Below are 72,089 nucleotides of genomic sequence, written 5' to 3' on the forward strand. Positions count from 1 at the left end.
CAGAGTATAAAAATATTTGTGTTGATGAAAATAAGTTTTATTAGTGATTTTAAGAGAGCAAAACCTTTAAAATTGTTATTATTGGTCTGTGGGCAAAATTGTAAAGAAGGAGACTTCTTATTTCGTTGTTGGAGTATTATTAATTATCTTTTCCAACAATGCATGTTTAATGAATACAACTGCTAGATTGGACTTTTAAAGGGAGCAAAATTGTTTGCTACTTGCTCTCTTAACGACACACTAGCTCGAAAAGGTACAGACATAAACGGCTTGTTCATAAACCAAAACGTATTAAACACATGTTTTTTTTACAGAATACTGAAATTTAGTTTTAAAATGACAAAGTTGCATTTATACATGATTTCAATCTGAGTCCTCATACTTGTCAATGACATCCACAGTTCAAGTTTAAATAGAAGTATGATGATCTTTGTTGGGCGTGTACGACTTGAGAGGCTATAGATACAGAGCTGTGCAAACAGACAAACATCCTTAGTATAATGATGTGTAAACACCATGCTTTAATATATACTTATAACAGTGTTTGTTTTGCATCAGAACACGTTCTTGCTTTTTTATGTAGTTAAGGAAAAAGAGGATGACGACCAGCAACGATTTCAGATTAAATACATTTAAACAAAAGTGAAAAGTTTTTACTTTTCTTTTCTCAATTTTCTTCCACAACCTTCACACAAAGCTATCTAGCCTCAAACTAAGCAATACTCGTATTAGGCGTACTACAGAACTTATAAATATACTGCTAAATAAAAAATGGTCGTGGTTGGCTTTCCGGCAGGGCAAGGTTTTCGGTATTTAACAGTCAGGATCTCTAGATTTATCGAAACGAAATATCATTTCCATAAATTCGCATTATTTTGTTAACGTTCACGATTGTAGAAACATGAATTCGCTAGAGATAGTTGTTCAAACGGGCGGTGCCGGCTGAGCTAATGACAGATGCCGTTAGAAAGAGTAAGGAAGAATACATTTTCCCCTATACGATCGCTCAAGCGTATCAGATAGCAGATATCAATGAACTCGGAAACGTTTTGTATGTATGGATGTTTGTTACTCTTTCACGCAAAACACACTGAACAGATCTACACAGATAGTTAACACATAGGATAGTTTTTAGCCCAATTTTCCTTTTTTAGTAGCTACATAAAAACTCCTTAAACAAGATTTTCCGATGTATAATTTCCAGCAACATTTTTTACTGGTAGACAATCTGTCTGTATCCGTTTATATGTTAATAGCTCTAGTGTTTTGAATCAGTTCAGCAAATGAGAAAGTCAAAAATGTACCGTTTGGGTCAGACTAATCTAGGTGGCCTTGATCAACTTGTGTAGCATAGACATGTTTGGACTAAATGTATCAAGTCTTTTTAGGTTTCTATATATACCCAAAACGTAAAAATGGAGGCTCCGCTGTCAGTTTGTCTAGGAGTCAGTTCGTCACCAGGCTTTATCTAATAAACCGTGGTAGCTGGACAGTTTAAATTCTCATTGAGGACATACTTCTGGTGGGGCTCTAACTAAAAACAAAGGTTGATTGATGTTAAGTAACGGTTGTTATGGTCATGAATTTCTTGGTGGGTATAAATAAATTTGAGGGTGGGTACTCAGCCGATTTGTTTATCTTTATCTAACTTGATGGTACCGTATAGGTAACATCATGGCATCAGTATTGGAATCTGACTCCGGTTTTTATTTAAACACTTTTGTGTCAGACATTTTTTTTTGCTTTATCGGACTTCAGTTAGTCGAATCAATCGACTTAATGACTGAGAATTAAGCCAATAACAAGGATGAGGTAAAAAGTTTCGTTACGGTACAGCAACTCTTTGGTATAATTAACATAGATAACATCCAGTAGCTAACACTACCTCTTAAAATTACACCTCAGCTACAATTGAGGAAGCGAGATAGTGCTATACGGCGTAGAATGGCATTTCTCTCTTAAAACTGCTGTCTTACATTAAGAGATCGTAGTAGATGCTTCAGATAAGATATCGAATTAATGGAGCAAATTACAAGCATACTATCAACATAAATTACTAGGTAATAGATATATCTACCTATTGCAAAACATTTTCAACTCACTTCGAAAAGGAGGAAGTTCTCTATCTGTCGATTCATTTTTGCGACCTGAACTTCGGTTTGGACAAACCAATTTTGGTGATACTTTCTTTCGTTTGACGTAAAATAGCTACCATGAAGTAACATACAATTTCAAGTTTGGCCCAGTACCTATCTATAGTTTTTTTTTTTTGCAGTCGGTTATGTTTTTCAAAATATATTATACACACCTTACTTAGAAACAAAAGACGAAAGTCAATAGTAACTAGTAACAATAGTGTGACAATAGTAACCAATACAAACAATCTCTTTCCTTACATCTCAAAGCGAAATTTGCAATAGGAGAACATACTTTGACGGTTCAGTACCAACTTTACGAGAAGTACGCAAACAAAACTAGCAATGGATGATATGCATGTGCTGGTAATATTTAGAACACTCGCGTTTATATTCCGTACATATTCTCACGAAGGAATCTCTGATCGTGTTGTTGAGCGGACATTTTTATTCCATAGGCGATTTCTTCACAGCTATGCTGTCATATTGAAATTATCCCAATGGTTACTTGTGGAGAATATACGTTTATTACGATTATACAGAGGAAGAAATAAACGAATATAACAATTTGAAATTACTGTTTTTGAAGTATTTAGGTTATTAAATTTAAGAACACTGCCATGTTTTGATTAAGGTAAAAAATCTGTGACAAGAACATGACAACACATCACTGCACACATGAAAACATATTGACAGCGCGGTTAGCCAAGTGATATACAGATGTAGGTCACCACGGCAAAATCACATTGAGCGATGTATTGCGGGTTCGATCCTCGCGTAGGTACAAGAATGTTTGTGATCCAAGAATGTTGGTTATGATTCAGGGTATCTTTGTGCCCGTGACATGAATGTTTGTTAAACCCTCTGCGATACAAGAAATAAACTTTATATTTGGCGAAAAGCAAAAAAAAAACAACAACCAAAATACATATTCATATAGTTAGCAGAAGAATATACACTTTATTTGATATCTTTACCTTACAAACCTTACCTTATAAACATTTCTGATTATTTTCTGATGTATCTGGCATCGTTTGCGCATCTATTATAAAGTAATTACCTTTGTACAGGTTAATTATCTATTAGCGCACGCCAACCTGAATTACTTGAGTAGATAATGAATTAAACATATCCTTCAACTTTATTTATCATCGCTCCAAATAGAATATTTAATAGCAGATAAAAGTAGAATAACAATAATGAGAATCAACTTTTATCGGTTACTGCTGACCGAAACTAAATCAAGTTTCTACCACCACCCCAAGATTAAAACCTTTTTTTTTTTAATAACGACTCCTGTACTGCTGAATTGAATCATTGTGCCGCGCGGGCTTCACAAACATTCAACTCACATGCACAAGGACACCCAGACTCAGGACAAGCATTCGTCGATCACACAAACACTTGTCCTACGCGGGGAGCCAACCTGCTGTTCCCACAACTGCAATGACTGTAGTAGATCTTTCGTTCCATTTTAACCGTCACTTTCTATCAAATGACATGTCTTATGCAAAATAAGTATCCCGTTAATAGTTACAGTCAGTTAGTTCATCAACCATTAGCATGTTTATACAACTCGGCATATATGGGTGTGCTCTGGACGAGGTGTCGTAGGCAGTTGGCATGTTGCTTGCATGTTTACTTATGTAAGCAAACGTTGTAACGAGAACTTTACGAGGTTTAGAGATAGCTTTTGACAAATGAAATACTCTAAGTTTCCCATTACTATTATTGTAATCTTAGGTTTATGCTACATAGTAGAATGTTGCCAGCTGCAGCCTAAATATTAATTTGTTTATCGGATATATGAAATTCTTGTGTCACGGTGTTGGTACGTAATTGATTTCTTCCGAAATGGCTCAACTGATTCTCATGAGGTGTTCTGTGCATATTGGTTAGGTCTGAGAATCGGACATCTATTTCATAGTCTCAGTACTTTTTTTTGTTCCCTAGAACTAATTTCTATGGCAAAATAACGTTTGCTGGGACATAGCAAAAGATAAAATTTCCACACATCGGCAAAAAATGATGAAGAATTTATGTTCAGTTGTTCATAACTAATACATAATTCATTTTAAATAAAAATAAGGAAGATGTTATCATTTATTATTAAAATATATCGTACCTGTCACAATATCTTCATTGAAGTACATTAGGCATGCAATTACTAATTACTTTTAATGTTTCTGAATATGACTGGTACTTTATATTTTAAGAGCTGTATAAATAAGTAATTATTTTTCGAAGTTTTTCTACTGCCACTTAAAATTACACATTATTAACGTGTGCTGCCTGTCAAATAAAATATTTATGATTTTTACTACTTTATAAAGTACAATCAATTAGAAACACAGAACTTCTTGCGAAACAAATCAAAATGTTTAATTATTGAACATGAACATTAAAGCAAACAATAATGTATCAAGCACTTCCATGAAGAAAAGTAGCCAGTAAGTAGTTAAATAAATGTAGCCACTTAACACGAAAAAGCTGATCAAGTGAATCTATCACTTACAAAACTATTAAACCGATACCTCAGGTAAAATTTTCGTTGATGCGAATTTTCCCTTTTTTGGATATTAATCGAATCGAATCATCTAACTTCAGCTCAGTCTTACTCCCGTATCCTGTACTTTTTTATCTAAAATATTGTCATATTTCACGAAGGCTCGCCATATTTTTTCCATTGCAGTCACGGCGAGCAATGGCGTCGCTTTCGCTCCAAGGTCCAGCGCCCGATCCTTCAGCCTCAAACAGTGAAGAAATACGTCGCTCCCATAGAAATGGTCACGGAAGATTTTATCAAGTATATGGAGGACGCACGAGATGAAAATGGCGATCTACCGCACGAGTTCGATAATGATATCCATCGATGGTCGCTTGAGTGTAAGTTCTTTATACTCTTTTGTTTTGTAAAGTAAGACTGGCTTAGGGTCTAAACAGATGGACCGCATTTCAATTGAAATCCAACTACAAATTTGCAGTTCGAATGCAGTTGACACGACTGCAACAGAACTGCATCCGCTGCTGAAATGCAGTCCGTCTGTCTGGAGCCTTAAGAAGTCAAGAGTAGTGAAAAGGTGTATGCGAAACTCGTGTTTCAACACAAGGTTCAAAAACAGATAGGAGATTATAAGCAGGACTATACATAATAAACTGATGCCGACATTAGCTTTCTAGTTTCTACCCATATGAATAAGGGTAGAACCTTCTTTTCCTTTTTCGGCTTGTTATGGTCGTAGGCTTATGGATTTCGAAAAATATTAATGTCTTATAAAGCAAAGCTAAGTAACGATTTCTAATATTATAGACGATCAGGTCAAGAGAAAGTAATTAATCATACTATGTACACAGGTAATAAAATATAATATTGTATTTTCTATTGATTGACCTCTGAAGCTACTTTTACTCACCGACCGACTACAATCATTATCGTGAATAGAAAACATTCAAAATGATAGGAACTATAGGTCAAAGACACGTGATTTATTGAAACAAAATGTAATTTCCAAAAATTTTGGCGTTATTCATAGAATTGTATTGTAACAATCGTAGAAATGATACTGGTAGCTCCATCTATCGAGCTCATCAAACAACATTAACGACGCCATCTGTTATCAATTACAGGCATCGGCCGCGTTGCTCTCGACGTTAGGCTGGGTTGTCTTTCATCAGACCTGAACGCCAATTCAGAACCCCAACGTATCATCGATGCTGCAAAGTTCGCTCTAAGAAATGTTGCTGTTTTGGAACTTAAGGCTCCTTACTGGAGATACATACCCACCCCACTGTGGACCAAATACGTGAACAATATGAACTTCTTTGTGGAGTAAGTTGTATTTGCTGTTATTTAAATGACCCTTGAAAACTGAATCCCGAAACAAAAAAAACGACCTTCGCTTCTTCATTTTTTGGAATGATGGAGAGTAAAATTTTAAATTTTACTTTGACTTCAAGTTTACGATGGATAATTAATTTTACAGGCTTTGCAGTCGTTACATAAACGAGGCTTTAGAGCGATTAAAGACTAAGAAGGTGACCTCTGAAAATGATCTTTCTCTCCTGGAGCGAGTCCTTAGGAGTGAGGGGGATCCAAAGATCGCTACAATTATGGCGCTCGATCTTATTTTGGTTGGAATTGATACGGTAAGTTGGTATAAACCCTTAAAATTCATAAAGGTGTTATAATGATTTTGGAATGGTTAAGTACGAAGAGCAAATTTTCCTGGCTTATAATAAGAAAGAAGCATTGCCTGAATTACATATGAGACAAGTTTTTCAAAGGAACCCTTGTTCTTGATGTAAAAGATCTACTGAAATAGAACGTATCTTCAATATCAGCAGTTACTATTCAAAGCAAGACTTTCGAAAACGCTTCTGGGCATTATATTTTACCTGTGCAAAAATATTAAAGCTCAATTTTATTCGTACAATAGAACACCAGAACATTAATTACACGTCTTCGTCCTATTTCTGCCACTCTAAATCAAACATATTTTAACTACCCTTGCATTTCCCGTAGTTTAGGACTAAGTAGGTCCAATTTTTGTCGAGGACAAATCACCGTCTCTACCTGACCTTAAACTGATGTTAGAATTAACTTAAATTACGACAATATTCTTCCAGATATCAATGGCGGTATGTTCGATCCTGTATCAAACAGCAACAAGGCTAAAACAGCAAGAGAAGATGGCGGAAGAGATCAGAAGAGTGTTACCAGATCCAAGCAAACCCATTACCTATGCTGACTTGGATAAACTGCATTATACCAAGGCTTTCGTTAGAGAAGTGTTTAGGTAAAATATAATGATTTTTGGAAAAAAATGAGATTAGTAATCTCAATTTCATCCCTCGTATAGTAGAGTCATGGTGAAGAGGGACGATTTTGCCTAGCAATTTAAGAGTACTGTCTAGATAAGAATAATTATCCGTATTTATAAGCTAATGTCCGTACTATCCGTGTTACTCGTAATAGTTATCGAATAGTATCTCCGAAAATCCTTAAAACAGATATGGATCTGCTGGGAGCTTTCAGCCACGTCTTAAAGTAATATTATTGATGGTGTAGAAGATAGATTCCGCTCTACGCTGTGTATTGCGTTTCCACGCTTTCAGAATCAAATAATACTACTTCAAAACGTGGTGGTTGATCTTTATGTCCTAGACTTGTTCAAATATATTTAATTTCCTAAAAATTACTTTTTGTTCTAGAATGTATTCTACGGTTATCGGCAACGGTAGAACACTTCAAGAAGATGATGTCATCTGCGGTTATCACATCCCCAAAGGTGTAAGTATTTTACTTTTCTACTGCTAGACTTTATGCTATTTTTTTAGCTTGGTTTACTTTTGTTAGAATTATAGATGTTTTCTCTGCTGTAGAACTTATCCTCTTGGTCTGAAAAACTATAAATTATGGTAATTCATGGGAATGGGATTTAACTGGCATAGTTTATTTTACTGAAGTAAAATATAGAAACTTTCTTCAGCAACCATCATTCTTCATATTGATATATCATATCATTGTCATCACCCCATCTTTCCAGGTTCAAGTGGTATTCCCCACTATTGTGACCGGCAACATGGCGCAGTTCGTCTCCGACCCTGAGGAGTTCAAACCGGAGAGGTGGCTGGAGAGTGATGGCCGTCTGCATCCCTTCGCCTCGCTCCCATACGGTTTCGGAGCCAGGATATGCCTTGGAAGGAGATTCGCTGACTTAGAAATACAAATTCTTTTAGCTAAGGTATGGTGGATGTAGGATTTCCATTCTTCGCTTCTAGAAATACTTCTTCTGAATCAAGATCAATGAAAATGATTCTGAGTTTAGAACTGTGGTGTTTTACGGGACATAGTCAATTATGTAATATATGTAGTTACATATTATACATTAGCCCTGCAAGGCTCTATTGTTACTTAAAAAGCCATGTAGAGGCGTAACTCTTTGTCTGATATCAGATGGTTCAATGGCTTGTATTTCACTATTATACTTGCCCTCTAACCATCTTAATTTTAATCTTTGATTTTTAATTGCAGTTAATCCGCCGATATCGCTTGGAATACCACCACGAGCCACTCGACTACGCTGTTACTTTCATGTACGCGCCGGACGGCCCTCTGCGCTTGCGCATGATAGAGCGATAATTTACAATGCGACATCTAAGCTTCATTCTTACGAGGCAAGAAATATCGAGAAATTGCAATACATTGCGCAGTCACACAGGTTTGTTATCAAAAGTGAAATACAATCGCCAGTAATGTATAGCAATTTGCATATTTTTCGAATCGTGTAAATGATCATTTAAGATATATCTACCCTATTTAACATTTAATATAAGGAGAGGTTAAGAGGTATATCTTGTTTCTTACAGGTGTTTTTGGTACATGATAGTTAGGTTATATTTCTATGATATTGTTAATTAAGATGTAAATAAACAATATAATTTTTAAGTGTTTGTTTTATTGTTCATCCATGCTTCTTGGCAAAGGTTGGTGTACTGTGCCGGGTATAGCACGGGTAGAGTGCAATATAAAAAAAATTGGATCCCATTTTTAGGATCAAAAACCATTCTTATGAGAACTTGACTGTCAGTGTACAAGAGCATGACTGAAAGAACGCAATAATCCATATTACGCAACAGTGTTCCCCATAATGAGTGATTGTAAGAAACTTTCTCACACGAAACAGTCTCGTTATTGTATGACAGAAAGTAATGCGGTTTGTTCACCACAATATTGGAGTTTCTCCCTGGTTTAGTTTCTTATTTGTTGTTCGACAAACAATGGTTACTGGTAATGGGCATAGAAAATTCACTAGGTGTAGGCGCTGATAGTATTTTTAGCCGTATTTTGCCTTGGTATTTTCTGAAGCAGTGATTTTGATGGAGAATGAAAATATTGGTCAGTGTACACTGTACATATACTCTGATCACACAAAACCAGATTTATACGACAAAAAAAAAATCGAAGTAAGTATTTAAATACATTCAAAGCAATGGTCACTGGTATACACAAATTAAAATTAAGCCCAATATTGAAGTGCAGCTTTATAGCTTTTATCAGGTCCACGTCATGCTAATAATGCATTGTCATGCAACATACATTTACAAATATCCATGAAAAATTATATCTCAATTGAAAAATTTGACAATATTTTACAAGAGTTTATTACAGACAAAGGCTCAGGCAAAAAAATCTAATAAAAGCTTGCAAATACATAGCTGAGGGTAAAACTTAAACGCTTGGTTATATTTGTCTCTGAAGAAAATGTACGCATCATTGTATCGTAAGCCATAAGTATCAAGAATGGCGTACGCATGTAGTACATCATTTTCTTCAGGCTAAGTATGTACTTAATGATGATTGGTACTCAATGATAATGATGTAAATACATGAACAAGTATACATAAAGTATTACATCCAGGAGATATTCAATCTGATGTATATGATACATGTATTATTAAAGAAAAAGTTGTTAATACCTTCCGTCATAACGATTATTATAGTGGCAAGTGAAAGTCGTAATTAGTCTCAGTTCAGGTTATAAAACATCAGATTATACGTTACTAGCTGTTACCTGTGACTTCTTCCGCATCGTTTTGAAGATGTAAGTTAGGTATTTTAAAAGTGGAAGGAACATATTACATTTTGTTCTGGTTGTATAAATAATAGCGTGATGGACGTGATGAATATACATATATTCTATAGCTTCTCTCGATAAATGGCCTATCTAACACAGACATATTTTTTCATATCAGATCCTTAGTTCCTGATATTAGAGCGTTAAAAACAAGCGAACTCTTTAGCTTTATTATGTCAGTAAAGATTAAGTTTTTGTCACAAGGATAATATCAGACTGTTAACGTCCCTTGTTTGGGCAAACCCTTCTTCTAATCCTGGATTTTCTTTACCTTTCTTCTGTCCGTTTTAGATTAATAAGTGACATATGTGTACAAAAAATTGACAAGAATCTACAACCTCATGTTGTAGATTCTTGTCCATTTTTTGTCCTTACGAATCCATTGAGTCAACCACGAGGCCACCAATACCATTTCGCACATAAGAATTTCGCACTAACGCCTTATTAACTAATATTACGTGTGTTTAAATACTTGCTATGTTTACAAAGCGAGTGGCAAGTTTGTGATAAAACGATGTGTGAACGAGGAAAGGAGTGTTTGCTTGGTAAATACTCTTTTATGAGAGTAGGTATAACATTAAAGTAGCAGAAGTTGTCGTTTCGTAGAATTTTGTTTTAAACTTATTAATTGTATGTATTCGAAAATATGTCTAGAAGATCTCATTTGGGTATTGAGGAAATGGAGACATGTGGAAAAACAACTAACATACTTGATGGATAATTTAACTGTCAAATTGAAATTCGGAGGACCGGTATGATTGAGGTCACCACGCCAAACCCAATAAACGCGACGTGTCGTGGGTTCGATTCCCGCGTAAGACAAACATTTTTGGTATCCATTAACGTTTTTCTCGAGTCTGGGTTTCTTTGTACATGTGACTTGATTTTTTGTGAAAACTTCGCGATACAAGGATTCAAATCCAGAATGCGGGAGGCTTCTTTTTTGAATAAAAAATTAAGAATATCAAACTATAAAATCTTCGTATTTAACAAAACTAACAAAACACTAAAAGTACAAGAAATCACATGAACTTAACTAATTGTTTTTTTTCGCTCCTAAACTCCTAATTTATTGGACTTTTGTAAATCATTCCAAAACAGCTTTAAACGGTCTTTAAAGGTAGGCAGTTAAAGTCAATTTCATCAGCATCAATAACTTAAGGTGCTTTTTGACCTTCAAAAATAAAACGAAGATCACGTATTATTGGTACATGGCCCAGCGCGTTATCGTATACCATTATTTACATTCTCGCCCATAAACGTTTAGCCGAACATAGTTATGTAACTTTAACGTATGTGGTTAATGATAGTCAAATACTCATTACGACCGGATGGTAAACTCTATTGTTAGTTTTATTTCGTAATTTTTGGACAGTTTTGCTTTTAGAATATGGTCATAGGTACGTTTTGAGTAAATACGTGGTCAGCTGGGCCGATATTATTCCGGCTCATACAAAGGAGTGCCCTGTTTAAAAGGTGTTGCTTGAAAAAAATATTGTATGATAGAAAAGTGAACATATTTTTCGTTTTACACCAATGCAGTGAAATTGCATTTTTTAGATTAGGTTAAGAACTTGAAAAGTAGTTTATTTTTAAAATTATGGCATATAGACTAGAAAGGTTGGTTCTCATTTAATTGCTTTTGTGGGATACATCAACAAAACTTCATTATCTTGCCGAAATGATTAACGAAAAAAGTTTTGAGTCATGAGGGGATCAAAAGTGGCTCTAAATGGTACGTGCAATATTTCCATGCGCCATCTGTTACTTGAACTAGGCTGGACACGCTACCGCGTCTCTAGAGATGGTTTATGTGGTATATAAAATAATCTTATCTATATTAAACGCATTATTTTTAGTCATTGACATATGTATATACCTGCCTATTAAATTACAAAGTATTACAAATACGCCGTATAACAAGCTCATCTACGGTGCATTGAATGTACCAAAAAAAACTTTCGAAGTTTCCAGCCTATTGTTTACTTAACAGCTATTTACTGATCTACTTACCAATAGACAATGGGCTTTGTTATCAACATAGAGGTTCAAGAGGTTGACAGTGAAAATAATGAACTGAATGAAAAGAGCCTAATGAAAGGAAGTGTGTGGAAGAGAGACGCAACTATGCGCGGTATATAGCGCCATCTCACTTTAACAGCTGCAACAGTTTCCTTTTGATGGTGGTAGAGTGATAGATGACATTCATGCTCATTATGAAGACGTTAAGTGATTTTAAGGTCAGTGTTAAAATGCTAACATAGTAGTGTAAGAGTTCAGAGTGATAGAGAGAGAGAGTAAAAAGAAGAAACGAAAGAGGGAACATTATTTTTATTTGCTTTGAATCGGGAAGAGTCGAAAGTCGAGTCAAATCAATATTATTTGAAATCGTGTGCATATTTTGCGTTGTCAAGAGACTAAATAATATGCACTTCAGAAGTTTTTTTTAGAAAGGTGATTATATGTATTTTTAGATTTCTTACATTACAGACCTTAAACTTTTCATTGACCTTTGAAAATTTTTATTACATTATTAATTGTAATAAAAATAAAATGCAGACATTTTATGTTAAATTGATTTCGATGCAATCTATAAAACTGCATATACTAACCTACATACATATAAAAATATTATAGTATCGGATTAGGGTCAGACATTTAGTGTCGAAATTAACTGGTTATCTAGAATCTAGACTTGAATATATTTTTGGAGTTCTATGTGATGATTACATAGCAACAGAAATATCTTGAACATTGATATGTCTACTCTACATATTTTATAAGCTACTAGCTTTTGGCCGCGGCTTCGCCCGTTCGCTGCTAACATTAACCTCTTATAACTAAGTCGGAGGAAAGTAAACTATGTGTTAATGCACGGTGTCAAAATCGAACTTACAGTTTATTGGTAAACAGTCAACAAACACAAACAGAAAACATAAAAACAAAATTACTTATTGAAATAATGATCATACTAATTATTTTAATAACTAACCACTTTAACTCCATGTGTATTCAATTTAAAATTTAAAATTGGATAATTATTTTCAGTATTAGGCTATATCACGGAACAATTAGGGATATCGGGTATTTGGGTCTCTTTGCTCCGCCAAAGCCTTTAGTTATACATTTTGTTTTGTGACGTTGTATAGAGAGTATAATTTCTAGATTTATTGAACCGACTTTGGAAGTTCTTGTACCAATAGAGTGCAACCTTATTTGTAAATGTCATAGGCTGAAAATGCCCGGAAAATAATGCGAGAAAGTGGAACTCGTCAAATAGTTTAGTATAAATAATATTATCGATTAACCAAACAAACAATTACGACTAGTGTTAATTAAAAGCACGTAAAGACAGAAAAGCTCATACTCTAAGTATATAAAATTCGTTCGAGACTGTTTTTATGATTTCTCAAGCGTTTGATCAGACGTGTAACACTTGCAAAATGTATCCGGACCTGTTATGCTAAACCTCGTCTGCCATACTTAAAAAAATGATATGATAATACTAGCTTGAAGACTAAATTTAGTATCGATGCCAGTTATGATTAGATGGCTGTCAAATTAAATTTTATAATTAGATTTTTGAGTGCTTTTGAAACAAACTTGTTTGATTTGACGTGAATATCATATTATTATATCAATCTACGACTTTCACAACGCCATCTAGTCTCAAACTGTGCAAAGCTCGTTTAGTTAGTACTAGACAGCTGATGAACAACCATACACAAACATGTAAATAAATAATACCCAATACCCAGACACATTAAAAAAAATTGTTCTCATCACACTAACATACGTTCTGGGTGGAAATCAAACACTACACCAACAAGCCATTTTACGAATAAATCTATACTAATATATAAAGCTGAAGAGTTTGTTTGTTTGAACGCACCAATCTCAGGAACTGGTGGTTCCAATTGAAAAAACTTAAACTTTAGGTACATGAAAAAACGGAAAGCTACGTGCATAATACATATATACTTAATCAATCTCATTCGTAAAATCAAGAACGAGATCTAGATAAATGATATACAAAAAAGAAATTGACGGCTAATCACTTTCGCGATCACAGGTTTTGAAGAAATTGTGATCGGGATTGACTGTGTGGGGAGCGTCATACAACATTTTCTATAACACACTTGTACTATTTTAGTCTTACCGATAAAAATGCAACTCGAAAGGAGGTTAATACATCAAAAACTAAAACGTAAATAAAAAATGAATTCGTTACAAACTTAAAATGAGTTAAAAATCCTTTGACATTCGATCTTTTGTACTACATTTAAAGTTACAAACGCAATCTTCGTGCGTTAAGAATCTCTTAGACAAGGCCTTACGATAATAAGTTCATTCACACTTTCCATTCATAACGTGTACCGAGACATTGAAAGAAATAGAAAGTGTAATACAACACGCAGACTGCTCTTACTTAGATGATAAGAATACTCGTTATTTCGTTTTTTTTTGACTTTGTAATCGATTTACGAAGTGAGTCCGAGTGATATCGATGTTTTGTGGCCTGATCGTTTGAATGACGCCTTTTTGGATTCATTGGAATAGGTTTTTCTATTTTTAATGGAAATTGTTGTTGAAAATTAAAAGGAAAATAAGGACAGTAGATATTTAAAACTGGCTATAACTATAACAGATTTTGTATTGTATATAAACCATTTTAGGTAATGTTATCCCGATTATTATCGATAAGTGTTTCATCACTATAAGAAACAAAGAAAGAAAGTATCACAGATAATGTTCACTGTATCCCAATTATAATAATTAAATTTAATGTCATGTCAACATGTATCTCGTTAGGCAAAGTCTTGCTGCCAATAATGTCAATCTAAAATCGGCAAAAAGAGTTTTTACTATGTCACTAAAGCGCGCGCAAATTCACGCGTGTTTTCATATAATATTTATTTTACTAGCTTGTTATGTAAATCACGCGCACTTAGGTGTAAATTTTATTATTTTAAAATGCTAATAGTGACAACTAAATTACTTAAATATTATTCAGGTATTTTAGACGTTAGTAAATAAATGCAAGTTGAATGTTAAGGCCGTGATATATTGTCTAAGTGTTGTCATAATTTAATTAGTTTTCGCTATTCTGTGAATCTTTTTTCAGTCATATCGTCTTACTAATAGATTCAGTTAGGTATATTTAACACTGGACCCTGTTGTCTGATCATCCGTCTGTCCTCTACAACCATTACTATAGAACCTAATTTTAGCTTCCTCTTCTAATTCTAAACTACCCGGGGAAATCCTCATGGACTTTTTTCGAAAATTCTCTTAACCTACCCCAACATATTTAGTCTACCCTAACCCATAAAAATATCAACACTTACGTGTAGGTACAGTATTTCTATTTGACTATATTAATGCTGTTTAGGTAATTTACTGAGTTTAATTAAAACCTCCTTACATGCATGTGGTTATGTAGGAGCAGTGATGCGAAACGTTTCCGTTGCTTGATCAATATCTTTAAAAGGTAAGAATGCAACTTTCGAATCGAACCTGAGTCAAAAAGTCAGGTTCGAGTCTGCAAAACTGGTTGCAATACCACTAAGACCCAAATTCTTATTTTTTGGGAGTGTCTTAATATACTGTTATTTAAAGGATTTTCGAATTATTAAGTACTTGTTATACTTTTTAATCCTATTCTATTTGAATAGAGTTTGAACTTCAGATAATTAAATTTGTTTTAAGTATCTAAGTTTAGAAGTAGTTAACAGTAAATACTCTTTTATCTTCTTGCACGGCATTGTATGGCAAGTTTAACAGACATCACTAAGATCTCGGTCGTATATACTCTTAACGTTTATGTAAATAAAAATCTGTACATTAAATAAGGTGTGACAAGAAATTATCACTTAAAAAAAAAACAAATTTAATTGTAATAAGAATCTTTGTTTCACCTTCTCTAAAAAATCTTCGATTCGATTTTTTTCATTCGTTGTTTTGTCTTAAAGAATATTAAATATGACGTTATTTAATTGATCGGAATCTATTTAATTCCCACCCCCTATAACCAACCGATAAGTATCGGCTATAGTTATTAAAAGTCAAGTGACTTTAAATGTGATCTCACATTCGATTAAATAGAGGGGTAGTGTTTAGCGGAGTCATTAATCACCTTCTATAAACATAATATTAATATGTTTCTTACCACTAATCTATACATATATTATGAAGATTTCCTATCAGAAGTCGTGTGAAAAGCTAGTTAATGACAAGAGATAAGGAGCCGATGGCCAGATACTCTCGCTCTTCATTAATGGTGGCTTGCTCGTCAACGCGCATGCGTTGTACGTGCCCGTTATGATACGATTGTAGCGCCTTTTTTTTTTTTTTTTTGTTTAGGCGGGGGAATCCTCATGGACACCCACTCCCTCGGGGGAGGAAATGGGTAGTGTCAGACTTTTACTGACTAAACCTGAACCGCCGTGCTACGTCATCCGCGTTTTTGTGTCGGTGTATGGCAATGCGTTGCAATCCTTCATACAACGATTGTAGCGCCTGGTTTAAGTTAATGAATTGGTGAAGAAAGGATGTGGGCAAAGATATATACGTTTTATTTAGATTGTTTGATGTTTTACATAATTTAAGAGTGAAAAATATATTTATATTGCTAGATGTTTCGAATTATAAATAATAATATTAAAAAAACATGGAGTATATAAGCCATTAAAATAAAGCGTCAATCGATAAAGTACGTCAATGATTAAGTCTAGTTTTATGTTTATACTTATATTTAAAAAAGTAATATTTATCTTTATGGTTTAAAATTTAAATACAGGAAAAAATAATAAGTTATGGAGAAAATAAAAATAAAGTTTATTTTTATTATCATGTGTCATGTAAAAGATATAAATTATTTTGATTAACAATTAAAATGATAATTTGATGATTTTTTATTAATATATTTATATTTTTACGTTTGAATTCATAACTTCGTTAAGTATTTACAGCCAGCAATCAGACTATCAGTAACGGTCTAATAGAAAAAGCCCGATAGTTTTCCTGTAAAGAAGTTCTAACATATATTATTTAGTATTCATATCATCTTTTAAAATATATTTTTTTAACCAATTTCGAATATTTGGTCCCGAAGAATAAAAAAGTTGAACATAACGTATCGTTACAAACAATGGAAGCACGCGCAGAAATCGTGCAACTTACTCACGCAAAGGAAGTTCAGTTGAGGTCCGACTTGCCAGGGGTCCGCAACTACACAAAGAGGCCAACCTGTCAATTAAAGAAACTTTTTAATAAGGAATTAAAAGTGTGAAGTGAATTGTGTGGAAAGGATTAAAGGTTAACGTCAAAAGATTTTTTTGTATGTGTGAAAGACAATTGTAGTGTTTTTGTTTAAAGGATTTTTTTATAAGGTAGGTTTAGAAGGTTTTTTGAACATTTACGTAGTTAGTTATAAATTGCTCTAAATTCTTTGAATTTTTTGCTCTTATGGAGAAATTATTTCATGAGTGTTCTTAGTCTGATTGTCTGAGTTCATTAAAAGCGAACAATACTTGTGTATTTTGAATCGTTTGTCTTAAAAAAATAAATTTTACGAAGACAATCAGCTTACAGGAGCATATGATTTTCCTTTTTTTAATTACTTATTTCAAGTAGTGAAAGAGAAAGTGAGAGTTTTAATTATCTCTAAGGCAATTATCATAATGTTTACACAAAACAAGAACAAAAAAAAAGAAAAAAAAAACTACACAAAAATGTTCGTAAAGTTTAAAGCGAATGTTTTAAGCGTGTATTTAAAAACAGTAACTCAACGTTCAGATATACATCGTGAGTTTTTAGTCGTCTTACAAAAGCAGCCCAGTTCGTGTATCCACGACACGACACGACGAACACGTTCATGATAAAAAAATAGGTATTTATGAGATTTGAATAAATATAAAATGCAATTTTTCTTCAATATTTTGATGCAATGGTGAGGGGCGCGGGCGGCGAAGTTTTGATAATTTTTAAGAGTATTTTCAGATTTCTCTTGTTTAATTTTTCTTCGTACTTATAATCTTAGTTGATGATAAAAAAATAATAATCGCGCCTAGGGGTATTTTAGGTCGGATCCATGAACTGGGCTCCTTTTGTAAGACGACAAAAAAATCATCGTGTATAATGTCACTATTTCTATAATTAAGAAGGTACCCTTGACTAATCGATTTTGAATTATTAATTATACTACCAATGTTACATTTTTAAATTTAAATTAAGGTTGCAGAAATAAAATTTGCAAAAGAGATCAGACATTTTATTCTATGACTGCTAAATGTTAACTTACTCAATGACAATTATAAATATTTAAATATACTGTTATATGGAGATGATTTAATCTTTTTTCAATAACGCTTCTGTGCTTCGGATTAAGCAACTTTATTCATGAAACCAAATTCAAATTCTTATTGTATTTTCAAATTTGGATTAGTTTGTGACAATTTTGTATAAGCCATAAGGATCCCAACAGAAAGGGTAAAAACCATGCCTTGTGAGAGTCATAAGGTATAGTTTTGCACCTTAGGATGACTAAACTTATGGCTACACCATCTCCCTCTGTTCTTCCGTCTATCACCATATTATATCTTACGAACCGTAATAGATAAACAGTCGAAATTTTCACCTTTTACACTTGATGTAGGTACATGTTTTTGTGGCAGTTATGACAAAACATAATGAAAATAAACAGCGGGATTTCGTGCGGTCATAAATTTGATCGGTGACCAATTACTATTGCAAATATGTTTTTTCTTTCTGATTGTACGAAACCCGTATTGTCGCGAGTGAGTCTCTAACATGACCAGTTTTATTTTATTGGAATAGAGAGGTTTTTCTGTAGGAAAATTGCTCTTGTCCACAAGAAAAAAGATTTCGACGTATGGTAGGACTATTGAACCATATTGTACGAACGATAAATAAGATTTAAAAACTCTACGTAGATATAATCAAGGTTTATAAATCAGCAGCTCTTTTTAAATTGGTGTGACTTTTACGTGTGCAGTTAAGTGGTTTTTAGTAGTACATGCCAAAAATTGAGGTCATAACATCGAAATTACGTACCAGTTCACCTCGTAAAATAAAAGGTCAAAATTCGAGGTGCGTTGTGATATGGACATTTTCAAAAATAGAATTTCGATTGTAAATTTTTTATGAAAGTAAAATAAAAGAATAAATTCCAATATTGAAAGTTCAATCATCAAGGCATCGGATCTTGAGGACTAATTGCTGATAAATCGCTGAAATGTATGAATGACTGGTCTGGGTGAAAAATGAAGAGAAGCAATGTCATTTAGGTACTTAGATATAATTGACCAAATTATGTTTTTGCAAGAAAAGGTATAAAAAAAATGCTGATTGACATATCTTCATATAATATTAGGACAATTACTTGGCAGCTAAATCATTAGTATGGCAGAATTGAAAGAACCTTAAAGATTACTCTTAGAAAAATAATAATTGGTTAAGGCAAAAGTATTTCTACATTTTCTGCAAAAATATACAAATCAATTGCACGGATAACCAAAAGAACGAAATACTAAAACCACCACAAATCACTAGTATCCGTTGACAACGCAGCCAGTACCTAACTTTAAACAATCCGTTCAGATTTCATAACGACAACTTATTCCCACACGGCTGTCAGTTTGTCCTTGGTCAAATTACTCAAAAACCACATCAGTTCCAACAAAATGACATCCAGATGACATTTATAAAGAATTTAAATATTACCACTATATACTATTAAACCAGTAGAGTGCTATTAAACATCATAGAGAGTTTAAAATAAAGTTAAAAATATACGCTTCGCTTACTTTTATTTGCAAAAAATATAAAAAATATGCTGTACAAAAATGTTAATTAATCAACACAACTTCAATTTATAATGTAAAAGAATGATAGAACAATAAAATCGTATATAATTAGTAACACTCAGAGGTAAAATTACTCAACAGCTGTTGTTTCGAGATATCATCTTAAAGAAGGCCGCAAGATTAATTTACGTACATAATCTTGGCCTAGAGTCCTACCAACACCTCAAAATAGTACCGTTGAAATTGTGGAAAGAGACGCCGCTACACATCGTCGATAACGCTGTCCCGCTCACACAACTGCAAGTCTTACTTTTGGAATTGGTGGTTGGCCTTTAGACTTCTGAAATATAATCTTACACAGTGCCATTAAAAAATAATTGGCTTGCAGAAAAAATAATGGCCATACTTGCAAAGATAAATCGTTAAGACAAAATTGCTTGCATGGGGTTCCTTGATGACTAAGTAAAGTCTAACTGAACCGCGTCAGCTAATGATTAAGGACTCCGGTTGGGTCCGAAGCTAGTAGGGCAATATCTGGTGCTAGCAGGGCAATATAGGAGAGTAAGCCATTGCGTCTTTTATCAAACCTTACTACTTAATGCGAAAGTTTGTATGTATGGATGTTTGTTTCTCTTTTTCGCTTAAACCACTGATTGGATTTAGATGAAATTTGGTATACAGATAGTTTATATCCCAATGTTATGTTCCTGTGGGATCACTTTCGAATTATAGGGAGCGGGCCCGTTTGCAGCTAGGACGAATATAATGTATACTTGAAAATATACCCTGATCGATCATATCACGACTGCGAGGTTTAAATTTAGAAGCGTAGGAAGAATTTGAAGTAACCGGGAAGCGATCGTCATTCATTCTTCATTTTGAAACTCGTCATTTTTCGACGACGCATCAGCTATTTAAAAAGGAGTCCGGTTAAGTCCGAAACTAGTCGGGCGATCCCGATAAATACGTTCGATTAAACCGTTAATAAATAATATCTTTTTCAGGAAGTAATAGTTCGCAATGAGGAGTCGAGTGAGCGTTGTAAAATGGCCGCTACGGAGCGTACTGGTGCGGCAGCTATCGACATCGGCGATGCGGTGTCAGACATCCGACGGTGGATTAGAAATCGGTAAGTATTAATTATTTCCTTTACACGATTAATGTGGGAAACATTTGTTGAACGATTAGACTGTTATTACCCAGCTGTAAAGAATTGTGAAGGATTCAACGTACTTTAAAATTCAGATGCATTTTTGTGATGTATTAACAAACGAAGTTAAAGAATCAACTTGAATTTGCAACCAAAAGTTATGGTATCAGCACCTATATAATACAAGATTCTAGAAAACAATCAGTTTTCAGTTAATTGTACCAATAGTTTATTCAATAGCGCGTACTTATAGCAAATAAGTAATGAATTGTATGACTATTTGCGTGTTACCAGTAACAAAATTAATATAAACACATCAAGACATCACATTAGTGTCACTTTTACAATAAATATAATGTACTGTTGACTTAATGTGCGAATATAATTGCTAATTTTGAAATATTGTCGTTGCGTAATACAGGAAATAGAGGCTCTCAATCAAACGCATCTAATTGATGTTTGTAGCTGTTTTTAGTAAAGAAAAAGCCTTTTTTTATGCGCTTTTTTAGAAAATAAAGAGTTGTTTTTGATGCGGACGTTGAAGACACTTAAGGGTATATTAAAAAAAGTAAACGCCTTTTTCTTTTTAATGAAAGAAAAATTGTCAGCCACTCTTTTTTTGTTCTCCGTTGTGAAAAGCAAATGACTTCAACTTACATCGAGAGCACGGCGCGGCGTGGGAATAACTCGGATTGCCCAAGCCATATTCACGTTATTACTTACCTACGCATGCTCTGCGTAACTCTGGTTAGCCTTACTCCTTTTGGACTCTTCTTCGAAGGGTGGGTGTAAAGAGTCCATCCCTCACTCTACGTAAGAAGGAACCCTCAAAACACCTCGCCTATTCTATCTTGCTCTGTTAATGTCAAACTCCACGTAAGAATGAGAGTGTGGTACGATGCGACCTTCTTCTTCTTTTGGTAGTATCTGATCGGGTGCTGGGATCAGGGATGCCATCTCAGCCACCATCAAATCTTCTGGTGAATTGACAGATCATTCATAATTCCAGATTTAAATATTTGAAAATACAGGCTCCTTAATTATGTTTTTTTTTAATCAATTATTATTGCCGTTGATCTCTATGATGACGATGTCACTTATTTTAGTAAACTTAGTATCGAATATTTTCTGGCATAGATTACAGTCATTACAACTTGTACATTACAGCACATTATGTAAGTATTCACGGTTTATGAACATGTATTGCATGTAAGCGCAACTAGTGTCTTACTGTAGCGAAAATAAATTGAATTAGGAGTAATCGTAGAAAGATAGTCATTTGTTATTTATTGCTGCTTATTAATACAATAATGGAATGATACAAATGAGGATGCTAATAATTCATTTTTAAAAACGTGAGCAAGGAGGTTTGTAGAGTTGACATTAATTATTGCAGTTTAATACTTGTAACATAAATGTACTTAATATAGTAGTTGTCATCTACAAGTACTTGCACAAGTTACGTTACAAATGTCTTTAAACTATAGAATGTACCGAAATGAAAGCGTTTAGTTGTGATCGATAATGAAAGGTGCAAGTCATAGAGCTCTATAAATGTTAATTGATCTAGATGTAACGTGATGTAATTTTTGCAGTAGTTACTAGATAAATAAATCTCTTTGTTTTCTTCATATTATAAATGAGTTTTTAAAAGTTAAGGAAAGAGTTTTGTTTCATTTAGGTACCTACTTGCTAAAGGAAAAAGTTAGATAAAAAAGTTCTTTTTCAATTCCTGGGAATTACATGGAAAGTTTAAATCCAAATGCGAGTTATAAACTGATGATTAAGGGTGATAATATCTTTATACGGATCCACTCTAGTCTGCTGTCTTCTAACACTACATGAGCAACACCTTCTAATATGAAACGTAAATTTTCTTTTTGAAGCAAATCCCATCCTCAAAAATTCAAAATTATTCTAGCAGGATCAAGATAATTTAATACTTATTACCCTTTTTTCTAGGTTCAAAACCAGTAAAATCTTGTCCAGTACAAGGTTCTCGTGCAAGATCGACCCATGCAGCTATAGACACGTCACTATTTGACATTTCTCCATCTGTCAAATCTTGGGACCAAGTGCCTGGACCTAGACCTCTTCCGTTCCTGGGCAACACTTGGAGGTTCACTCCTTATATCGGTAAGTCTCCAAAAAGTCAATATAGAAGCTGACCCAATATGAGAACTAGCCAAGTCAGACCTTTGGCTATAATATATTATCTTAAGTTAGTATCCTAAGACGAAATGATATTAAACATGAATTTCACGACTCTCACTCTCATTCAACTTGGCACACATTTAGATCTCACTTCTTTTGTCGTTTGATTGATTGAACTTGGCTCTCATTACACATTTATGTTTTTGATCAGATATTATAAATAAAATAAATAAAATAAAATAAAATAATCTTTATTTCGGACAAGTTTCATCCATAGTGGGTTAGTAAGTAAATCTTATATCTATGTTAGTAACCTTAATGTTTAGTGACAAGCTCGTTGTTCGAGATGCATCTACGAACAATATCACACAACAGTGGCGAGTCGTACCTGCCTGCTATAGTCTTCAGAATGGAGTTGGAGCTGGCCCGCACCCTGCAGAGCAACGAAGCAGATTTCTGTCTGATGATGGCATGGAAGCCATCAACTTGTGCTTGGGTGAACATACCAGATGCACTGCAGAAACGGGGCAGCCCCATCAACATTCTGAATCCATTATTATATTGGATCCGCAGGGCGCTAATAGTCCGCTGAGTATAATTGGTCCATAGGCTGCACGTGTAGAATACCTGACAATAAGCTTTAAAAAGCGTTATCTTAACTTGCTCGCTACACCTTGCAAACCTTCGTGCCAACATGTTACACCGGACTGCCAGCGCCCTACGTTCCCGCTCGATATCCACCTGGTCCCTAAGGTCGTCGGTTACATAATGCAACTTGCAAAACGATTGCCTTGTTTTTGTCCATAATAATATTTGCGCGAATGACAATCGTTGACTAAATTGCTGTAGCGATCTTTTACGACAAATTTTTGTTGCCGTAGAAAAGTGTTTAGGTAAGTTTTAGATAAGAAATGACTTTTTAGATAGAAGTTAGGCAGAGAACTTAGGGCTTACTTTGGTGTTTTATTAAATGCGGCGAAATAATAAGAATATTAAAACAAAAATGTGAAAGCCATTCCAAAAAAAAAATCGTTTTTAAAAGAAACATTACTTTATAAGCATTAGCCTGCGAAATTAACACTGAGTTTAAAGACTCCAAGGATTTTTAATACGAGATTTAAAAGACAAGGATACGAAACCTGTTTGGAAGGTGACAGGGGGCAGGTTGTTAACCAATTAGTCAATTTTTATAACTGACAGCCGTCGACGGTTCCGTCTGCGTGAATGTATGTTAGCGCTGTAAAACAAAAATCCCCTTGTTAAATCGAGTAAAAAGTATTGTTAAGTTGTAAGTCTTTTCGAGATTTTTTGTACCATAGAATTTTAGAAGTTTGCGGGAAAGGTCACTAATACCCATACATCATCACACACTTTTTTGATAATAATATTATTGCATTATTTTCTTTAGGTAAGTGTTATAACAACCTCCTTTTTGCGTCCGGGGTAATAAATATCACTACAATTAAATACAGCCTGGGTATTGTTATACCATATAATTGGTTGCATGGATTAATAAAAGGACTACGCCGCAGGGCCAGAAGTATATATAACGGGACGAACTCGTTCATGGTAATAAATAACAAAAAGATTTCAAGATAAAAAATAGTTCAAATTCCTAAAGCGTGCAAGATTTATCTCTTAAACCCATATTTTAAAGTTAAAAAGCTCATTTACACTCACATCACATTACAAGAGTAAAAGAGAATAACAGTTTACCGAAATTAGAGCACTAAAAGTACCGTTACAGCGTACATTTAGGCATTGTGTACGAAAGTGTATAAAGGACAATGAACTATCGAAAAATGCATATATGAATATTTTGACTAAAAATAACAACGTTTGTTATAAATTTCGACTTTTGTTTTGCACTACGGTTGCTATGGCAACGTCTTAGCAATGTCGTAGATAGACTCAAATTATAAAACTCACACAAACAGTTAAAGCTAGCGAAATTACACCTCTATGTATATTATGATACTGTATGTGTGTATGTATGTAACTGAACTCCACTTGAACGGGTGGAGCAATGGATGTTTTTTTGTATTCTTTCGGGATTTCATCAGTATGGTTCGGAGGCACAAATAAGATAGGAAAAAAGAAGTTTTTTGATCATTTTTTTTTATTAATGTAATTCTAAAGATATTTTTCCTACTCCGCCTATTTCCTACTTCTGATTAATTTCGATGTAGGTTCTAGGACAGTAAATCGTTTCCCTGGGACACACCTGGTTTTCGTGTTTATAATTCTTACCCTGGTTTACGGATGTTACAATAATGGTCACGACTGGCTGGCTTTTGCCATTAAAAAAAAACGATATAGTAAAAAAAAGCAACAACAATTATTAAAATTTCAGTGGAATACAAAACTTCTTCCTTCTTTTACTTGTTTCCATCACCGCCTACTGAAAATATCTGCATTTTTAGTATTTAGTAATAGTAAGACATGTATCTATTAACACCTACACATTACACCTCCATTCAATAGAAGGCTTATGCAAACTGATTAACATATATTTATTATTACATAACTATTCGGGCCATTTCTAGTTGACATTGACTGCGAAACTTGTATTGTGACCGTGACCTAGGGCAATTTACAGCTAGAATATATTTTTATATCAGAAAAAAAACGAAAACTAAATAATTACAATTATATTACTAGATCTAATGGTTTTGGTCACAAAAAATCGACTCGCAACATGAGATTAAGGACTCCGGTTGGGTCCGAAACTAGTCGGGACAAAAATACGCGTGAGTAAATCGTCACATCTTTTGTCTAAGTATTTTAAAAAAAATCTGCCTTACGAAAACAATTACAATAAAAATTTGCCTATGTTAGTGTATAAAAAAAATTGCAAGTTCAATTAGATTCACTTTCTTTTTTTACACTTAGGGAAATTGGATTCGGAATATTCATGAAAACTGTTTATACATAGATTCGTTTTTGATCAAACACTTTTTTGAGGCTAGCCAAAGCTGCATGTACAAAAATTGAACATACACGGTTTTTATCATTATTTTTAGAATAGTTAATAGTTTAAAAACGATAACATTCATTGATTGGTTTATCACTATTAACCTTGTAAAATTCGTGTTTTTGTGATAATAACAATTAAATATAATTGGATTATTGACATTGTAGTTGTGGCCAAGGCATTTGTTGTGTAAATAAACTCTTTAATTGAATATGATATACTAATATTTTGCCTCTTTATAAGTATCAGCTACGAATTAAATAAATAATTAGTGTTGATGCTTACTTAAGAACCGGTATGAAATGATACCGAAATCAATGTTCTATTACTTATAATTTTTCCATTACTTTATTTCGTCGTTTTAGCGTCAAAATAAATAAATGCGGACAACATCACATACATTGTTCTGAACCCAAAGCAAGTTGCTGAAGCACTTGTGTTATGGAATTCATATACAACGAAGGTACCACAAACACCCAGACCCGAGACAATGTAGAAATATGAATTTTTACATTGACCCGGCCGGGAATCGAACCCGGGACCTCAGAGCTAGCGACACCTTGGAACCGGTGCGTACGCCACTCGACCACGGAGGTCGTCAAATGCAATAAACTCCATTTGTTAGATTACTAAAAAAAGGAAAACAATCTTTGTGTGTCTTTAAAAACATATATTTTACAGTTTACACCGGTTTTAGTCCCGAGCTCAAACATAAGTAGGCTAAAAAAATGATTTTCATCTTACTCAATCATTGTTGATTTATATTAAGTAGCCATAGTTTTTAATACGCCGATAACATTCTTAAGAAATAATTAATGCTTTAAAATTCATCCTTAACTTAATATCTTGGATGTTGGTTGACACAGCTTAGTAAGATTGTGCCATTTTTATAGCTTTATTATAATTGTAAAATTTCGTAGCTTGGAGAATAGACTTGCGTAATATTTAAGCAACTGTACATATATGCCTATGTTATATGTCACATGCGTGTTTAAGATTACTTAGTCGAATTCTTTTATGAAAATTAATAAAGATGAAGATTGAATATATATTATTAGTAGATAAAATATATATAATTTTGCTATAGAGTTCTTTAGTTGTTCGTTCGTGCCGCTGTAATTGGAAAACGATTTGAACATACTTGAATAATAATTTATGTGATTTTAAATAAAATAAGGAAACAAAAGTTGGTTTCTTAAATAAAAGGAGAGATGCTCGATTTGGATCCAACTGTTGAACCCACACCAAATACACGGTGCGCGATGTATCGCGGGTTCGATGAACGTGATATACGAATGCTTGTTCTGAGTTTGGGTGTCTTTGCGAGCGTGTCCTGAATGTTTGTGAAACCCCTGCAACACAAGGATTTAAAACTATTAATGCGACAGTCTTTTAAAAAATACTGTTGAGCACATCGTCTCAAAACGCTATCATAAATAGCTCTCTTAAGTTTTGCCCCAACACCCTGTCACTCTAAATTCAAGAACACCATACACCCTCAATTCAAACATGATTTATATGCACATGTGCTATAAAGACCGTTCATTACACCGTATAAAACAATCACAAAACCGTTTTTCATTTCGTAACTTTTCGTAGCGACACAAATTGCATACTGATTTTCTTAAGTTACGAACGTCGTATGTAGTACAAGGTCGCCATTTTGATTTTTATATACGTTAGTCTTATGATGAGGTTTTGTTGGTTTTGAACGACTCCCACACTAAGGAATTCAATCCTTGAGTCGCAGGGGGTTTACAAACATACAACTCACATGCACAAAGACACCCAGACTCAGAACAAGCATTCGTGGATCACATAAATCCTTGTCCTACGCGGGGATTGAACCCGCGACACGACGCGCGCAGTTGGTTTGGCGTGGTGACCTCAACCACTCGGCACCGTGCAGTCATGAGGTTCATTCAGGTGGGAAATATACTGAGAGCTTGATACATTGCTGGCAATGACGTATCACTTTAGATATCAGAGCTGTGTCGCTACGCAATGGTTTGCAAATCGTAAATGTTTGCCTAGTGAAAATTAGTTTTTATTATTTTGTGTCGTCGTTTTTATGTATGACACTTTCGACATATATACTAATTGTAACTTTTAACGAAATAATAGATATTTGTAAATGCATTTTTTTATTTTGATTTATGACAAGTATTTGTCAAAATTATGCTTAATTGACAATTAGATATTAAACGTCTTTGTTACTACGTATTATTTATGCTATCTTAATTTTTTATATTTTTTTGTTGCTTTTCAATATTTTATTGAAATTGTATTGTATTCTTAAAGTTATTATTGTATACCTATATATTGACTTCTTTACTATATAAATGTTAAAAAATACAAATGATTTTGATCCTATAACCTGATATTATTTTTACGTGTACATGGTAGTACTCTACAATTGTAGTTTGATGCAGAACCATGTCACACGCAATGTATTTCATTTTTTGTGTAACCGTCGCGCGCTTGACGAAGCACGGTGACAGGCAAGCTAAAAAAAAAAAGAATTTTCCTGTACAAACGTGGTGAAAATTTGTTCCGGGAAATATTTTTTTGTAAATACTTATTCGAAAAAGGTTTTTATACTAAAATTCTAGGTAGATTTGCAAGAATAATGTTATAAAGTTTGCTTAATTTGAGACTAGATGGCGTTGTGTGAAAGTTGTGGAATATTATATTGTTGATTTTTTTATTTATCTTTGCACATGTTTATAATTGCAAGGTAATCTAGGTATAGCTTGTGATAAACGAGCGGTTGTTTTTACTAGAAACTAACTTGGCTGAATAGAAGTGTGCTTAATTACAGCATTGAGTATAAAACCTAGTAATGTGGGAAACCCAATGAGAGAGTAGACTGGTTCCTCGTCTAGGGTTAAGTTGCAATAGTGAACAACATACTAGAAAACGATAGATCAGCGCACGAGATTTCAAAACGGGTCGGGAATCAAGTTTTATTGAAGTCAGCCAGTTTTTTACATTCACTTGTTTTTTGTGGCATAAGCTAGTTACTTGTGGATATTATTGCATAGCTTATAATACTATTTTGCCACGTGTTTAAACACTCACTTTTCTTATTTGTTTGTTTGTCGTTCCTTTACAAATACAAAGTCTTTATTCGTAAAGAAATTAAAGTCTTTATCCTTTTGGATTGCAACACAATTTTGAAACAATTCCCGATAAGCTAGGCTGAAATTTGTAGGGTAGCTTCAAACCCGATGACCATGCAATTTACAACTAAAAGAGGTATAAGTTCGACTTGTGTATTTAATAGCTATGTGTATGTAGCTATGTGTTGCACCATATCACTTAAACGGGTAAACAGATTTGGATAGGATTTTTTTTTCAATTATAATTTTTATTCTGATTGTCATCCATTTGACCCACATAAAAAGTTCTTGTCTCCACAATAAATCTTGTTTTTCAATTGCAAACATTGCAATCAACCCAGTAAACAAAACATAAAAACATAATCAAACGTAACACAGCAGCAAAGTACCGTTGCTGCACATTTTATTACACAATGAAATACAAAAACGTCGCGTCAGGGTTGTCTTACTGAAGCCGCAACAATGGTCACATTAACCGTAATGACTGGCCTTCTAGCAACGTTTAAAATCGTACCGTTGCAGTTTTTGAAGCGAGACAGCGTACTCCACTTTGTAGAGCGCCATCTCTGTCACACAATTGAGTTAATCTTTGTGATGGTTAGGTGGTGGAAGGTTTATCCGTAATTACGGGACATTTGCGGTTCAACTACCGACGTTTACCAACGGGTAAATACTTTATGTTATCTAATTCTGACAATTGCAGGTTTCCTTCAAAAGTTACGTAACAAAATTATATTTAATGGCTGACTGAAATTGCATAAATTACCGGCCAGTTTTTTAAGTATTTGTCGTAATGATCTGTGTAAAAACAAATTCGACAGTTTTTTTGTTTAAATGTATGTTACGTATACCAACTCATATTTATATTACGGAGATTTGAAATGACCGAAATGTGAGTGTAATAATAATATGACTATGATATGATGTTATTGTTTAGCTATTTTGTCGAATTAATTAGGTAAGCTACAAATTGGTAAATTCGAGTACACGGATAGCCGAGTGGTTAAAGTTACCGTACCGACCCTCTAAGCGTGACTTGTCGAGGGTTCGATCCCCGCGTATTACACGCTTGCCTTGAATCTTGGTGTCTTTTTGCAAGTGACTTGGTATTATGTGAATCTATACACGACGGAATAATTAATTGACTTAGTGCGAAAGTCGTCTTTTCGTTGTATTTTAAATAAAACTCTCAATTTGGTAAAATGTTACAGCATTTAATGCTTATCAAAAGAATGCGGATTTAATAACTAAAAGAGTGTATACCAGGAAACTGCAAAAACTGCAAGCATTTTTAGAATGTGAAAGTTAATGACTGCACTGAGTGCGTTTTTAAACACAGTCATGATTGTATATGCATTTTTATTATATGCAGGAAGGTAGCGATAGCCTTATATGGACAAGAAAGTTTTTATCATTGTTCACATCGATCCAAATTTTATGCATGTCTGATATTTTTTTATTAATATGTGTTTTGTTTTTTAATTGGACTCGTCAGTTTTGGAGTCTTGAAACCAATGTTGGTGCATTGAGTGAAATAAATTGCCTGCATGGTTTGTTCAACGAAAGGAAGTAGATTTAAGGGAAGGGTCTTGTTGATGTTAGTGTCAAAAATCATTACTTTGAAAAAGAGCTCTCCTTTTACTGTAGAAGTTGAAGTTTGCGCCATTATATTGTTAAACTCATCGTTTTTACATGTATATTGATCTAGAGTATTTTTTTGGCGGTTTGGTAACATTGGCTAGGCGTTCACCTGCACAGACTTTCAAACATAAATATTGAATGCAGTATTTTGTTGACATAGTTACTGATACTTGCTACGAGTATGTTTGACCGAATGTTGCTAAATCTTGTTACGGCAAACTTTTAATTGTATCTAATTAGTCTTAAAATAGTGAGCCGGAATAAAAACCTGTTTTGAACACGGACTTATTCCTGCGGTCGAGTAAACTACGTACGATAACTCACTACTTCTAAATATTAGGTACTAGTTTAAAGACCCCCATTTTATTTTAATATAGCTTTGTGCTGTATACAGTGCCATCCGGACTCATGGCATTGAGGGTTCCGTAGAAATAGGTTAAACAAATCAAATTGGTACCCAACAACAATTTGAATTTAACAACGTAATTAACTTCAATCTTTATTTTACTTATATATATTAGCTGTGAAAAGTTCACCTGTTTAGCTATCATGGTTCATGCGATACAGGTTGGTAAAATACATAAATCGTATCACCATATTCTGTCTTTAAGCATGGTAATGTTACATGTAGCTTAGAATTTGCGGCGCAAGGATCAAATCAATTAGTGCCTGCAACTTTTTATTTAAGTATCAATGCAGTTATAACGAAAATAACAAATTTCACTCTCACGAATCCCACTGATTATAATCAATACAAATATTTAATTATACTCTTCAATAAGTATAACGGTATTAAGTAAAGAGAAACAATGTAATTGATCGTTCACTCTCACTTTCTTGTTGAGGTTGTGGACTAACCGTGAATTCGAAAGTAAATGGCGGGAACAGGAATCACGAAGTTGATAAACAGGGAGGGTAGAAACATTTAGAGAGCTAGGTTGTGACCTTTATTATAGTACTCCGTAAAGTCTGAGTCAAGACTTGTTTGTTTCTTCTTGGTTCTATTATGGACTCTGCGAACTCAAAACCGTAGTAGCGAGGAGTTGATCCTTTAGCAAAGTTTCGCTTCTATAATCGTTAATGTTAGTTGAAATCTTTTCATAGTAATTATCGTGAGACTGATTCATTATTACATGATGCAACGGTTTACACGCGTATTTATCATCAGAGGCCGACTAGTTTCGGATCTAACCGGAGTCCTTAATAATGAGCTGACACGGCTAGTAATTCGTTTTGAAGAATCATTTGAATTAGAACAATCGATAACTGAAATGTCACTTGTCTGAAGAGCACTTGTTGGTTCTTATTCCAGAAGTTATTAGTCACAAAACAAATAAAATAGTGTTCCAAAATATTTATTTTTATTTTGGAACACTATTTTATTTTCATTAAATTATTATTTTTCACATAGTATTTTAAGCACCAGTTTGTTAACACGAGACGCCAAATAGATTCGATTTTTTTTGAAATTACAAGTGCGCAATGTTATCGGTAGCCGATACACCATACCGTATATTCAAAGTTCATTATTTAGTGAAAAGTATAATAATAAGTAACAGTAAGTGATTGTACCTAGTACAATTATGTACGCTGAGATCAAGTTACTTTTAAACGCACTTGTTCGCCAGTCCAACCGCTAACGTTACTTTGGCTTGGGTTACCGCGAGAATTAAATTTCACTTTCAAACTTAACTTACAGGATTCTGTAGGGTCAGCCACTTGAGTTTTCACTACCATGTTTGTAAACTATTGAAGCTTATTTAGAACACCAACAAGTTAGTCAATTATTTATACAAGATAAAATATTATTAACAGTTGAAAATTAGAAGTCTAAACCATTAAAATGAACTCCTACTGTCTGCCACTTAGCAACAATTGTAGTTGAAGAAAATAAAACTCAAAAGTATACAAATATTTTTACTAGTTTAAATTGACGCATCATATTTTATTTGTTTATTTAACCATGTTTGTACAATAACAATTAAAAGTGACACATAATACGAAAGAGGTGTACAAAGGCACTGCTTATTTCTTATATACCTCTTCCAGTAGATCTCCGAAAAAAAATAAGTTAAAAAAATATAGACAATATCAAGTACCTAGAAATAATAATATTACATAGACATTTTTTTTCCAAAAAGAACAGAAAAGCACCATAAAATATGAAGTATTGCTAATTTTTTTTTACTATTGCAGGTGGTTATTCCGTTGAACATATTGACAAAGTATGTCTATCACTGCGAGCCGACTTCGGTGACTGTGTGAAGGTGACTGGTCTGCTGGGCAGACCTGATATGCTGTTTGTCTTCGACGCTGGCGAAGTGGAAAGGGTGTTCAGAGGCGAAGATGCTGCTCCCCACAGGTTCCTATACAATATGTTTAAAGTTTTTTGAATTTGAATCCAAAATTGGACTGGCCTGTTGGTCTAGTGGTTAATGCCCCTGACTGCTATATCGAAGGTCGTGTGTGCGATTACCATCGAAGACAAATGTTTGTGCGATGAGTGCTATCATTTGTTTAATTGCTCTGAATACTAGAGTTCAAAGTGAAACGTGGGAAGATTTTTTTTTGGTAATCATCTAAATGCTTAACTTCACAGACCTTCGATGCCGTCCTTAAACTATTACAAGCACACCCTAAGGAAAGACTTCTTTGGTGCTGAAGAGAACTGCGCTGGTGTTATTGCAGTGTAAGTATAAAATACTAGCTGTTGCTCGCAACTCTGTTCGCGTGGACTCGCGGTAGTTCCCGTTTCCGTGGTAATGTCTGGATAAAATGTAGCTTGGACCACCCCCTACTTTACCTGCCCCTGCGACTATAAAATCGAAATGGAAAAAAAATAGCAACGCAATAGTCCATTCTAAAAAACTGTACTTTGAGCCCGTCGTAAGAGGAGACACTTACAACCCTTTTTCACTCCCTGTGTCCTTTATCCGGCTCTTGACTATAATGATTCAAATTTTATTACAATCGGTTCAGAACATTTGATGATTTCCTATCCTTACAAAAAATATGGCAATGTTTCGACCCCTTAACAGATTTCATGGTGTTCGATCAATCATTTGATTGTTATAATATCGTGTTCCAGGCACGGCGAGTCCTGGTCAGCATTTAGAACGAAAGTATCTCGAGTGGCTCTCAGCACTGGTGCTGCCGCACAGTACACGGTGCCTGTCGCAGAAGTTGCTGATGCTTTTGTTCAAAGGTAAATATTTACTGTATACTTCACTTAGACTACCGAAAGTTTTGGGAGGATAATATAAATCATCAGGGGACAACAACTGCAAAATAAATGGAGGTCTTTTTGGAGGACTTATATCTCTATACTTTATCCGGATTATGTTAAATAATTTATTTCATAATTTATGTACTTACAAAATAGAAGTAAAATCTCATTATTACAAAATAATTTGTAACTTTAAAACTACAATAATATGTTTTTCATGTTCCAGGGTGAGAGATATCCGGGACAAAAACTCGGAAACACCAGGAGACTTTTTGAATGAAGTACACAAATGGTCACTGGAGTGTAAGTATCTCTTATTCCTTAAAAAACGTATAAGGGTATTCTCCGGAAAAAAGTAACACAAATTAAGAACATCACTATCCTCACCACACTTTTCATACTGCAGATTGCTTGATTTAATATTATTTTTACCTGAGCTTGTAAAGTACTACGGCTGTTATTAGATGAAGTAAAAATTAAAACATTTTAAGCATCACAGTGAAGTGAACCAGTTGGTGAGGGTAATGATATGACCTTAACTAGTGTATTTTTTCCGAAGAATCACTCATAAAATAGATGACTATTGGTGATAACTCCTCAGTATGAAATACGCCTTTTCTTTTGTTATCATCCTAGCCTTTTTCCCCAACTATGTTTGGGTCAGCTACCAGTCTAACTTACCAAAGACATGTTAATAACAGCCGGGACAATTTAATGTGCCTTCCGAAACGCAAAGCAAGTCGTTTTAACATGGATGGTCACCCATCATGGACCGACCGCATAACGCTTAGCTTAACGTGTATCTTAACATCAACTTGTGCTGTTGTAATTTTGTAAATTAAGTAAATTACTCTTAAATACTTAATTAACCTTTTTTGCCAGCTCTAGGATTGATAGCATTAGACACTCGTTTGAATTGTTTCGACGCTCCCGAGGATTCAGAAAGCATGCGGTTGATCCATGCGGTCCAGACTTTCTTCCTGAGTGTCGGGGAACTGGAACTGCGCGCCCCCTGGTGGCGGCTCTACCCAACTAAGATGTTCAGGCAGTATGTTGCTGCCTTGGACACTATCCTTAGGTAAGTTTCAGGCTTTTGGGGGTAAGAAGTTGAGGGAGAAATAGGAAAAGGCTTTTTTCCTTGGATGGGAAGACGGGTAAGTAGCAGATTTAGTAGGTAATAGGAAAGCGTGGACACTAACTTGTAGTAACTGTATTCAATTACATTCTTTTGGTTTTACAAAAATAAATCAACAAGAAAGGTGTACCTTGCACCGTTATTGACCTCTCTGCGAGTATAGAGCATTATTCTTGAATAATTTTCATTTACGAACCACCTTTCCATCTTTTTCCAATCTGCAGCTAATTAAACAAAAAAATATATTTACTGATTGATAAATATCTTCTATCTTATTACAGCGTAACTCTCAGACATGTGGAGAAGGCGCTAAAGGAGTGTGAGGCTAACAACGCGAGCAAATCTCTGCTTCAGGACCTGGTGACTGCTGCAGGACCCAGAGTGGCTGCCGTAGCTGCTTTGGACCTATTCCTAGTGGGAATTGATACGGTAAGAACAATGTTATTATTAAAACTATAAAGGATACTGATATAAAAAGGCTTTGAACTTAACCAGGGATTTTAAGATACTTTTCGAAGTGAAATTTAAATAAATGAGTTTCAAATTAAATTAAGAAATCGAAAATAAAGGAATGTCGTAATGAAGTTTAAACTAGGTCTACTAAGAGGTCACATTTTGAAGCGCCTAACTGTTTAGAGGGAGCAAAAAACTGCAGAACAATAAAATATATTTTAAAACAGACTGATTTACTTCGTGTTAACAAGCTAAAAAATCAATTTAATAAGATACATTTTGACACATTCAAAGTTCATTCAAGCGTACATTTTATGAAATGCCCCATTTCAGACGTCGAATGCAGTAGCTTCAACATTGTACCAGTTATCTCTAAGACCGAATGTACAAGAGCGACTTTATGAAGAAATCAACAAAGTATTACAAGACAGACCAATGAAGCCGGGAGATGTCAATCAAATGCCATATTTAAAGGCATGTGTTAAAGAAGTTATGAGGTTAGTATGACGAAAAACTACTCAAGTAGTACAAGCCAATTTATTAGTTCTTATCGCTATGGAAATAAGGGTTGTTTTACATCGAACTTACGAATAGTGTTAAACTCTTCTTAACGTTTTCAGAATGTATCCAGTTGTTATTGGCAACGGTCGTCAACTCACCAAAGATACTGTTATTTGTGGCTACAACATCCCTAAAGGAGTGAGTACAAAAAAATATATACATACGTTTAACAACGAAATAATGCAACCGACTTCAAATAAAATACTACTGAGCAAAGTTGATTAAATTCAATGCGAGCAATCAACAGCTACTTCACGTCAAATAAAATGGATCAATCAGTCCAAAAGTTCTGAGATAACAAACATTTAAAAATACACTAAGATAAAAAATACAGATATATTGAGGACCTCTTAATTTTTGAAGTCAGTTGAAAAGATAAATCGACTACAACTATTTTTAAACACGTATCATAAATAGATGGAACCATTCCTGTGCATGATCCTGAATTTGTAATTCCTTGAGATTTAGCAAGAACTGATTAGGTACTACAGAATGGCGTCTTCCCTCCATAGCAACAATCATACTTATTAACGTGGTGGTTGTCATTCTGTACCCATCGAATCAAGTCAATTACATTAGACAGCACCCATTTTCGCCCACCCTTCATCGCTTCCTAAGTGCTTTTATCTGCCACACTGTCTCATGTTAATGTCTTTGATAAAACATTAGTAAAGTAACCATTTCTATTTCAGACTCAAGTCATATTCCAACACTACGTAATGGGCAACAGTGACGATTACTTCTCCGAGGCATCAGAGTTTAGGCCCGAGAGATGGATGAGCAGGTCTCCGTCGCAGAAGCATCATGCCTTTGCTTCCTTACCCTTCGGCTACGGAAAGAGAATGTGTTTAGGAAGGAGGTTTGCTGAACTGGAAATACATACTGTTATTTGCAAGGTACATTCTATTTCATTATGTTAGTTTTAGATCCTTTTCTGCCCTAGTCAGTCCTTCTCTTGTATACCTTTTTGTTTTTGTCGTTTCCCGTTTATTTCAACAACAAGTAGATTTGTTTTTTTTGCAGTTTGAACTAGCTTCCCAGCATTTACTTATAAGAGATTAAGTAGATTAGCAACTAAAGCGACTGACTATAATATTTTTGGTTTGTTTAATTCACTTATTGAGTGATGACAGAGAAACACCCAGTGATAGATAGTTTTGACGGAGAGTTAGCGAGTAACACCAGGTATATTGCTTCAGGGGCAAAGTAAAGTAAATTTATTTTGCTCCTGACAAACTTTCAAGTCCTTCATCGACCGGACCATCAGTCTATAGGACATAGTAAAAGCTTCTCTATTGATAAAATCCCTATTCCTTTTGCAGATGGTGCAAGCCTTCAAAATGGAATACCACCACGAACCAATGGATTATCACATCCATCCAATGTACACGCCCAACGGACCAATACGATTGAAGATGATGGATCGATAGCTGAACAACTTGCTCTTAAAGCAAAAAAGTATTGTAAGACTAGGATCGATGAGAAATATTGAAATATTTAATTCTTCTCTTTTTTTTGGGAAGTTTGTACGAAATGGTTTTGAAATTTAAAATAATGATGTCAAATTCTTTTATACATTGATCTCCAGTCAGCGCATTGGGGTGAGTTTGCGATTGATTGTGTCGCCCTATCACAAATGATTTTGTAAATATGTATGTACATTATTGATATGAATAAAGTTTTGTGGTTCGAAGTTCTAATATTGGAGCGTATAATGATGGACATTATCGTTATATTATTGTTCTTTTAAATTGGTATTTAAAGTAGGTAAACAATCTTGGAATATCTATTAAATAAATAAACAACTGATATATTTCAGAGGTATGTTTCATTTGGAATCTTTATTATTTTTTAGTCACGTTTTATATAAAATTGTTTTTTTGAGTCGCACCAAAGGAGTAAGAGGTAGGTTAGATACTTTAGGTGCCTTTTCTAAGTAAAATTGATTGTCCTGTAAGGTGATTTGAGTTACCAAGATTACTGATAATATAAAGTGTGATAAAAAGGGTTTGTACTTTAATTGTCACGCCAATAAAGGATATAACAAGTGAAATCTATTAGTTTTCTTTAAACCCTTTCATTTCAATGTAAAAACAGTTCTAAATAAATTTCGTAGTATTAAGAAAGTATGCGTGTATATTGGGATTGAGGGTAGCAAATAAAAATAAAACAATATTTCGACATTCATAGAATGTTTTACTTCGATTGACTCGAAAAGCAATCTTACTAACATTATAAAATCATTGAAAAAGAATTTGATGACCTGAGGTACAATCTGCACAACATAAGTAAAAATAATATGCAAATAAAATAATATTTCCTCTCGACTCAAGAAGACACCTTTGCCCAGCATTGGGACTTACAGGCTAGTACTTAATAAAATATCTATCGGGTTCATGTGAACCAGAGTGTACCCAAACTGATCATCAAATTTTACATAATTAATTCGTACGTTCACTATACATTCAATGGCCACATCAGCTGGTAAATATATTTACACAAAAATATCACAAATGAGTATATTCAAACAATGGGTAAGTAATATTTGCTTCTATACAATATGAATTCAGAATATAATTATATACATAAGCATATTGACTAGGGATAAAATATACATTATAAATTCTGAGGATGCATCGAAGGAGACACAGTATTGCTATATTATGGCACTATATTATATAGTGATAAAATAGGCAAGCTTAAGCGCCCGAAATAGTAAAGCTAAAAGGCAGTGAAAATACTTAAAATAATAATCAATCCACGAAACGCAGCCATTAAGATTTTTATGAATGATGAATGTATCAAGTATTAAAGAAATACAATATCACAACGTTTCATTCCTATCTTAGGTAACAATTGGGCTTCTGCGTTTAAATGTTTGCTTGTTCAACATTTTCGTTTTTAATTGTCCTCTTATTTTTGTACAAGTAAATGGCAAGTGTGACTGACAGAAGCATTAATAGAGCCGAACCCACGGACACGTATATCGTGGCTGCTCCATTGCTCACCAACGCGGCAGCCGAGTTGATACCGGTCACATCACGAACCTTTCTTGATCTCGGTTGGGTTCTGGTAGACTCAAATGAATCTGTCGATAAAAAAGTTTTTTTTTTCAATTCTGAGAACTTCTTATGCAAAAAGTATTTGGTCATTTGAATGGCAAATTGTTACTCAGTTCGATAACAGTCAATTAATTACATAAAAGTGCTTACCTATGTCCAATTGCGTATCATCATCAGATTTTTCAGTATCAACGTCTTTCACTAATCTGCTAACCCTCGCTGATTTAATCTCGTTTTCTTCGGGGAATGGTGGTAGATATGTGGACGGTGGATTAGTACTGCTAGGGGCAAATGGTTGTGGACATTTAGGATCCCTAGATCCTGGATAACAGGAGCTTGGCGTAGAGGGTTTAAATGTCGTGGGTTTAGGACAACGTGGGTCAGTACTGCCTGGATAGCAACGCAGTGGTTCAGGTGTAGTCTTAGGGCACCTAGGGTCCTTGGAGCCCGGGTAGCATTTAGGTTCTGGTGAGCTGGGCGGCAAATATGTAGGCGGATTTAATGTGGTAGGTCTAGTTGGTTGGGGGCATCTGGGGTCAGGAGATCCCGGATAACATTGGGGTGTGGTTGGCCTTGGGCATCTAGGGTCGTTGTTGCCAGGGAAGCATTTAGGAGGCTCTGGGGTGGTTGGTCTTGGGCATCTAGGGTCGTTGTTGCCAGGGAAGCATTTAGGAGGTTCTGGAGTGGAAGGCCTAGGGCATCTAGGGTCATTGTTGCCAGGGAAACATTTAGGAGGCTCTGGGGTGGTCGGTCTTGGGCATCTAGGGTCGTTGTTGCCAGGGAAGCAATTAGGAGGCTCTGGGGTGGTTGGTCTTGGGCATCTAGGGTCGTTGTTGCCAGGGAAGCATTTAGGAGGTTCTGGAGTGGTAGGCCTAGGGCATCTAGGGTCTGTGCTACCAGGGAAACAATTAAGAGTGGTTGATGTCACAGGTGGCAAGTATGTAGGTGGGTTTAATGTAGTAGGTCTTGGTGGCTGAGGGCACTTAGGGTCGGGAGAACCCGGATAACATTGGGGAGTCGTTGGTCTTGGACACCTAGAGTCTGTGCTGCCGGGGAAGCACCGTGGCGGTTCTGGAGTTGTGGGCCTTGGGCACCTAGGGTCTGTGCTGCCAGGGAAGCACCGTGGCGGTTCTGGAGTTGTGGGCCTTGGGCACCTAGGGTCTGTGCTGCCAGGGAAGCACCGTGGCGGTTCTGGAGTTGTGGGCCTTGGGCACCTAGGGTCTGTGCTGCCAGGGAAGCACCGTGGCGGTTCTGGAGTTGTGGGCCTTGGGCACCTAGGGTCTGTGCTGCCAGGGAAGCACCGTGGCGGTTCTGGAGTTGTGGGCCTTGGGCACCTAGGGTCTGTGCTGCCAGGGAAGCACCGTGGCGGTTCTGGAGATGTGGGCCTTGGGCATCTAGGGTCAGTGCTGCCAGGGAAGCATTTTGGTGGTGCAGGAGTTGTTGGTTTGGGACATCTAGAATCGGTTGAACCTGGGAAGCATTTAGGTCCTGAAGTCACTGGGGGTAGATATGTCGGTGGAGTAAGTGTCGTTGGCCTTGGTGGCTGCGGGCACTTAGGGTCAGATGACCCCGGATAGCACACCGGAGTTGTCGGTTTGGGGCATCTAGGATCAGTGCTTCCTGGGAAACATCTTGGAGGTGCAGGTTTTGTAGGTTTGGGACAACGCGGGTCTGTGCTACCTGGGAAGCACCGAGGTGGCTCTGGAGTTGTAGGTCTTGGGCACCTTGGATCGGTGTTTCCAGGATAACAATTAGGAGGCGCAGGGGTAGTTGGTTTAGGGCATCTAGGATCAGTGCTGCCTGGGAAACATTTTGGAGGCTCAGGTGTTGTGGGTTTGGGGCACCTAGGGTCTGTGCTGCCAGGGAAACACCGCGGTGGCTCTGGAGTTGTGGGTCGTGGGCATCTAGGATCTTGGCTACCCGGGTAGCATTTAGGGGGAGCAGGCGTTGTAGGTTGTGGGCATCGAGGGTCTGTAGATCCCGGGAAGCATTTAGCTGCTGGAGTTACTGGTGGCAAATATGTAGGTGGTGTTAATGTGGTTGGCCGCGTTGGTTGAGGGCATTTGGGATCAGGCGATCCAGGATAGCACACTGGTGTGGTAGGCTTGGGGCACCTAGGATCCTGACTGCCTGGGAAGCATTTTGGAGGTGCTGGTGTTGTTGGTTTGGGACAACGCGGGTCGGTGCTACCTGGGAAGCAACGAGGTGGTTCTGGCGTTGTTGGTCTTGGGCACCTGGGATCGGAGTTTCCGGGATAACAATTGGGGGGTGCAGGTGTTGTGGGTTTGGGACACCTAGGGTCTGTGCTGCCAGGGAAGCACCGTGGTGGCTCTGGTGTTGTTGGTCGTGGGCATCTAGGATCTTGGCTACCGGGGTAGCATTTAGGGGGAGCAGGCGTTGTAGGTTGTGGGCATCGAGGGTCTGTAGATCCCGGGAAGCATTTAGCTGCTGGAGTTACTGGTGGCAAATATGTAGGTGGTGTTAATGTGGTAGGCCGCGTTGGTTGAGGGCATTTGGGATCAGGCGATCCAGGATAGCACACTGGTGTGGTAGGCTTGGGGCATCTAGGATCCTGACTGCCTGGGAAGCATTTTGGAGGTGCTGGTGTTGTTGGTTTAGGACAACGCGGGTCTGTGCTTCCTGGGAAGCAACGAGGTGGCTCTGGCGTTGTTGGTCTTGGGCACCTGGGATCGGAGTTTCCGGGATAACAATTGGGGGGCGCAGGTGTTGTGGGTTTGGGGCACCTAGGGTCTGTGCTGCCAGGGAAGCACCGTGGTGGCTCTGGTGTTGTTGGTCGTGGGCATCTAGGATCTTGGCTACCCGGGTAGCATTTAGGGGGAGCAGGCGTTGTAGGTTGTGGGCATCGAGGGTCTGTAGATCCTGGGAAGCATTTAGCTGCTGGAGTTACTGGTGGCAAATATGTAGGTGGTGTTAATGTGGTTGGCCGCGTTGGTTGAGGGCATTTGGGATCAGGCGATCCAGGATAGCACACTGGTGTGGTAGGCTTGGGGCACCTAGGATCCTGACTGCCTGGGAAGCAATTTGGAGGTGCTGGTGTTGTTGGTTTGGGACAACGCGGGTCGGTGCTACCTGGGAAGCATCGGGGAGGCTCTGGCGTTGTGGGTCTTGGGCACCTGGGATCGGAGTTTCCGGGATAACAATTGGGAGGAGCAGGAGTGGTTGGTTTAGGGCATCTGGGGTCTGTGCTGCCTGGGAAGCATTTTGGAGGTGCTGGCGTTGTTGGTTTGGGACAACGCGGGTCGGTGCTACCTGGGAAGCATCGGGGAGGCTCTGGCGTTGTGGGTCTTGGGCACCTGGGATCGGAATTTCCGGGATAACAATTGGGAGGAGCAGGAGTGGTTGGTTTAGGGCATCTGGGGTCTGTGCTGCCTGGGAAACATTTTGGAGGTGCTGGTGTTGTTGGTTTGGGACAACGCGGGTCGGTGCTACCTGGGAAGCATCGGGGAGGCTCTGGAGTTGTGGGTCGTGGGCACCTAGGATCGGAGTTTCCGGGATAACAATTGGGAGGTGCAGGCGTAGTTGGTTTTGGGCACCTAGGGTCTGTGCTACCTGGGAAGCAACGAGGTGGCTCTGGAGTTGTGGGTCGTGGGCACCTAGGGTCTTGGCTACCCGGGTAGCATTTAGGGGGAGCAGGCGTTGTAGGTTGTGGGCATCGAGGGTCTGTAGATCCTGGGAAGCATTTAGCTGCTGGAGTTACTGGTGGCAAATATGTAGGTGGTGTTAATGTGGTTGGCCGCGTTGGTTGAGGGCATTTGGGATCAGGCGATCCAGGATAGCACACTGGTGTGGTAGGCTTGGGGCACCTAGGATCCTGACTGCCTGGGAAGCATTTTGGAGGTGCTGGTGTTGTTGGTTTGGGACAACGCGGGTCGGTGCTACCTGGGAAGCATCGGGGAGGCTCTGGCGTTGTGGGTCTTGGGCACCTGGGATCGGAGTTTCCGGGATAACAATTGGGAGGAGCAGGAGTGGTTGGTTTAGGGCATCTGGGGTCTGTGCTGCCTGGGAAGCATTTAGGTGGAGCAGGCGTTGTTGGCTTAGGACAACGCGGGTCTGTGCTACCTGGGAAGCAACGAGGAGGCTCTGGCGTTGTAGGTCTTGGGCACCTGGGATCGGAGTTCCCGGGATAACAATTGGGAGGAGCAGGAGTGGTCGGTTTAGGGCATCTGGGGTCTGTGCTGCCTGGGAAGCATTTAGGTGGAGCAGACGTTGTTGGTTTAGGACAACGCGGGTCTGTGCTACCTGGGAAGCAACGAGGAGGCTCTGGCGTTGTAGGTCTTGGGCACCTGGGATCGGAGTTTCCGGGATAACAATTGGGAGGAGCAGGAGTGGTTGGTTTAGGGCATCTGGGGTCTGTGCTGCCTGGGAAACATTTTGGAGGTGCTGGTGTTGTTGGTTTGGGACAACGCGGGTCTGTGCTACCTGGGAAACACCTTGGAGGTGCAGGCGTAGTTGGTTTCGGACACCTAGAGTCTGTTGAACCTGGGAAACATTTAGGTGCTGAAGTTACAGGTGGTAAATATGTCGGTGGGGTAAGTGTCGTTGGCCGTGTTGGTTGTGGGCATTTAGGGTCTGGTGAGCCAGGATAGCATACAGGCGTCGTTGGCTTGGGGCACCTGGGATCTGTACTGCCTGGGAAGCATCGAGGTGGTGCCGGAGTGGTCGGCTTTGGACACCTGGGATCTTGGCTTCCTGGGAAGCATTTAGGTGGAGCAGGCGTTGTTGGTTTAGGACAACGCGGGTCTGTGCTACCTGGGAAGCAACGAGGAGGCTCTGGCGTTGTAGGTCTTGGGCACCTGGGATCGGAGTTTCCGGGATAACAATTGGGAGGAGCAGGAGTGGTTGGTTTAGGGCATCTGGGGTCTGTGCTGCCTGGGAAACATTTTGGAGGTGCTGGTGTTGTTGGTTTGGGACAACGCGGGTCTGTGCTACCTGGGTAACACCTTGGTGGAGTTGGCGTTGTTGGTTTAGGACATCTAGAATCCTGACTGCCTGGGAAGCATTTCGGTTGTTCTGGTGTTGTTGGTCTTGGGCACCTAGGATCCGAGTTTCCGGGGTAGCAATTTGGAGGTGCGGGGGTGGTTGGTTTAGGGCACCTTGGATCTGTGCTACCTGGGAAACACCTTGGAGGTGCAGGTGTTGTTGGCTTAGGGCATCTAGGATCAGTGCTACCTGGGAAACATTTAGGCGCTGGAGTAACTGGCGGCAAATATGTAGGCGGAGTTAAAGTTGTTGGTCGTGTTGGTTGTGGGCATTTAGGGTCAGGTGATCCAGGATAACACACGGGCGACGTTGGCTTGGGGCAACGAGAATCAGTGCTCCCGGGGAAGCACTTAGGAGGAGCGGGTGTGGTAGGCTTAGGGCAACGTGGGTCAGTGCTGCCAGGGTAGCAGTTGGGAGGAGCAGGTGTTGTGGGCTTGGGACAGCGAGGGTCTGTGCTGCCTGGGAAGCATCGCGGTGGCTCCGGTGTTGTGGGTTGAGGGCAACGTGGGTCCGTGCTACCAGGGAAACATCTTGGTGGAGCGGGTGTAGTTGGTTTGGGACATCTGGGATCTTGACTTCCTGGGAAGCATTTAGGCGGTGCTGGTGTGGTTGGCTTTGGGCAACGAGGGTCTGTGTTTCCAGGATAACAGTTTGGAGGTGCTGGCGTCGTAGGCTTGGGGCATCGTGGGTCTGTGCTACCAGGGAAACAACGTGGAGGTTCAGGCGTAGTGGGTTTTGGGCACCTGGAGTCTGTAGAACCAGGGAAACATTTAGGCGCTGGAGTTACTGGCGGCAAATACGTAGGTGGTGTTAATGTGGTTGGACGTGTTGGCTGCGGGCATTTAGGATCAGGGGATCCAGGGTAGCAAACCGGTGTCGTAGGCTTGGGGCACCTGGGATCTGTGCTGCCTGGGAAGCATCGAGGAGGTTCAGGTGTTGTAGGCTTGGGGCAACGAGGATCTGTGTTGCCAGGATAGCAATTAGGAGGAGCGGGTGTGGTAGGCTTGGGGCAACGTGGGTCAGAGCTGCCAGGGAAGCAACGTGGTGGCTCAGGTGTCGTAGGCTTAGGGCAACGGGGATCTGTGTTGCCAGGATAGCAATTAGGAGGAGCGGGTGTGGTAGGCTTAGGGCAACGTGGGTCATTGCTGCCAGGGAAGCAACGTGGTGGCTCAGGTGTCGTAGGCTTAGGGCAACGGGGATCTGTGTTGCCAGGATAGCAATTAGGAGGAGCGGGTGTGGTAGGCTTAGGGCAACGTGGGTCAGAGCTGCCAGGGAAGCAACGTGGTGGCTCAGGTGTCGTAGGCTTAGGGCAACGGGGATCTGTGTTGCCAGGGTAGCAATTAGGAGGAGCGGGTGTGGTAGGCTTAGGGCAACGAGGGTCAGTGCTGCCAGGGAAGCAACGTGGTGGCTCCGGTGTAGTGGGCTTGGGGCAACGAGGATCTGTGTTGCCAGGATAGCAATTAGGAGGAGCGGGTGTTGTTGGTTTTGGACATCTGGGATCTTGACTTCCTGGGAAGCATTTAGGAGGTGCCGGTGTGGTTGGCTGTGGGCACCTGGTATCTGTTGATCCAGGGTAACACTTAGGCGCTGGTGTAACGGGTGGTAAATATGTAGGTGGATTTAAAGTAGTAGGTCTAGTTGGTTGGGGACATTTAGGATCAGGCGAACCTGGGTAACACACGGGAGTGGTGGGTTTAGGGCAGCGAGTATCTGTACTTCCTGGGAAGCATCGCGGTGGCTCGGGTGTTGTGGGTTTAGGACAACGAGGATCAGTGCTACCAGGGTAACAGTTTGGAGGAGCTGGTGAAGTTGGCTTAGGGCAACGCGGGTCTGTACTACCCGGGAAGCATCGTGGCGGCTCAGGTGTTGTAGGCTTGGGGCAACGAGGATCAGTGCTACCAGGGTAACAGTTTGGAGCAGACGGTGTGGTTGGCTTGGGGCACCTGGGGTCTGTACTTCCTGGGAAGCATCGTGGTGGCTCAGGTGTTGTAGGCTTGGGGCAACGAGGATCAGTGTTACCAGGGTAACAGTTGGGAGGAGACGGTGTGGTTGGCTGGGGGCACCTGGGGTCTGCACTGCCTGGGAAGCATCGTGGCGGCTCAGGTGTTGTAGGCTTGGGGCAACGAGGATCAGTGCTACCAGGGTAACAGTTTGGAGCAGACGGTGTGGTTGGCTTGGGGCACCTGGGGTCTGTACTTCCTGGGAAGCATCGTGGTGGCTCAGGTGTTGTAGGCCTGGGGCAACGAGGATCAGTGCTACCAGGGTAACAGTTTGGAGCAGACGGTGTGGTTGGCTGGGGGCACCTGGGGTCTGCACTGCCTGGGAAGCATCGAGGTGGCTCAGATGATGTAGGTCTGGGGCAACGAGGATCAGCGTTGCCAGGGTAGCAGTTGGGAGGAGACGGTGTGGTTGGCTGGGGGCAACGAGGGTCAGTGCTGCCTGGGAAGCATCGTGGGGTTTCAGTTGAAGGTGGTAAATACGTAGGCGGATTCAAAGTGGTTAGTTGTGGGCATCTTGGGTCCGGTGAACCTGGATAACATTTGATTTGTGGTGGTGCCGTGATTGTTTGACATCCTGGATCCCTGGATCCCGGGTAACATTGCACAGGTCTTATCGTTGAGGTGATTTCTTTGGTAATTCCGTCACAGTTTGAATCACAATTGTTTATGCAAAGCTGAAAAAAGATAACGAATTTAATTTTTATACGTTTTAACATCAACACATACAATTGGATTTTTAATAGGTTAATAATATTACCTCAACATTGCACGTGAGATAGACTTGATCCGTTTCAGGGAATCTGAAGGCGCTTACTTTGCTGTGAGCTATCAAAGTCGCTCCGCTTTTACCCGTGTTAGTGGTTTTTTGCCAATATTCAATTAGTTTCTTCTTCCTAAAAGTAAGACAATATTCTTATTTTATTCTTTTTGTATTGTCACAGTGCAGTGGTATTGTCGGTGGTGTATAGTTGAATGATTAGCCGAAACGGTTTTTGTAGATTTTGTCGGTACTATTTTGTAACATAATTATTGTGACAGAACACAGTGTGTGAGTAACAGACTGTATATTTTATTGAAAAAATACTTCTGAAAGCACGCATGCAACGAAAAAACGAAGTGTCTGAACTCATGGAATTCATATTTGGTAATAAGAATGATAAATTACTTAGGGCAGCCTTCTTTGTCGGTGAGCTGAATCTTATTGGTTTTCGGACTATCGTAGCTGTCACTGTCGTAAGCCCAGCAGTCGTGGATCTTGAGGTTAAACTGGTTCTTGTAGTCCTTAAGGTATACCAGGATGGTCAAATATTCTCCGATTTTGATCGAGTCCTTCAGTGGGGTAGTCTGTAAAAAATATTACGTATTTTCCTTTTTTATACGGTTCGGTATATGAAGCTTCAAAAAAAAAATTGCACTTTCTGATTACAAATTGATAAACTGTTACGCTGACGCTCTAAACGTTTCAGGTCTTGTTAATGGCAAATTATTTAAACTTACGTTAGGAAAAACTCCCTTCTGGATGTCCATCCAACATTCCACACCGCCAGCGGGTCCCTCGACAGCTACAACGTCTAACATATCAACCATGAACGGCTTCAGCTTCAGTGTGTGCTCTTCCCTCTCAGACACGACGCCAGTCGACAATTCATACGAAGTGCGTGCACATGACACCTGAAAATGATAGGATGTTTATACATAAATCAGGTATCAGCAAATTTTAGACGATGTTAATTTTTTCTAGAAAAATAAACTTAACGGAGTTGAGATTATAGCGCATTGCTAAGTTTGTATTTTTGCTAAGTTTTTTTAATTTAAACATTTATACTTTTGGATGTTCCCGAAAATGATGTCGTCTTACAAATTTTCTTTCTACAGATTTATTCTACTCTCCAGGAATTATTTAGGAATCCTTCAACAGCGTCATTAATATCAAGAAACCCCTTTCAGTCCACTGATTGCCGTAGGGCACTCCAAAAACTTGATATAAAGGGCATTTTCAACATAAACCTAAAGGCCGTTCCTCATACCTTACGAGCGAAGTCCTGGGTTCCTTGCAGCAGGTCATCGGCCTGAAAGACCAGGACGTTGTCGATGGTACCGCAAGCATTGCAGAGGGGTCGGGAACCGCAGCCATTCAGCGGCACTCGGAATGAGTAGCGCGATTGACTTCCTCCCAATGATACATATCTGGAAATTTCATCATGTGTCTTGAGTATTAAATATGTGAAAGAAATTTAATGGCTTTGAAAGTAAAATAGTCAAGGCTCAAATACAATCAAATCAGTTTTTTATTTATCTACTAATCTACTTGATGTTCTTCGAAGCTTGTCAATATTTTAATTTGTATTCCATATTATATTATGTTTCGAGAAAAAAATCGATTATGCCTATAATGCAACAAGAGAGCTAAGGCAATAATAACTTATTCAAATAACACTAATGATATTAAGTATGATAATAATTTAGTTTACTTAGTGTCAAGCCATTATGCAGTAACATTGTCAAACTTTAAAACGGTCATACACACAATAACCTTCAAAACGAGATAATACTTACTTGCATTTCGGATCATTCAAAAATCCTTTACTGTATATGATACCATCAAAAATGTCGGCGAATTCAACAGTGACATCGATGAAGTCACCAGCGCATTGCACGTCGATATCGGGAGACAGCTGCGAGTCAGCAGCTCTTGACCCCCTTATGAAGTTGACCCCCGACTCTTCACCGCTCTCATAGAACGGGGAGAGCGCATTGTCGCCGGACAGAGCGCGGTTCAGTTCAACCGCGGTTAACGTTTGGCTGTCATCTGAAACAGCTGTAGCGAGCGACAGCTGGAAACAAATACTATCATTAGTAAAAAGGTTAGATCGTTTTCAGGTTTCTGAAGCCAAAGGTAATAATGGCACATTGTACCTGAGGTTTTCCTTATTCATTGGATCCGTCTGAAACCAAACTGTGTCATGAACGGTAATACCTTCACAGTTAAATTTTAGCAGATGATGTATTTTTGTCCCTATATGACGACATACTATTAATTAAGATACCCCTTAATAAGATTGGTTGTCTGACTTTGACTGGTATAAATGATTTTTATTAAAAGTTACCTATGGAGTTTTTCGCCGAATCTTCTCTATGCGAATGACATTTTGGAAGCACGCACTTGCAGTATCACAAGTTCCGTAATCTAACGTTTCGTAAGTCATTGTTAAGACCTACTAAAAATAAAACCATTTTGATTTTGACCAAGATGGTAACCCACCTATGTACCAAGCGTATGAAGCGTAGCTCAACCTGTGCATGATTAGTCGAAAAGTCGTTGCTTTGCCACAAGCTAGCATTATAATAATATTGAACACTAAACACCTTCAGCTAGCGTGTAAACCTTTAAATTATCCGCGAGTTGACGCTAGTTATCGTTAAATCTGTAATTTATTGTTTGTCGACACAATGTAAACTCACTCTCACGTACTTAATTTGGTGTCACAAACCACTTGACTGCGCGTTATGGAAACTAAAACACGTATTATATTGTACAATTTTGTGGTAACTTATAATATTGTTTCTTGTTTTTTTTTACTTATAAATAATTGGCCAGTTAGTCTTGTGGTTAGTCCTGACTGCTTTACCGGAGGTCGTGGGTTCAATTCCCACCAAATGTTTGTGAGATAAGTGTTATCATTTGTTCTGGTTCTGGGTGTAATTTATCTATAATATGGATGTATTTAGAATTATATAACTATGTTTATCAGTTTCTATTACTCAAAATAACTGTATTTAGAGTACTAGACCAAATAGCCAACCACATAATACATGATTTATGAGTATTTTTCAATACAAATCAATGTGTCAAGTTTTATAAATGACACACATTGTAACCGTGGATTCGCAATCAAACTTGTTTTTTTTGTAAGTACATTAAAGGGCATGGTAGAGTATGCTGTTACAAAATTATTTATGTGAGAGAGCGTACCTTTGACCTGTAGGTTTGTTAAGGGTCAGCATTATCTATGACAAACTACATTCATCAACCCAGTTATGTAACGGTGTTTTGTGTTAAAGTGACAAAATGTTATAAACCAAAAACCTACAACAAAAGTTGCGGTGATGGTTGCCCCGCGCAGTTTTTTTCTTCCGTACTTAGATAGGATAGGGAGTTCCAAAAATACAAGCCAAACATATTAACATTCAGGAATGAATCACTAATCACCATAAAACTTGTAATGCATCTTTAGATGAAGATTAAATTGCAACAAAAAACCTTTTAGTCGATGGATTCTAGATAATGTGAATAATTAGGAACCTTGTTAGTGAGTACATGATGAGAACATACCTGCACGAGTGCAATCAGTGTCGCTATGCGCATGACAGCCGCTTCATGGGGCTCTGAAAACAAGACAAGATATGATTAATTACAAAATAAAAGAAAATTAAAACAGAACATATTTTTTAATTAGAAAACTAATGAATAGTAAACAAACATTAGTTACATCTAAAATGCAGTAATAATAAGTATAATCCTTGTGTCATAAGAATAGACAATTCTTTTTTACCCAGCAGAGGGATTTAAAACAATATAAACATTATCTATAAAAAGAATCTATGTCGTAGACCTTTTCATCCCATTGATTCATAAGCAGAACAAGGAAAAATCGAATTTCGAAAACCGTTTATGTTCTACAGTGGTCAAACTTAAAAAGAAAAACACTTAGGTTTAAGCGAATGTTAGACATTGAAATGAAACTACTTTTACGGATTTTATCGCGGTTTAATTTTAGATTTCCCGACGTTTCGACACTTTTGCAGGTATCATGGTCACGGGCAGACTGAACTAAAATCTAAAATTAAACCGCGATAAAATCCGTAAAAGTAGTTTCATTTTAAAGAAAAACACTATTTTGCATATGGAGTTAAAAAAGATAAAATGTACTGTTTAAGTATTATTTAACTGTATGACATTTTGATACCATGACCTAATTTAACTTACAGAACTTTACTAAAAGTAACATTCAAAAGATTTGCAAATAATTTGCACGTTAGTGTAAAGTAGCTTTTAGGTTAAGTGCTAAAATATTACGAAATGTAACAGCATCAAACTACTCAAATTATAATCATTTTGACCTTAATTGATTAGATCCTTTTAACCGACTGTTTGACTGAGAAGGAGTTTCTCAATTTGTGCTGGGTGAACCGATTTTGTTATTAATTTTTTTATTTAACGTGATATAGCTGTTATGTGGTCCCATAATTCTCCTTTAATCTCAAAATTCATTAAAGTTTGGCTAAATAGTTTTTATTTGAAATTCATGATAGTTTTTGTTTTTTTGACGTATTATGACGTAGTATTATTGCGTAAGCTTGCCTTTCGTGAAAAATGTATTATAAAGTCTAATTCATGTTCCGCTCGTCTCAATGCACACGCCTCGTCTCAATGGACACGCCATTAGATACCAGTGGACGCACTTAAGAAACTCAAACATCATAATTAAACATAAATAAAATCAATGAATTATTGCCGCCAAGAAAATTTTACTATCTGTATAATCCCAATAAATGTATACTTTATGTGTAAAGGAACATTAATTATTGATTTATTTCCATTAAATGTTAGGAGATGCGAAAACACGAGACGTTTAGGTACTAGAAATATTTTGATGGTAAAGTTTGTAATAGGTACTACGGCAATCATAAAATACAACCATTATATGTAGGTCTTTGTACTCGTAAGGCGAAACATACATTGTAAATGGATTGGTTATATTAAAGGTATCAGCTAATCCTCTGTTGATACTTGTAATATTTCATCAAGATTTTAGATAATAACAGAACTATTTCAAATGCCACATACTCTTAAAAGAAAATACTAATGGGCATCTTCTCCATTGATAATTCAACTCCGGACTGCGAATAGCCGAGTGGTTGAGGTCCCCACGGCAAACCCACTGAGCACGACGTGTCGCGGGTTCGATCCCCGCGTAGGACAAGCGTTTGTGTTATCGACGAATGCTTGTTCTGAGTCTGGGTATTTTGTGTATTAGTAAAAAAAAAAAGAAATCAACTAATATCGATTGATAACTTAATTGCTTCAAATCATCAAATCAAACATTTGATAGCGCCCAATTAATTATAATTATCGGAGTCAGCTTGAACAATATTCGATTTCGCAAAACTATTATAATATTATTTATAGCTAAAGTAGCAGTTGACCTACCATCACCTGCCAATTAAGAACTATTGGAATAGTGGAAGACGGATGCCACTCTACGCCATACAGCATTCTATCTCGTTTCCCCACCTAAATGTCTTCAAGAGGAGGTAGACCCTCTGGTCACGAACCCACTATAATTGTTAGCTGCATCTTATTCGTGAGGTCAGTCGCGTGAACTCTTCAGTGTTTCCGTGTCGCATTTCGTCATAGGAATCTTCAATTAAACGACCAGACATATTGTATTCATTTCTAAATCTTTTACTGGTACTATCACATTTTTGGTCTTGTGAAAGGCGTTATAATAATGAATTCTTTCTCATTAATCCATGGCTATGTTCAAACTGGGTTTCAAACTAGGAAGAGTATCACAGCAGTCAAACATTTGACAAACGCATTTTTCTCTTTGAAAACAAGATAGTCAATATATGTAGGTATCTATTATGAAAGGTTTTTTTTATAGGTATCGCGCAAATTTCTCACTAATTATGTTTTTGTTTTAAACAACTAATTGTAGCTTATTGTTGATCGAATGCAATTGTCACAAATATCTGCTACGTAATTAAGTAAGCTAATCTGACAACCAATACTGATGGAAAACCAATTAAACCACCAAACTAGCACAAACAACTCTAAAAAAACCAGACATATTCGAAGTATTTCATTGAATAGCCCGATAAGACCTATTAGAGATCGCTGCAATGCTAAATTGTTGGCATTTATCAATGTAGGTGCACAAACTAGTGTTTCGACTAAGATTCTACACATATCATTAGTCACCGAAACAGGTTGCACAAAAATACCACCTTTGGGCACACCACTATGTCTAAAGTAGTGTGACGGGTGAATAACAAGGTACCATGAAATATCTTGGAGGACACATTTTGAAAATATTCGATTAGCAGCGCTTTTTGCATTTAAAAAGAAAAACTAAAAAGAGTGCGTATTATCATAACCTTTTCCAAAAATTGATCATTGGTTTCTTCATAAGCTATCCATCTATTGACAAAATCTACACGGAAAACCAACTGTGCGCGTCGTGTCGCGGATTCGATCCCCGCGTAGGACAAGCATTTGTGTGATCCACGAATGCTTGTTCTGAGTCTGGGTGTCATTGTCCATGTGATTCGTATGTTCCAGAGACACAAGGATTAAATTCCTTACCGCGGGAGTCGTTTTTTACAGAAAAAAATATCATCAAAATTATTAAAAACCGGATGGTATAGAACGAATTTCCATAAAGGATTTCCGTTGCACTATCGTCCAGTTACCTCCTAGTCGCGGGTGAGGAGGTTTTACATCAAAATTAAAGATTACAACAGCATTACTTAAAGAGGTGTCAGTAGGCCCCAGGTTTTATCGTGGTAATTAATACCAATCGGTCTAAACAATAGTGGCCTACAGTTCCCAAGTTTTTACGTTTCCAACTAATTTGTATTGTTACATGGACTTTGGTGATCGATTACACAGCAATAAATTCTTAAGTAACCAATCTTCTGATTAATGATAAATCATTAGCGTGAATTAATTAGTTGAGATATTGAGATATCACTTTTGTAAGTCTATGGGAACTTAATAAACTTTAATGATTTTATATTTACATTTTCCCGCACGTTTGCCTGTGTTAATATTGGTTATAGCCGGGGAAAACGTAAACCACTTTTAATGTTATCGGATAAAAACCCAATTTTTAATTCAGGGTAACTAGATGCTTCATTTTATCAAAATCGATCTAACCGTTTGAGCGCGAAGTGGTAACAAACAAACATACATAATCACAAACTCTCTCCTTTTTAATATTAGTCTGAACTCTAACTGTAACTTGCAGTAACTACGGAAATGCTTTTACGAGTCAAGTTAATTGTCCATTTGCCGCTAATTCACACTCACTTAAAACTGACAAAGACGGCATAAGTCTTCGCTGCGAATTAACAAACTTTAAAATATCGTGGACATCTTTGTATTTTGTTTTATTAACTACTAGTTATAAATCAAAAAGGATGTCAAAAGTTTAAAAAATTGCTTTTTCGAAGCATAAAGGTCTACAGTCGCTTAGTGATAATTTGTACCGAGTGACTTAGTTTGAATAGATAAACAAAATGTTTAACATTCATATTTACATAATTTATTGTGAGTAGCCTTCATATAAATTAAATGCTTAACAAAACCGAGTCGAGTACTTGTTGGTAATCATTTACAATAATAAGCTAATTTGTTGTTCAAAGTCATCCAATCGAGGATGCTTGAATGGCCATGTCTGAATTCAATTTTAGTTATAAAAACATTAAAATGACGTCATCTATTTTTCCTTATTACTAATTCATGTTGTACCTATACTTTCTTTAATGCAACAATGGCTTACTCACGCGTATTTATCGGGATTACCCGAATAGTTTCGGTCCCAACCGGAGTCCTTAATCATGATCTGTCGCGGTGGGATCGCGAGTCGAACTTTAATAATGAATTATCCTCGCGAAAATCACTGTAAAAATATAGTTTTTTCTTCCTTATATGCAACGGTAGAATAAAAAAGAGAAATCCGTTGGATGACTTTTAAATTTCACCATTTTGAATCTTTCTTCACCTTTTGTTAAAATATGTCTGTAGATTTTTTCCTTGGGGTGTGGTTCAATAAATCCAAAACTTATAATTACTCTTAGTATTAACGTTTAATTTTCAAACAGTAGAAAAAGCTAATTATCACAAAGATAATGATGTACAAGTAATTACGCAATAATTTTAAACGATCCGAAGTACCAAATTTAATATGCAACCTTAATTACAACTAATCAACGCACAAATTCGGTAGAGTTCATAAGGTCATTGTAATTAAGTGATCCACGTTTTTGTTGTAATTATTTGAGAACCTTCTGGTATTCATGTTTGTAACCTTTTAAGGTAAACGACTTATGTTTGTATTAGGTATAGCATAGTCAAAGTATGTGCATTGTTCCGTCCGTATACCTCGTAGAACTCGTAATGGAAATGTCCGGGAATATTTTAATAATGTTTATGTGTGTTAATTAATAGCGTTCTTTAAGAACATGATGATACCCGTTTATATAGTTCTGTACTCTGTAAGGCTGTGCTGTCTATTCGTCTATTGAAATGTTTACACTATCATATACTTTTGTTACTAACATACGAAAAAATAAAAAATAAGTTTAAGAATCGGTAATATTTTATTATATTTTATATATAATTTTATATATTTTTTTCAGCCTTTTCGTAGTCTAGTAGAATTCGCGAGCACCGCGAATTTAAAGTAATAGTCAGTCAAAATAATAACCATTATATTTTTGACTGGGTGTGTTCTTGCCTCGTCTAAAAAATTGATGTTCTTTTGTATGTGCCGTAGTTGCCATGGTAGCCATTTTGTTTTCTTCTTATTCGTACGGTGTATTTTACAAAAGTGAAATATACAAAAAAATGTGTTCTGTTTTGCGACATAGGCATCATAGGTTTATCGATTTTATGTTAAATACTTAACTAGCATTTACGTATTATGGTTATGATATTCTTAATTTGACTATTTTAACCTTAGGTCAACAAGAAAACTATAAAACTGATGATTTTAATTATACACGTACCTACTGCATTCGTATAATTAAAGTTACCTCATAAGGAAGGTGTTTTCTATCGCTATTCGCTTATAAAATGATGAGTCGTCGTTAACAATAAAATTAAATATACAATCAGATGCTATCATATAAGTCCTTTTAGTCAATTAATGTTTGAACTCATGGTATGTCTATAGTATTAAAAGAATAATGTCTCTCATTTCCCATGAATGTTTCTATTTTTTGAAAGATCGTTTATATCTGGGTCTAACCCTCACAGAGGCTAGTACTCACACATCGTTAACATGAGGTTATTAATAGGTTCTAATCAATATAACTAGAAAGATTTTTATTATCTTTGTTTTCATGAAAAACGATCCAGCAGTTAGGAATTTGATGTCATGTGTTAGACTCAGTCTTGTGCTAGAACAAGTATTCGTTGGACACACAAATGCTTGTCCAACGCGGGAATCGAACCCGCGACAAGCTGCTTCAGTCAGTTTGACGTGGTGACCTAAACCACTCGGCTATCCGTCAACCACAATAGCGATATTCCTTTATTTATTCTCTTTGTTAAAACCTTTCAACGTGTCCATAAACATATGACAAGCTGATTGAGCGTAGCATCGATAAAATTAGATTTTTACGTCCACATATTTACCGTCGAATTATTTAACGTTTTAACGTAATCGGTGTCACGGCCGTAGTGACTTCATCTTACCGTAAACCCTCTGCCCTAGACCGGTTCGACTGGTTGACGCGTCGCGGCATCGATGATCAGCCCAGAATTAAATAAGCAATATGTTTGTAACAAATAATCGGCGTGACATTGAAAATGCTTATACAAAAAGAGGATGATTGAGACGGCAGAAAGTTTCGAGTTTACACAATTAAGCAAGTTTGAATGCGTAAAGTTTCAAAGTATTTTTCATAATTTTCATCAATGCTCAAGCCTTCCCTATTTAAAGAGGCCTGAACACATTGTTTGGGATTTGTTTATGCTGTGGGATGAATCTACGCTATAACCGATATCTAGGCGGGCGTAAAAAACAATTTGAGTGCGGAGTTGTCTAATTAGTAATCTATGTGCGTGGAGGTGAATGATCCCTAGCAGCTGCCCCAACACTTTATAGATCAAAGTTCTCAACAAGGTCTTTGAACGTTGGACTTGTGTCCCCGTACACAGCGTGAATGAAAAGAGATACATAATAATAATAAATCATTTATTTGCTTGGGAAGTGTGTACATGAAAAATGGTACACAAGATAAATTTATATTCAGCTAACCATAAATGATTCACGCTAAAGGAAGAACAAGGCTTTAGCTTCACTGTAACATAATATATTTTCAAGTAAATATTACGATCGAATCATATTGTTCCCATTACCGTTGTCGAAATTTCGCTGTATGTGAAACAAGGACCAACGCCTCAGGGCGTTATCGGTATTTCCAATCCGTAAGAGTAAACTTGATGCGATCTTCGATTAACACATTTATGGACGTCTTACATGCTCGCTAACAAAAGAACGCGCAATACTTTGTTGATCGCAATAAGATTTTCCGAGGTGACTCTACTTTGCATTTTCTATGACTAAGCGTTAGTCCTGTTATAAAACCGCTTTTAAATGATACTGGATGTTAATAGCTTTATTTTCTATCGGTCTAATTGATGGTTTGTCCTTATGCAAACGTGGTAGAGTCGATACTAATGTATCAAGATTACATGGCAAGAAGCTTCTTATTAAAAATATAGGCTGCATAAAGATCTTTAAATATAAGTAATTTTGAATAAGTAAAACTTAAGTTTTAGGAAAATCACACAGACTGGACTTCTAGGCCAAACTACAAAAAGTACCAAAAAGGTTTAAACATGTGGGAAAATCGGATTCATCTCATCATTTTTCATTTTATTTATAATTGCCCAGTTTTGGAACTTCTATGTACACTGTACAGACTCATTTGAAATAAATCATCTAAAATTGATCCGTTAACGCCTTTCATGTTTTTTAGTGAAGATTCATCATTTAAGTATTCTGTTAGGGATCCGCGATGTCTCACACAGATAAATTTATTCCTACCATCACGAGGTTTAGTCAAACCTTAATGTCAACATGTGAAGGGAATGATATTTGGCATTCCTGTTTCAAATGGTGTCATTGGTTCCGATGCTGTTCAATATGGAAAAAGATAAAAATAGCTGCAATGAGTATCTATTGATGATAGACGTCGGATATTCACAATCGCATATACAAATGGCTTGAATTTTTAAGTATCTTGTAGGTATTGGTGTTTGGTATGTTTGAATTAGGTATATAATATACTATATTACAAGGTGTCGTGTCGGCCTTGTAGCTCTATGCATGGATTTGTATGCACGAGGTGCAGGTTTGACTTCAACGCAGCCAAAGTAGCAATGTGACTACTTTTTCGAAATTTATGCGAATTTTCTTAAGTATTCTAAGACACGGATGGCGAAGAAATTAAAAACTTGAGGAAGCCTAGATTGAAAAAAAAAACTCATATCTTACAAAGTATAGTGATCAACACTTAATCCTTCCTTCTATTATATGGTAAAGTAGTAAACGCTAGGTATAAAACGTTTTACATTTATTCAGGTTTTAATTAATTTAAACTGCGTTAATTAACAGTTCAATACCAAGTTCCTAATATCTGCAAATTTATTAAATCAATTTGGTCATTCACATCGATTAAGAGTTATCTTCCAATTAGTTTAACTAAGATCAATATTCAAGGTGAAAATCAACACATCAGGCCGATATGACTAAGTATTAAACCGTTTTCCTTAATTCGGATAATTTCAAAATGGTTATGCAACATTCCAAGGTGGGCAAGCAATGAATCTTGGACGTACCCCTTAATTACACCTTGAGTATAAACCATAATTTGAGTCGGCAATTTGTATTACAACATTTCACGGGCAAAATGTGACCGAAGTGGCATCGTGTAATTTTGTGGTTGACAACATGACATGGGAATATTTTTATCGATTATCGAGTAAACTCAATACTTAAATTTGATAGCTGATTTAAATACCTACAGTGTTATGTAAAGTTTCAAGTCCTTATAATTTTTGGTACCTTATAAGGACCTCAGAAGGTTCTAGGATTCTCATCTTAAAGTCTACTGTGCTTTGTGATCTAGAGGCCCTTAGTCCATGAATGTAAAGAGCTCTTGAATATGTTATTAAAAAACATTTATTTTAAATCTGCAAGTTAAAATTTCGCAACTCGATACAATAATGGAACTTACGAAATTATACAACCGCAGACAGCAAGGTGCAACTTATCGATTTACGAATATCGATTATTGATCGAATCGTTAAAAACGAGTAATATTAACAAAGCAAACAATACACTACGTGTTCATTTAGAATCTCGGCGAAATAAATTAACACATAGTGACCAACTCATGAACTTTTGACCGGTACTTATAAGACGATTTGAGCAATATTGCGTGTTTGGAATTTTACACAATATCCATGGCTATTAATTAAGTATTTTAAGTGGAATTTAAACATGAATACATAACATGAACTATGACATTATTGTTACAAAAAAAGACTTGTTTTGATGAGCTTTTGTAATATTTCGCTTTCTTTAAAACGGTTTTTGTTATGGCGGAATACAGATTAGGCTTGTACGCAATTTGAATTTTGGTATTACTTTTGCGAGCAAATACTTGGCTATGAGACAGTTGTCAATCAACACTAATTGCATCATATGTCATTTAGTCAATCGATATTGATTGAAGATCGAATCGACTCGGCTAATATTTGATAAAGTTTTCGGTGCGATGCTGCTACAAATATGTGAAACTAGTTGTTGCCCGCGAGCCCACCCGCTACAATCCTATGGGATCATTAACTCGGGATAAAAACTCTCCTATGCGTTAATCCAGATTCTAATCTGTCTGCGCAACCTAGTTTGTCCTAAATCTGTTCAGTGGTTTTTGTGTGAAAGAGAATCAAAGATCCATATTGACATACATAAAAACTCTAAAGATTATAATATTAGTAGTATGTCATTTAAATCGAATAATAATCAAACAGCGCATACATTACCATTGGTGAAACATTCAAACCATCTTAAAGTATTTTATGATGAATAACACTCAAGAAGAATCTAGGAACATACCTGCAAAGAAAAAAAAACATTTATTAATATTGACAGGTGCACTTAAACAAAAATATAAATTAAACAAATGGATAGTCATCGAAAACCATTTAAAGGTTATAGAATGGATAAAATAGTCACGTACAACGGTAGTTATAGTGTTGTAGCATCTCACGATATTTGTAATACCATATTATTTAAAACAATTGCAATCGATTCAATTTTATACGTGGAATATATTATGAATGCTGACCTCTGTTGGATCACGGTGTATCAATTGCTAGAAGGTTTTTTTTATTTCTTTTTAAGGTTATGCTTGTAAAGAAGTAGCGACTTTGAAATTAAAATTTCAACAAAAACTTTAATTTTGAGTTTCATAACTAAATTTTCTAAATACTTATGAGGGTATTTTAAAGAATAGTTGCAATTTTGAAACTATTGTTTTTTGAGACCGTCTAGGGCTTTTTAATTTAGGTCTGAAATCATGAAAATTTTAATAAAGAACTTATGAATTGTGAATAAAACAATGTTTATTGTTAACGGAATCGTGTGTAAAATCAATAGAACCATAAAATCTGTGCAGATTGATAGGAACGCGTGAAGATCTATCGATTTAACGCATGCGCAGAGCGATTGGTCAGATACGGTCAATCGATTCATCATGGTTTCGTTTTCAATATAATTTTCAATTGACTTCATACACGTTTTTCAAATGATATTGAGAAATATGAGAATAATGCGTTAATCAATGGAAAACTTTTTCAAATGTTCTAAATAATTGTTTAATTGTGTTCTATGTCACAAAATATATGTGCTGTTATGAGTAAGAAAAAATGTAGCTAGCAGAACAAGTACACACCGATCTTTCAAATTGAAATCTTTTAATTAAACAACCATATTTTCGTATTGTCCAAGAATATATATTTTCCATATTACTAATCTCACATCAACTGGGGTTATTAAAGAAGTACAAGTCGTTTAGAACGGACGTCTGTAACCTTTCGAGTGAGTCAGGTCAGACGTAACGGCGCGGGCGCACCTGGTAAAGATCATCCAATAAATACTTGCGTTCAGCGTGTGAATGCGTTTCTTCAACATCTTAATTGTTCGTATACCATCATTATTTTGGAATTTCGTGAGAAAATTGATTGTAATTTGGTTGGATGATGGATTATTGCGATTGGATTAAAGTTTCTGTTGCGTTTGGATGAACAAACACAATTTTGATAAAATTATTGACTTAATTCTCCTATTCTTAATTAATTTTGGTTCGATATTGGTACTAAGTTATTAAACAGGCTCAAAATTGAGTAAAGGATACACCCAAGAGTGTTATCTTAACTGAATCAGTTTTATTTTAAAACGTGGTGGTAGACCTATTGGAAGGGTTTTATCTCGGGTTTCATGATCTAAAACATCGATTGTCACTTGAGTACAAGAAAATGGCGGGAATAAAAGAGGAAGAAAATTGTATGACAACAATTTGTCACTTAAGTTAACTCAACTAATATATCCTCTTTAAGTCTTTATATAAATAAACACAAGCATTACGCAATTTCACTACAGTATCGGTTTCAAATGCATCTTTAGCATTTAACTATTCAAGGAGATATACCTATCTCCTTGCTTTAAAATATATGAGACCTTTTGTCGCCTCGCTATGTATATCCACACGAGATCTGAACAAACGATGTCACTTGCTCAAGACGCTCTCACGATCACGGTAATTAACTCCTTACTTGGTTAAATAGGATATTTTTAAACCTTCTTACAACTACTCTATTATTTATTTGAATCGCAAGTAGGAAGTAAGTAGGTGTTCTATTTTCTTTAATGTTTTAGAATACTATTACGCGTATATAAATATAATTGTGGGCTCTACATAAACTATGGTCATAAAATTGACAACTCGCAGTGTGCTCAATGCTCAATTCTTTATTATACAGAAAGAGGCCTGTGCCCAGCGTAGGGACTATTTATTATTTTTGTTAATTTATTTTATTTTAGGAAAGTAATAAATAAATAGTTTAATCACATGGGTTCAATCGCAGCTGAAAATAAATAGACTTTTACCATGAGACTACGGAAACATGCCATTTGGAATCAGCGCAACGAGTTCCTGCTACAGACTGTTCTTTGTAAACAAATTATTGGGGAATTGAAAGCTTAATATTTGACAGTAAGGTATATTTCCTTTGTATGTAACAGCGGTTTTGCATATCAAGAAAATTAACATTAGTTCATTGAAATGATATATGTTTTAAGTTTAGTTTAGTTTAATACATATACCGTAAAAACAATTTCAATTGGCGCTATTTTTAAGATGGCGGCCGTGGGGCAAGGGTGGCACACCCAGCAAACTTGGCTTTAGCTTAACACTGAGCCCGTTCATATCAGAAAAAAAAATGCGTCCTCTAAAAAACGCATCCCAAAACTACGTACTATATATACTACTACATATTTCCACAAATACGCACTAAACTCATCAATCTTCACATTAACTAATAAAACGTATTCAAAAGAAAATGTGTGAAGCATGAATCATTACCGACTGTAACAAACCATGACAATATGAGGCAATCTAATTACATCGTTACCCTTTATAAATATGAGTGGCGCATCGTATGAGCTATAAAGTTCACCGCCGTACACGTCTATCAACAAAAGGTTATGTACAGTCATGAATTATTAGTATATAATATAGTATACTAGATAAAACCGCGACTTTGTCCGCGTGGAATTTAACAAAAAATACTTTATGTATGTTAAAGAAAAGTATCATATTAAGTTATTATTTATTACATCAGCTACCGGAGAATAAAGGTATAGTTACAATCGGTTTTAAAAATTATCCTTAACAAACGGACAGGCAGACAGAATACTAAAATAATTTGGTGTATGTACCGTAATAATAATGTGCATATAGAAAAATCGGTTATTTCAATATTATGAACAGACTCCAATTTTATATACATGTTTAGATTATAGTAAAATTGATGTTTTGTGTACATAATAGGATTTAAGTTGAAAGGTTATGAAGAACTATTGATGATTGCAGTGAGCTAGACAAAAGATCATGTCAAAAATAATCGATGTCGGATTTTCAAACTGAATCCTATTACTAAACCTACCCTATCTATCCCTCTGTTACCGGGCTGTTACTAATCAACCGTAATAGCTAGATAGAGGGATAGTTATTATATGTTGGGTGTTGGTTAAACGTAGTGTAGGGCGCCTTATACCCAAATGGGAGGATGATTTTTATAGTAACTGTCGTGAGAATGATTCATTATTAAAGGATGTAACGGTTTACTCACGCGTATTTATCGGGGTAGCCCGACTAGTTTCGGACCCAACCGGAGTCCTTAATCATGAGCAGACGCGGCGGGATCGCGAGTCGAACTGTTCGATCGCGATACATCATTTAATAATGGGAGGATTGATATTCGTAAGGCATCGGGTAAGGATTGTTAAAGGAGAGCCAAATATCAAGCTTAATGGCGTGGCATGGGAGAGGCCTATGCCCAGTAGTGGACCTAGGTGAGCTACTGATGTGAGCCAAATATCGAGCTAAGCAGTGTGCCATAAGCTAATGATGATGTTCATGATTGCGCCAGAAACATTTAAAAACAAAATTTCTGAACCCTGCATGCCACAACCTTCGTTCTGTACCAACACAAATTCCCACCGTATTGATGCCTACCAAAATATCGCTCGATTTTAATTGCAATGCGTATAGATATTCAAGGGCGCGTCTATTTATTGCTGTGTACATTTAAAACAATAGAAGCGTTAGTTAAGCAATGCGGCGGGTGTCATTTCATAAAGCCTTGGACAATAGCCAAGAGATTCTCACAGATCCGCTAAAAAGTAAAAACGCAAATCTTTGAGTTACGAAATAATGTAAACGGATGCGGTTTACGTTTTGAATACATGTTTTGATCGACAGTAAATATGGGTTCCCTGACTTATTAAATCGTTGTTAATTGAAATATGCCTTCTCTATTTAATTATCCTATTTCTTTAGGTAGCTGTATTTCAAGGTGTAAATTATATAGGTTAATGTTTGACAGCAAATGGAACTAAATGGTCTTTTTATAAAGCAATTTATCTAATAAACAATGTTTTTATTACGTGTAAAAATATATATTAAAAGCGTATAACACTTATCTTCATTAATCTGTACATTTGAAGACATTAATAAGTGCTTAAATAGTGCTACTGTAATACTTCCTAGTCTGAATTTAAAACAAAACACTATTAAATGTATTTTAAGACATTTTTAATGTCTCACCTGTTCCCAAGCTTAGTTTGGGTCGTCTTGCTGAAGTCAAATTTATAATTTTTTCACATGAATTAAGCGTATATTGATATTCAGAAATTATTGAGCTTAAACAAAAAGGTCATATACAATTAACATGCTTTGAATTAAACTAATAATGCATAGAAAGTTGAGTAACAGAAAAAAAAACATGTATATTCAATACAGATCTCAAGTGAATAACGTAGCCAATTGTATAATTACGTTAAATTATATATGTATACATAAGTGTTTATATTAATATTATTAATTTAATTTTGTATACCAACAATTAGGCATAGATGTTTCAAAACATCACGTGGTAATGGCCCGAGTATAATGTTGTATTTCTATAATCACTCAAGCATAATGTATTAAATTATTATTATTGTCGAAATCATCTTATTAGCCTTGACATTTCACACGGAGTTAACTATTTAAATTTTGCTAATTTATTCAAATTCAGGTTATTTTATAATCGTGATAGGTTCAGAGCAAAATAATTTATAATAATGTGTGCTTTTTCGCAATTAAAAACAAGTTTTCGACTTTTGTATTTCTAGTTTTGGAGAGTTCAACTTTCGTTCACTTTCAAGGTTGTCTTCGGTTGCTATGGTAATCGATATTGTTTATCACATATTTTGATAGAGTTTACGTAAAAATAAATATGAAATCACCAATATGGTGACAGTATTATTTTTAGCTATTTAAAATGTTAATTAGTCTCATATTTTGCATAATATTGTTGCTAACTATTAAATAGATTTTAAAGAGTTGTTGTTTTTATTTATTTACGAGTTATTATGTAAATCTTTCTGTTTCTGCGTTCTTTTGTTTTGAAAATAATGTGCTGTGACTTAATAAGATTTTGTTTTGTTTTTCACATTATTATCTAGACTCTAGCATTTGTTTATCAAATGTCAACTGTTTTTTCTTATTTTATCGTTGGCTCGAAGTGGTTCAGGACGGAACAGTCTGAAGACAAATAAAGGAGACCTTTGCCTAGCTGCGGGATTCAAATTATGCCATATGATAAAATATTACTTACGTGTGGGATAGATTCTTTTTGTTATATCCAGTCTTATAAAGGAAAAGAGCCGAAAAAAAAATTACGTTTCCAAAGGTAAGCTATCATACAAAATAAACATATCTCGTTATAAAAGCCTAAATGCACACCAAATTGCTATCAATCGTTGGCATACTAACCTAAACGCGGTTCCCACACAACACAAATTATAAACATTACAAAACAGACAATTATGTAGTCAAATGTTAGTGTAACTGTTTCAATAAAAACTGTTTTATATAAACTGATCCCCGTACCACGAAATTTTAAAGCGTTATTACAGGTGTGGAAAAGAAAGGCCGCTATATACCGTACAGAGCGCCGTCTCGCTTTTACCCCTTAAATATTATTCATTTTAAGAGTTCATGGTAGGCGGTTAGAGGTCGAAACGAATCACGATAGGAACTATTAAAGTTAGTTCACGATTTCATTAATGTTTTAGCGTTATCTTTGGTTTATGTTCCGGTCTTATTGTTTCCGCGATAATATGTATACTTATTATAATAATTATGATTAATTTTAATGTAGTCTTTCGGCGTTTGGATGAGAAGCTCGTGAGATCGTTGATTATTTTATAATGTCAAGGAAAATAATTGAAAAAAGGAGGTTATAAACTAGCGTATTATTCAGAAGATAAATTAAAAGTTGACTTCTGAAAATGGCATCATAATAATATAAGAGCTATTCTTAATTTCGTAAAATATAGCCGATTATACTTGCAATAATCTAAAGATCTCAACGATACCTAATTTATCAAAATCGAATTAGGAATTCAGAAGGCGATGAGAAACACACAAAAAAAATACGATTAAAACTGTCGCTATGCGTTTCAATTGACCGTGATTCTCAATTAACAGCTTCATTATAGCAGTTTAACCGATCAAACAATGTTTGCACAATACTCGAATAAAAGATTTACAATGTCAGCTTATGTAAAGACATTAAAACCTTTTTAACACCATCGAGTGATAATTTATTACTACGATTATTTATTGTATGTTTTTCTTATTTAACATTACTTAAGTCTATATGATGTCATTATTAATGTTTTTATGGTAAGAATATGTAAAAAAAATTAGGAACAAAATTAAATTATTAATAATAATTGAGTTAATTTTTCTTACGTTGGTTGCAAACTTGGACATCTATAAGATTTATATCTAAACTCTAACCCCAAGAGGCAATAGTGGATTTATATAATATTTAAACGATCTCTTAAAACTTAATATATCTAGATTAGACCTACTTTCATGTAACTAATTAAGCTCATTCATATAATAAATCATTTTCGTAGCAATCAATTTGTCTTCAGCTGTCAATTTACCAGACATTTTGATTATACTGCATAAAACAATAGAAGATCGGCATACTTAATTCTTTTATTTCATCAATCACATGACTCTTTCATATTTGTTTAAAATGTCAGAATAGAAAGCTTTTAAATGACAAGAGAATATAACATTTTACACAACACACCATTTATAGAAGACGACTGACTATTATATTAATAAAAAAAATGTTTTGACTCAAATTAAACCATTATCATTTTGCATTTAATAAAAAAGTGCCTGAAATCCTGTCTTGGATATATCCTACTAGCTTTTCGCCCGCGGCGTCGCCCGCGTCGAGGTCAGTTATATCGCGTTTCCAAGAGAACTCTTCAAAAGTCCGGGATAAAAACTATCCGTTCTATCTCAGGGTCACCTCTATCTCTGTACCAATTTTCATTCAAATCAGTTCAGTGGTTTAGGCGTGAAAGCGTAACAGACAGACAGACAGAGTTACTTTCGCATTTATAATATATATATTAGTAGGGAATTAGTAGGGATACTCAATCACAATTTTACCGATAGACATCCAGCGATTTAGTTGTAAAAACACATTATAACATAGTAGAGATAGTCCTATCGAAACTTATGTATAGGTCTGAACATCAATCGTTACATAATGTCTTTGTAGGCGTGATTGTACCGCGCTATAGGACAACTCTATTTGCAGATAGGATCATTGACTCTACGTTACGTAGTTAGGCTGTCAAATTGTATGGCTATCGGTAATCGATGAATGATTCGACCTACCATACTAATATCGTGAATGTGAAAGTCTTTTTATCGCTTTGACAGCTTAAAGCGCTGAATCGTTTTTAGTAATATTTTGTTTGATGATCATTTGAACTTTGGGAACCGGAGCCAGATCACAGCTAGTGTAAATAGACGACTGTGGTTTTATAATACTTAAATATAAATTAAAGATTGATATTTAGAACCAACTGTATTCTTTTACTGAAAAAAAATTAGTTCATCCTCAACTCATCCTGATTTTGATTGTCATCCAGCGAGGCATTAAAATAATTCCGCAATTACTGACCATTTCTTAACAACACGCAACTAAAATACCTACAAGTGTTTAGAGATAAAATTATCTAATATAACCCATACCATGGATTATTTTGTAATATCTTTGCGTAACATATGAAAACGATATTCACATTCATAATTATATGTTGCGTAATACCTGTATATCACATGTTATGTTTAGGAGGGCTTTGACCTTAAAGAATAGTGCTGCCATCATATTTGTCGAGAGACAATTACAATAGAGTGTACGGATGTGTATAGATTGTGGTCAGTTAAAGTAAATAGAGATAGTTCTGAAGCTAGGCGTAAAGTTGCTATTTGAAAAACTCGTGCGAGAGATGCTTCGACGGACAAGCTAATGTAAGCCTTATGAGATCTAAGCAACTATTACAATTATTGAAATTATTATCTCACAGAAAGAATAATCAACACGACCGCTGGATAATTGAGTGTAAACATTAGTAGTTGTTCGACAATAATCAATTATTCATAAAAGATTACATTAATGAGTCTTTTAAAAACCCTTAATAAGCATTAAGTGCTTTATAAGTTACAGAATTAAAAGATTTAAGACATTCAACGATTTTTACAAAAGAACTCTAGAGAATGATTACGTTATAGAAAAGTAAAATGGAATGAAAACAATTGACTCAAGAATAACCCACCATTATTGCAAAATAACATAAAAGAAATTTGAAATAAGGTTCCAATCAGAATTAATACAGCTTTATTATCGAAACATCAAAAGATTTCAACAGCATTCTCTACTAATTATTCTCACGTTAAGTGTGACCCACCATAAATTTAAATTTCTGCATGCAAATGAATTACAACGTATATGTACTGACATTATGTGAGAATACACGCGAATCAAACGATATGTGAACTCAATTCTATTAGTAAATGAGTTTATTTATGCAATAGAACTTGAAGAAATGTTCGCGAATGCAAATGTATAAAAGAAGCGAGAAATATCTGTCTGATATTGTTGTAACAAATTTTCATTAGGCAGTTATGTAATGCCATATTTTTATTAAAACTTTGGTTCGACAAATTTTGTATTTTGCGCGAGTAATATTATAGTGTAATAATGTTTGTTGTTTTTTTTATGTACCATAATTCCAAAAAAAATAATACTTTATTTATTTTGGTCTCTTTCAAGCATGCTCTTAATAGATACTTTAGTGCTAAAACATGTAATTGGTTATAAGTTCCAAAATTTGTTGTTTTTGTTATCTCTTAAAACTGTATGTTTTTCAATCCTAATAAAATAACAGTAAAAGGTTAAATTAATTAGATATTCTCTTCTTTTCGTAATCCGAAATCACTTATTGCTGAAAAGCTTTCATATTTTTCTAAAAAGCTCCCTCATTTAACCAGTCACTATTACCTCACCAAACATACCAACCGTCCCTATTACAGCGAAGACATCTCCACAAAGCAATACAGACCAATAAATATTCGCAATTTCGTAATCAGTAAAACAATGGAACATCGCTCCCATTTCCCACAGACTTGGTACTTTCACTGTCAATCGTGATCGACTGTATTAGACCTACACATTGCTATTGGGCTGTATCTATACTCTAAGCTCTTGAAATATACGTTGCAGTATGAGCAAGATAGCGCTCTACAAAGGTGTATTGGTGTCTCGCTCGAACAACGATATTGTCGAAGATTCAATGTTCTATTTATTGTTTCCGGTATTTTCCTAGATGTTTCTAGTTTTGCGTGACTATCTGGCTATACAGCACAAACTTTCTTATGCCATAGTACACAGCCTGAGACGACGTCAGCTCTCTCTTCAAATCATAAGGAAACTTCAACTTCCTCTTTATAATTAGAAAGATCTTCCAATTTAATTAAACTTTTAAAATCATGTATAAAGGTTTTTAGGCCTAACTTCTTAGCCGGAACTAGAATAATATTTACGATAATAATTCTGCATATTAATTTAATTCGATGTAACTTAATCTACAAAACGATTACATAAGACAAATTAGGCCTACATGAATGAATGAATGTTTTTTTTTTTATTTTGTCACTATAATCGAAAGGCGTGGTTTGTCAAAACCCCATTATCTGAATTTACGTAAGAATTATGCAAATATTATGTTGTCAACTCTAACATTATGGAGGCACGGAAAGTTATTTTATCTCATGTACCAATCGAACTTTATAGGTTGAAGTTGAATGAACAATACTTATATACGATGAGTCGTAACCTTATTCGTACTAACAAAGAGAGATGTTTTTTTGAGGCAGTATTTATACCAATGGAGTATTTATTTGAATGCAGGGCCCCGATTCTGCTATTTCACAATGGCCGATGCATGAATGGCAATTGAATTAAATTTGTAACAATTCCTATTCTCTTAAGCATTTTGCCAATACAATAATTGGAACTTAATTATATTGACCTTGAGTTTACCGTCCCACACTGAATTTCCAATTATTGCTTAGAAAAATGTTTAAGATAAAACGAAAATTGTCATTTAGATGCAATAGCAGAATTAGGGCCCAGATTTGGAACAATAGTTCCAATTCCAAAACTTATGGTTAGGTTTGATAGTCCGGAGCTGATTCGGGTAGAGCGGGATAAAGTTATGTAAGGAGACATTGTAAAATGCATTTCAAGGAGTGAGATAGAAGATATTAGCCCAATTCTAAAGTCAGTTTTAAGGATATTTTGTATAGGTTACGAGACCAATTCTATTTTTGGGATATAAAGAGGTAAATCGATGTCTGAATGTAGAAAAAAAACTTATTTCTTAAACTTGTCAGACAACCAATGATAATGATCGTTCGACATTTCGCAGTTACAATAAATTATCGAGTCTGACATTTTTATCGCACATCTTTTATGAAAATCACATGTCAAGGTCTGTCAAAAGTGAGTTTTATTTGGAGATCCAATTTTAAATAAGTTTGCAAAATAATGTTGTAAAATATTGAATACAAGTGAATAAACTTCGATGGGTATTGTCAAACACTGTTAATTTGTAAATAAATATATTTTGATATTCAATAATATAATCTTATTTGCAAAAATATTGACCTTGATGAAAGTTTATCTTCTTTGGCAATATAGCGTAAAATGTGTCAAACATTTCTACATAATGCGTTATTAGTTTAAAATAGAATCTGAATGTGAATTTAGTAACTTGATAGGATATGCACGGATAGCCAAGTGGTTGTGGGCAGCACGGTAAATCTATTGCCGATGAACGACGTGTCGCGGTTTCGATCCCCGTTTAGGACAAGCATTTTTGTGATCCATGAATAATTGTCCTGAGTCTGCGTATCCTTGTGCATGTAACTTGAATGTTTGTGAAACCAAACGAAACAGACACTGCGATATCATAAAAAAATAAGTAACTAATTTGTAGTAAAAAATAATGGAAGGTCGTCTAAAACTACACAAGGGATTTACCCACCTTTATTACGCCTGTCCTATTAAAATTCATAGAATCTATTTAAAGAAACCTATCAATCAATTATTTATCGCATAGCAATAACATATCAAACGAGAAAAACTTGTCCAATAAAGAACAAAAAATACCTTAATCCTACTAATATCTTACGAGAAGGTTTGTATGTATTGATGTTTGTTGGTCTTTCACGCAAAAACCACTGAAGGGATTGAGACGAAACTTGGTACACAGATAGTTTATAATCAGGATAAACGCATAGAATGCCTAGTCTAGCTTTTATCCCGGTTTAATGTTCCTGTGGGATTATTTTTGATTTGTTGCGTGCGAGACCGCGGGTAATCTTGACGCGGGTGATCGCAACCTAATCTTGATAATGGACCATTATTAAAAGTATCGGATCGGTTTCTTGATTCTATAAGGACCTTGACAAACGGATCTTCTCGGCCCTGGTCACTTATTATTTTAGTGCAACTTAGCACTTCTATTAACAACCTACTCATCAATAAGTCAATTTGTTTTTATTACTTAAACCGCAATTTCCGGCTTCCCAAAGGTCAATCCAACTGTTGACATGAGACTTTTAAGTAATTATTAATAGTATGATGACATGCGATCGTAAATGGTCATTTATATCTATATTTTATGTCTTAAGCCTTAAAGTCTATCCTTCAACTGTTGAATCGGGTCATCGGATACTCATATTTAACTAAAGTTTTACAAAATTTTAATAAAAGTCTGATGTTTTTTTAACGAAATAATTATGTTTTACAAGATTTATACAAGTGTACGAGTGAGTGAATATATCGTGAATAAACAAACTTCTGAATGAAGCTTGAGACTAACCAACTTTAAAAGTAAGTCAGTGGAGGAAGCGAGAAAGAATCACTAGACGTATAGCACCATCTCTTTCTCTCCTAGTTCACGAGGTGACATTCGTAATCGTTTGACAATCGGAC

The 72,089-nt window shown here is 36.2% G+C and overlaps 3 protein-coding genes across 8 annotated transcripts in view; 2 read left to right on the forward strand and 1 right to left on the reverse strand.

Moving 5' to 3' along the window:
• Positions 1–8,583, forward strand: part of LOC113500047 (probable cytochrome P450 301a1, mitochondrial) — an 18,447-nt gene extending 9,864 nt beyond the window's left edge. Inside the window, exons 2-8 of the mRNA XM_026880707.1 lie at positions 4,828–5,021; positions 5,763–5,964; positions 6,119–6,281; positions 6,762–6,931; positions 7,347–7,425; positions 7,682–7,879; positions 8,170–8,583. Of these exons, the coding sequence (XP_026736508.1) occupies positions 4,828–5,021; positions 5,763–5,964; positions 6,119–6,281; positions 6,762–6,931; positions 7,347–7,425; positions 7,682–7,879; positions 8,170–8,277 (1,114 nt within the window). The 3' untranslated portion in view covers positions 8,278–8,583. The remainder of the gene's footprint in view (positions 1–4,827; positions 5,022–5,762; positions 5,965–6,118; positions 6,282–6,761; positions 6,932–7,346; positions 7,426–7,681; positions 7,880–8,169) is intronic.
• Positions 8,584–20,605: 12,022 nt separating this feature from the next.
• LOC113500046 (probable cytochrome P450 49a1) lies at positions 20,606–37,761 on the forward strand. The gene is made up of 12 exons (XM_026880706.1): positions 20,606–20,728; positions 22,712–22,885; positions 32,837–33,002; positions 33,240–33,329; positions 33,729–33,845; positions 34,093–34,169; positions 34,749–34,944; positions 35,283–35,430; positions 35,788–35,951; positions 36,075–36,153; positions 36,708–36,911; positions 37,338–37,761. Exons 1-12 carry the CDS (start codon positions 20,620–20,622, stop codon positions 37,443–37,445), a joined length of 1,632 nt encoding a protein of 543 aa, XP_026736507.1. The 5' UTR covers positions 20,606–20,619; the 3' UTR covers positions 37,446–37,761.
• Positions 37,762–38,190: 429 nt separating this feature from the next.
• Positions 38,191–50,460, reverse strand: LOC113500063 (mucin-2). 6 transcript variants are annotated; one of them, XM_026880730.1, is made up of 8 exons: positions 50,412–50,460; positions 48,635–48,912; positions 48,106–48,265; positions 47,576–47,749; positions 47,244–47,422; positions 46,836–46,971; positions 39,228–46,752; positions 38,191–39,103 (listed from the first exon to the last, which is right to left on the reverse strand). In XM_026880730.1, exons 1-8 carry the CDS (start codon positions 50,442–50,444, stop codon positions 38,886–38,888), a joined length of 8,703 nt encoding a protein of 2,900 aa, XP_026736531.1. In that variant the 5' UTR covers positions 50,445–50,460; the 3' UTR covers positions 38,191–38,885. The 6 variants fall into 6 exon arrangements, with proteins under 6 accessions (XP_026736531.1, XP_026736528.1, XP_026736526.1 ...); XM_026880727.1 differs by lacking the exons at positions 48,106–48,265; positions 48,635–48,912; positions 50,412–50,460 and having other exon boundaries at positions 39,228–44,027; positions 44,208–46,752; positions 47,576–48,079; XM_026880725.1 differs by lacking the exons at positions 48,106–48,265; positions 48,635–48,912; positions 50,412–50,460 and having other exon boundaries at positions 39,228–43,847; positions 44,028–46,752; positions 47,576–48,079.
• Between the last annotated feature and the right edge of the window lie 21,629 nt (positions 50,461–72,089).

Source organism: Trichoplusia ni, chromosome 13 (genome assembly GCF_003590095.1).
Source record: "Trichoplusia ni isolate ovarian cell line Hi5 chromosome 13, tn1, whole genome shotgun sequence".
NCBI lineage: Eukaryota > Metazoa > Arthropoda > Insecta > Lepidoptera > Noctuidae > Trichoplusia > Trichoplusia ni.

Bases quoted from the DNA above. Each gene is read 5' to 3' on its own strand.
- LOC113500046 (XM_026880706.1), top strand. From the start codon at position 20,620: ATGAGGAGTCGAGTGAGCGTTGTAAAATGGCCGCTACGGAGCGTACTG. The intron at 34,170-34,748 runs GTAAGTATCTCT...CTTTTTTGCCAG, and splicing joins ACACAAATGGTCACTGGAGT to CTCTAGGATTGATAGCATTA. The intron at 36,154-36,707 runs GTGAGTACAAAA...TTTCTATTTCAG, and splicing joins GCTACAACATCCCTAAAGGA to ACTCAAGTCATATTCCAACA.
- LOC113500063 (XM_026880730.1), bottom strand. From the start codon at position 50,444: ATGCGCATAGCGACACTGATTGCACTCGTGCAG. The intron at 48,913-50,411 runs GTATGTTCTCAT...ATTTGTTTCCAG, and splicing joins CACTGATTGCACTCGTGCAG to CTGTCGCTCGCTACAGCTGT. The intron at 48,266-48,634 runs GTAAGTATTATC...TGAAATTTCCAG, and splicing joins TTGAATGATCCGAAATGCAA to ATATGTATCATTGGGAGGAA.